Raw genomic sequence first — 61,740 nt, 5'->3', positions numbered from 1 at the left:
AGAAAACCCCAGGCCCAAAATGGAGTCACTTACGCCAAGTCACCAAGGAGGGGGGGAGGGGACGCTTCATACTTCACCTAACGCCGTTCAAGCCTCCCCCGGGGGCTCTTCTGGTCAGCACCGATGAGGTCATCAGTCATAGGGCCTCTCCATCCCCCGGAAGGAAGATGTCATCTGCGCACCTGCTCTGCTCCCTCAGGGAAGGTGACCTTGTCTGAACTTTTCTTTCTCTTTTGCTAATTGCCCCCGCCCTGTTTCCGCCTATAAAACCCTTCCATTTTGTACAGCTCGCCAGAGCTCCCCTCCATCCGGGATGCCGGCTGATCTGTGAATAAAGTAAATCTTGAGATTTACTCAGCTGAAATTTTGTGAGGTTTATTTATTTATTTTTGAGAGAGAGAGAGAGCAGGGGAGGGGCAGAGAGAGAGAGGGAGACAGAGGATCTGAAGCAGGCTCCGGGCTGTCAGCACAGAGTCCGACGCGGGGCTTGAACTCACGAACCGTGAGAGCATGACCTCTTCGGACGCTTACCTGGCCGAGCCATCCAGGCGCCCCTCATTTTGTTTTTTTAACGGGCCCCGGCTCAGTCCCAGAGCCCGTTCCCTCTGGTTCTCTAGGCTCTCAAGCCCTTGTGATTGTACGGTTCTTCCTTCGCTTTCTCTCCACCTCTGGCTCCTAACGGATTTCCCCTAGGTTCTGTTTTGCCTTTCAGTTGGGTCTGTTTCACCCCAGTACCCAGGGTAACTCCCCATTCCCCGGCCCCTTTGCAAATGTCCAGCACAGAGAGTTTGAGTCACGGGGGAGACCGTATCTCCCTCACGGCACCCCTGCAGCCTACGTAGGGGCCTTTACTGTCCCCATTTTACAGATCCAGAAGTGGAGGCACAGAGAGGTCCAGTGATTCGCCCCAGGTCACACAGCGAGTAAGTGCCAGAGCTGAGATTTGAATCTGGGTGGTCTAAGCCTGAAGTCGATGCCCTTGGCCACTAGGGCACAGGGCCCGACTCACTGTTCTGAGCAAGGGTAAACAGTGGCTTTCTCAGAATGAGTACGAGGCTTCCGAAGTGTGCGTATAAGGAATCCAGACGAGGAAGTTCATGCAGAGATTTTCAGTATTTGCTGCTGGTCTCTCAGTTCTTCCCGACGGTGACTGCCAGCGATGTTTTAAAGCTGGGGAAGGAGGAGGAAAACCTGAAGAGCCTTTGGTTTGAGCGAGCGCCAGGCAGTGTCTGCGAAGAAAACTCACCCCGGGGGGGGCGTTTGGGGGCGACCAGATTGTGAACTGGGAGTCTCTAGATCAAGGGCTCCCTCCCTAAACAAGAGCACGGGGCACGAAGTCTGGAAGCCGTCGAGGGACCCCGTGCCTTCTTATTTAACGCATGGGGAAACTGAGGCACACAATAGCCAGTGAAGTGGTATCTCAGTGACCTCGTGACTCTTGCCCGCTCGGCTCGGGTCTGGCAGCACTGGGACCCGGGTCTCAGGGGTCTCCCTCCAGGTGCCGGCTCAGCCATCGAATGGCTGTGAGGTCCTGGGCAAGCTACTTAAACCTGCTCCCGGCCTTGGGGTCCTCATCTGTGATGGGACAGAGAGCCTCCCGCCCAGGGCGGCTGTAAGGGCCAGAAGTGTCCCTGAGTGTGGCGCCCTGTGGTCGCGCCTGGCACAGAGGAGGCGCCCGATAAATGCTGTTGTCTTATTCTTGCCCACATGCCCTTGCTCCCCAGAAATCATTAAAGACGAAAGAAACGGGGCCCCTGGGTGTCTCAGTCGGTTAGGCATCTGACTCCGGCTCAGGTCATGATCTCGCAGTCCGTGAGTTCAAGCCCTGCGTCGGGCTCTGTGCTGACAGCTCAGAGCCTGGAGCCTGTTCCAGATTCTGTGTCTCCCTCTCTCTCTGCCCCTCCCCTGCTCGCCCTCTGCCTCTGTCTCTCTCTCTCTGAAAAATAAAGAAACATTAAAAAAAAATTTTTTTTTAAAAAAGAAAGAAGCAAAGAAGGGAGAAAAGGAAGAAACCCTTTCAGTTGGGAAGCAGAAAAGCTGAGAGAGAGGACGGGAAGGATGCCCGTAGGGTCAGAAATCGGATCCCCAGGCCCCCTTTCTCTGGCGTGTGAGCCAGGCTTTGCCTGCAGGAGACACATAAACACATTACCCACATACCGGGCAGGACTCGTCCGTCGTCAGCTGGCTGAGCAGAGAGACATTGGAAACAAACAAAAAACCCAACACAAAACACCTCAAGAACAGTCCCTGGGAGCAGAGCCCTGATGGCGGGCATGAGCCTTGGAGGCGGCCTCAGAGATTGGGGCGAGGATCCTACGAAGCCCCTTCCCGGGAGAGGCCGGTGGGGAGGTGGGGAAGGGAGAGAGAAGGAAGCCAGTGAACGAAGTGTATGTTATCTGGTAAGTTACGGCTCCTACGACTGGAAGGAGCTTCGTTCTCCCCAAGGAGCTCTGGATGCCGTGTGGACCCTAGACGTCAGAATCATCCCACCAGAGGTCGTGGGATGGGAGCCCCTCCCAGGGCGCAGGCTCCCTGGCACTTGTAGCCTTCGGCAGGTCCCTGGGAGGCCACGCAGGCCTGGGGGCGGAAGTCGGGTCAAGGGCCCGGAATGGGGAAGGGGGCGGGGGTGTGGCGTCAGAGGTGAACAAAGCCAGACATCAGTTAACAGGGGAAAACACAGACTTTGAAAGGGAGATGGGGGTGTAGGGAGGAGCTCAAGTGACAAGTTACAAAGGGCTGGTCAGCGTAAATGCCACCATGCCAGCTTGTCTGCTGGGAAGGTGGGATACGGTCCTCCCACAGAGACTCGGGGGACAGAGGCTTCTCCTTCCAGATGACTGCATTTCAAAGGAATGGCTTTCAGGTCCCAGAGAAAGACACTGTTGGGCCATAAGAGATCCAGAGAGGTATCCCAGGGGCCACAGAAAGATCTACAAGTCCAAGTTCTTTTTAGTGAATGCCCCGAGAAAATGAGCGGAGGGCCCTATGGTCAGCTGTTGGCTAGAACAGTAAGTTCTGGCAGCCCTGAGCTTGCCGGGGCTGGCATCTCGGTGGGAGCCTGGGCTCATCCTGGGGACACGGACTGATGCTGCTATTAGCCACGTGAGAGCTTGGTCAGGTCTCCTAGTGCAGGGGTTTGGATGGAGTTGTTATATGCTGCGAGTTCTTTCCGTTCTAGAACACCTGTTAGGGGTCGTGTCATGGATGCCATTTGCCATATTCCCCCGGCAGCCTCAGCTGGAGACCTGAGGCTCTCGTGACCCAGAACACAAAATCCTGCTCTCTCTCTCTCTCTCTGTCACACACACACACACACACACACACACACACACACACCATACTCAAACATACACAAAATCACCTAAGAAAACGCGTACTCGCATCACACACACGCTTGTACAGGCAGGTACCCATCAACACAACGCATAGTGCAAATATACATAGTTGTGCACACACACACGCAAATGCACGGCATACGAAAGCATCGCTAACATGCGCACATCCAAATACAAGTGTGCAAGCAGGGGTGGCTTCTTGGGGACACAACCTAGAATCGGAAGGGCCCCACCCCTGGGGTAGGGCTCCACGGGTCTGGTTTTGAAACGCTTTACCAATGCACACACAGGCGTTCTGTCTTGCTCAGTCCTCCGGTCTGGCCTTTTCACAGGAATTTCCCACAAAGTTCCATCCTCAGCCCCGAAACCAGTTGTCATAAAATGAAACCCGAACACTGAAGCTGGAGGGGCCGTCCCCGCAGATCTGGGTTGAAATGATGTCCACCATTGGCCTCAGGGTGGCAGCACCGAGCTGTCAGGAAGGAAGAGGTGTCTGTGTGGGGGGTGGTGGGGACAGCAAGGGAGCGGGGTGTCCCTGGGGACGCTCCCAGCATCTGCCCTTCTCCAGAGAGCACGGACGGTTCCCGAAGCAACCCATGTTTTCATCCAATTCACGTCTTCCCCTTGATTGTAAAGATTTTTTTCTTCTTTTGTGGTCCCTCCAAACTTTCTGATTACAAATGCAACACGTTTTATTACAGAAAATAACACACACGCAAAAGCAAACGTCACGCATAGCCTGAAACCCTTTGGTTCTTCCTGTTTTAAGGCCGTGAAAGGAAGTGACAGTAACTCATGACCTGTGAGATCGTGGCCTGAGCCGAAAGCATGAGTCGGACCCTTAACCCACTGAGCCACCCGGGGGGCCCCATGAGGCGGATTTATTTTCTCCCATGGTGGCATCCTCACTCAGCTATGTGGTCTCTCCCCTTCACATCCCTTAACGACGTCTTGGGCAAATTCTCTAGACCGCTGTCTGTTATTTAAAAAATTGTTTTTAACGTTTATTTATTTTTGAGACAGAGACAGAGCATGAGCAGGGGAGGGGCAGAGAGAGAGGGAGACACAGAATCTGAAACAGGCTCCAGGCTCCGAGCTGTCAGCACAGAGCCCGACGTGGGGCTCGAACTCACGGACCGGGAGATCATGACCTGAGCCGAAGTTGGACGCTTAACCGACTGAGTCACCCAGGCGCCCCGCGCTGTCTGTTATTTAAAGGCCCACGTCCGCCCAGTCTCATTCTTGCTGCCTGAAGGCTCGAACCCTTGCAGGGAGAACCAGACAGGGAGGGTCTTGGTCCCTTGGTTCCCCTCACCGCTCTCCTCACGCTTCCAGCTTCTCTGACCTCTTAGGGTGGGAGGGCCGGAGAAGGGTGTACCTCTTTACCGGTGTCTGGGGTACACAGACGGATGGTTGGTCTCTGGGACTCATGGCTGCTTCTCGGGCCGGCTCTGACCCGCTGTCGGGGCCCTCTCTTGGAGAAGGGGTGCATGCTCTGTGGGTACATCTCCACGACACGGGGTCCCGCCGAGAGGGTGCAAGGGACTCAGTGAGTCCCCATCCCACCTCTGGTCCCGTCCTCTTTCTTAGAATACCCCAGGGCCTCTGCCTGCTGGGGCGTCCTCACCCAGTGGTCTGCCCCCGTGGGTGGGTTCTGGGTGGCCACCTCAATCCCTTCCTAGAGTCTAGGTGGACGTTATCCACCAGACGGGGGGTACAGACAGCCCCACTGCACCCACCACCGTCTCCGGTTCTCTTTCCTCCTTGTCGGCGGTTCAGAAGGCAGAGCCGCAAGGTCCCCACCATCTAACTGGGGTGCAACACGTCAGTCCTGCAGGCTGACCTGTCCTGCAGGCACCCCCAGCCTCAACCAGTGGCTCTCCTGGAGGCATCCTCAGCCGGCTTGCGGTGGTGGGGAGCAACCCCCCTTCCCCACAGGGAGAGAGGGGGGAAGAACCACAGCTTTTCCAGGTGGCCAAGCACTCCCCCCATGACGATCTTTCCACCTCTTCCCCCGGCGTTTCTGGGATAAGGGCGGCAGGCGGGGGAGGGGATGCCAGGGTGCGTCGCGTCGCGGATGATTTGGAGTTGCAGAACCCAGAGAGGACATCTGGCCGCCATCGCTGGTGACTCTTTTCGGATGTGGGGTCCTTGATATCTCTCTGTCTGCATTTGGGGGAACGAGATTGGATCATATACGAGAGTCAACTTGAAACAGACTGAAGACTTAAATGTGAGACCTGAAATTAGAAAACTGGAAGAAAACATAAAAGAAAAGCGCTTGACGTCGGTTTTGGCGATCGTTTTTTGGATCGGATACCAGAAGCACAGGAAACAGAAGCAAAACTAAACAGGTGGGGGTGCCCGGGGGGCTCAGTTGGTTGAGAGCCTGACTCAGGTCATGATCTCACCCCACTGAGCATAGAAGCTGCTTCAGATTCCCTCTCTCTCTCTCTCTCTCTCTCTCTCTCTGCTTCTCTCCCTCTCCCCCTCTCGTGCACTCTCTCTAAAATAAAATAAATACAAAATAAAATAAATAAAAATAAACAGGTGGGACTACATCAAACTGAAAAGCTTCTGCACAGCAAAGGAAACCATCAACAGAATGAAAACACAACCCACAAACGGGAGAGGATGTTTGCAAATTTTGTAGCTGATAAGGGACTAATATCCAACATATATAAGGAACTGTTACAACTCGGGAGCAAAGTCAAACAAACAAAAAACCAAAACACCCCCCCCCCCCAATAACCCAATATAAATAACAAAAACCAATATATAGATTTCACTCTATATATGTTCCAATAAGTAATTATACATGTGAGTGTGTGTGAAAAGGAAAAAGAAGGAAACAAAAAGAAGGAAATTCTGCCATTTTTGACAGCAGGGATTATGCTGCCAGGAGGACATTATGCTATCATAAGCCAGAAGACGCAGAAAGACAAGTATTCTATGATCTTGCTCATATGTGGAGTCTACAAGAACGGAACTTCTAGAACCAGAGGGGAGAGCGGTGGCCAGGAGCTGAGGGGTCGGGGTGGGGAGTGGGGGGGGGGAACGAAGAGAGATACAAACTTGTCAAAGAGTACAAACTTTCAGTTAGAAGAGGACTAAGGTCTGGGCACCCAATGAATAGCATGGTGATTGTAGTTAGTAACACTTTCTTGTAGACTTGAAATTTGCTAAGAGAGTAAATCACGGTGTTCTCACCATAGGCGCGCGCACCCACACACAGTAACTACACGAGGCCACGGATGCGTTAACGAACCCGATTGTGGTGATCATTCCATCATGGGCACACATATTCAAGCATCATTATTTGCACACCTTAAAGATCACCGTGTGCAAGCTGGTTCGGTGCGTTTCTTATTTGTCAGTCATAGGTTAATAAAGCTGGGGCAGGACGCAGACGTTGGTGTGCTGAGACGCGGCGAGGCTTCCTGAGGATGGAAAAGCCCGCTCCCGGCAGTCATCTGGGGGCACGGAGCTGTAGCGCGGCTGTGCAGCTGCACCAGACGAAAATATTATCTCATGAGCACGCAGAGTGCTCAGAGAGGAGACGTCTTTAGAACAAGTTCCTAACAGGACGTAATTTGCGATGATGTGCCGCACTTGGGAACTGACAACAGCAGCTGGAGCTTTCAGGTGACCCCTCCCCCCGCCCCCCCCACCTCCCGCAACCTCCGTAGAGATGCTCGGTGGAGGGGGGGGGCAGGTGCAATTCACCGTTGGAGGACAGAAGCTACCAGACGCTTGGCATCAGCAGCCCCAGAACTCCTTGTTCTCTTTCGTCTGTCTCTGTCGTTTTCCATCAAACAAACCACATGCTGTAGAGACCCCTGGAAATGTCATTCCTGTTTCGGTGGTGAGAGGGACCCCAGCCTCCTTGAAAGGCTCTGTAGTGGTTCTTCTTTGCAGGCCGGGGACCACAGTGGAAGATGCCGTCTTGGAGATACGCTCCCTGCATTCAGTAGGGGTGGGGGCGGGGAGGGACGGTGGGACTCAGGTGCAGTGGAGGCCGAGAGAAAGAACTTGAAAGGTGGCCGTGGTCAGCACGATGGGAAGCGGAGACGAAACACGAAAAGCATGGCGTGGCCTAAGCGATCTTTAGCAGGAGTTAATGGGTCACGGTGCACTTAGGACTGAGACAGGTGGGCGACTCTCAGGGTTTTCGTCTGCATAAGTGACAAAATTCTTAGCGGACAGAGATGGCACGTGGGCCACGTCTCTAGGATGTCCTGCTCCTTTGACCAGTTCCTAGAAGCGAGCCAGCTCACGGACCCAGAGCCCCTCGAGGAAGGACTCTGCTACATTGCCAAAAATGCATATGGTGAGAGCTTTTCCTTGCTTTCTCCACAGGCACTGTGCGCTGGGGAAAGGGAGGTACCCAGACATTCTGAAGGTTACCTGCTCCAGAAACAAGGCTACAGTTGGGGCTGCCTTGTCGTGCTGGCCCCAAAATTCCGTTCCTGTCCCTGCAACGTTGGGCTTTGCTGTCTTAGAGATCGTAGTTCCCAAGAGAAGAATGGTTCTAACGGGAAATCAAACAGGGGTTCTGTCGACCCAGAAGCGGAGACTGCCACCTGGCCTTTCGGGGGAATTCCATACCAACTGAACCCACAGGCAAGAAGGCAGACACTGTCCCGTCGGAGTGACTGGTGGCGATATCAGGGGGAAGAAGATAGTTATCACACAATGCAGACCGGAAGAGGAGGGACCCAGGGTATTGTCCGCAATGCCCCTTAATGTTACACGCCCAGCGGCAAAGGTTAGTTTAAAAACTATAGCAACGTGGGGCGCCAGGGTGGCTCAGTCGGTTAAGTGTCCGACTTCGGCTCAGGTCACGATCTCACGGTCTGTGAGTTCGAGCCCCGCGTCGGGCTCTGGGCTGACGGCTCGGAGCCTGGAGCCTGCTTCGGATTCTGTGTCTCCCTCTCTCTCTGCCCCTCCCTGCTCACGCTCTGTCTCTCTCTGTCTCTCAATAATAAATAAACGTTAAAAAATTAAAAAAAAAAGAGAGAGAGAGAGAATGGCTTGGGGTCACGCTGCTAGGTGAAGAACCGTGTGCCCAAAGGGCTGGCCGAGAGCAAGGAAAACACAGAATGGGTGATGGAAAAACAAACAGACATTACTAATTCCCGTTATGCTCACATGGCCAGTTGCAGAAAGGAGGACTGTGCAGCCGTTTTTCAGTCCCCCCTCCCCCCTTTTTTAAAGGAAACGATACTTCATTTTATTGCTCATGGAAATACTAAGACAGAGTGTTCTGACGCACCTGCAGGCACAAATGCAAGTCAGTTTTGATTGACATGCATTTCTTTTTAAGGGATTCCCCAGAGACAGCTTCAGTTCCAACGAAACACTTGCCTCGTTCAGGGGGAGGCGGCTCTTAAAACACTGTTGCCTTGCTGTTGGAAGTGTTTTTCTCTTTAAAAAAAAAAAAAAAAATCTTTCCTTTTTCCCCTCCTCTCTGTCTAACACAAAGTATTTTTGATCCCACATTTATGTGATTGGATATTTAAGGGAGTTGTGACTGAGCTAAGAAAGGATCCGGGATAAATGGGACTTTGGGGGAGAGAGTGAGCGCGGCTCCGTTGGATCGACAGACCGTTGGCTCCCGGTACGTGGAGGCATGACGTCCTCACTGCCTGTTTTTGGAAGTGAAACACGGGTAAAAAGGATATGTGTGGACCCAGGCGGACTGTGCCCGGCCGTCTGAATCACCTTGGCGTCACCTCCAATGCCACTGAGGTGTCTTGCACCGGCTAGAGAGGTCAGGAACTACAACTCCCAGAATCCCTTTCTCGGGGGTGGGGTCCAGGATTAACGTTTGCCCCTGAGCCACACGAGATTGAAGACAAGGCCTTGCTCTTTGGAAGCAGACGTGAGTCACAGTTTCCGGGAGAACTCTCAGAAGCCATCCCCTTGGTGTTTGAGGCTGGGATCTTTGGTTATAGCTTCTGTGACCATCGCTGCCTCTGCTCTTGCATAAAGTATAAAAGCCTCCAATTCTTGTATTTAATCTTTCACGCTCAAAATGCATATTTTGGGTTCCGTTTTCCTGACTGGACCCCGGAAAGCTTGCTCGTACTGAATACCTACCATAGCATAACTTCGTGTGCTTTTATGCTACAGATAATCTTTTTTTTCAAGTTTTTTTTTAAATGTTTTATTTATTTTTGAGAGAGAGAGAGAGAAAGAGACAGAGTGAGAGCAGGGGAGGGGCAGAGAGAGAGGGAGACACAGACTCTGAAGCAGGCTCCAGGTTCTGAGCCATCCGCACAGACCCCGATGCGGGGCTCGAACCCACGAACTACGAGACCGTGACCTGAGCCGAAGTCTGATGCTTAACCGACTGAGCCACCCAGGCGCCCCTTTGCTAAAGATATTCTTTGATTGGCTGCAAATCTTCTCCTCCCCAGCAGTGAGGTGGTCAAGGAAAGAAGGTGAGGCAGGGGAAAAAAACCCAAAAAACCTCTCGATCTGCTACGTCTTTATCAGCCTTTTGTATTTCTTCCGTAAATTGCCTGCTCATCTATTGTCTTCTAGATTTTTGCCCTTAAAAAAAAAGATTTTATTTTTAAGTAATCTCTACACACAACTCAGGACTCGAATTCAGATCCCTGAGATCAAGAGTCATTCGCTCTACCGACTGAGCCAGCCGGGCGCTCCTAGTTTTTTTTTCCCTTTTGTTTTTAAATTTATTTTGTATTCTTTTATTAAGACATTTTTAACCTTATTTGTTTATTTTGAAGAGAGTGAGAGAGAGAGAAAGAGAGAGAGGTAGGGAAGGGCAGAGAGAGAGGGAGACAGAATCCCAAGCAAGTTCCGCATTGTCGATACAGAGCCCGGTGCAGGGCTCGAACTCAGAAACCGTGAGATCGTGACCTGACCAGGAAGTCAGGAGTCAGACGCTTAACCAACGGAGCCACTCGGGCTCCCTGATGGTTTTCCTTTTTACTTTTATATTGCTCCTTTATTGTTTTGTGGGGATCCTTTCGATAACGTAATTGTGCTTTTGTGGGCCACATCTATCGTGCAACATCAGGAAGGGGGATCCCCCCTCCCCCAACACACACACGCACACCCACTCTCTCACACACCCGCTCTCATCCACTGACACACTCACACCGATACTCTCACACTCATCCACTCACACAGGCACACTCACCTTCACTCACACACTTACTGTCACTCTCTCGCACACTCTAATTCACTCTCATGCTCACACACTCGCTCTCGTCCCCTCACGCTCACTCGCACACTCACTCGCTGTCTCACACACATCTCGCTCACACATATACACTCCCTGATGTCCAGGGAGGAGAGGAATCCTAACCCCTCTCCCCGTCATCTCCCTCTATTCGCTCTGTCTTTTTCCCTGGGGAAGAAACGACACAGAGTTCAGGGGAGCCCATGGGGGCCTCCAGTTCCCTGGGGACACCTGAAGCCCCCGACTCCCCCAGGGATCTGTTCACGCGGCACAGAGTCCGGGTTCAGGGAAAGAGACGACTAGACCTCCCTTTCTACCTACCGTGTGTCATCAGAAGTTTTCCCATTTGCGTTATTGACCAGCTTCCGGTCCTTCGCGAGGCTAACGCTTTGCTCTCCACTTGTCGGGATTCTTCATGCTGTCTTTGCTTTTTTGGTTTTGTTTTAACTTCCTTTTCAGTGTCCTCCCCCACGACACACGATCGCGTTGGGGCAAAACTGGCCCAAAGCTGTTTTCTCTTAGGGTTTGGTTTTTTTTTTCCTTCAGCCTTTTTTCAACAAGCATTATTTAACCATTCGCAACATGTCGGAGAGAGTTTCTAGCCCTGGGATACAATCATATAACACCCCCACACGGATTCCCTTCCCTCGTGAACTGGACACACCAGTCATATTTAGAAGGACATCCCCATCAGAGGTTATAAAAACAGTTGCCCAGGGGCGCCTGGGTGGCCCGGTCGGTGAAGCGTCTGACTTCAGCTCAGGTCATGATCTCGGGGTTCGTGAGTTCCAGCCCCGCGTCGGGCTCCGGGCTGACAGCTCGGAGCCTGGAGCCTGCTTCCGATCCTGGGTCTCCCTCTCTCTCTGACCCTCTTGCGCGCGCTCTCTCTCTCAAAAAGATAAGTAAAGATTAAAAATTAAAAAACAAATAAAAACGGTTGTCTGTATTTTCTTCTAGTATTTTCATGGGGTTCCATATTTTTAGATTTTTAGCCGATTTGGAAATTATTTTTGCGGCCGCTGAGGCAGGGAACCTAACTTCCAAATGAGAGCTGACCATCTCAACAATTTGTGTGTGTGTGTGTGTGTGTGTGTGTGTGTACAATCGGTCTTTTCACTAGGATATGAAATGACATCTATTGTCTTACAGTCACTCCCCACATACGCCTGGTTCTATTCCAGACTCTGGCGGGAGGTGGCCTTCTGAAACGGTTCCCCGGGATGCCTGCCTCCTGCTGTTCCTGCCCTTGTGTGACCCCCTCCCCTGGAAGCTGGGCGGGGCCTGGGGACTTGCTTCCCACCCACAGAACACTGCACAAGTGGACGGGGTGTCCCTTCCGAGATTAGGTGGTAAAAGGCCGCGACTTCCTCCCACCGGCTCTCTCTTGTTCTCTCTCAACTTGATAACTTTGGTGAAGCCGGCTAAGAAACGAATAGGTGGCCGGGTGGCCGGGTTCTGGCCGACAGTCCGGCAGGAACGGGGGCTCTGGGTCCAACAGTCCGCGGGGAGCTGAATTCCACTAGCAACCACTGAGTGACTTTGAAGGAAATCCTGGCTCGGTTGAATCTTAAGGTGACTGTGACCCCAGCTGATGCTTGACTGTGACCTTGCCCGAGCTGGAGGGTCTGGCTGAGCCATATCTGGTCTGACTCCGAGACCATGAGATAACAAATAACGCTGTCATAAGCCAGACATCCCCAGACTGTCCCCTGTCCTCTGCTCTAAGGGGGGGTTCTTTAATATCCGGGGCAGTCTTAGAGCCTGACTTTGTACCCCTTCTCCTTGGGATGATGGAAGCACCTGGGGTGGGCCCAGGAGACCCCCTGAGACAGCCAGATGGCGCAGTTCCCAGGCCCCATGTGACAGGCAATCACAAGTTTCTGCCATCTCACTTGAGATAATGACGTCAGCACTTCCCTTGGTTTTTTTCCCCAGTTTTTTAAAAAAAATTTTTTTTTAAGTTTATTTATTTTTGAGAGAGTGAGAGAGACAGAGCATGAGCAAAGGAGGGGCAGAGAGAGGGAGACACAGAATCAGAAGCGGCCTCCAGGCTCCGAACTGTCAGCACAGAGCCCGACGCGGGGCTTGAACCCACAAACCGTGAGATCATGACCTGAGCCGAAGTCGGATGCCCATCTGCCTGAGCCACCCAGGCGCCCCCCTACTTAATTATGTTTTATGTGCCCTCTTTCCCTCATGCGCGATCAATTATTAACTTTGCCTTTTTACCCTTACTTTCTGTTTGCCCACTGCTGGTAGAAACCTAATGGGGACAGGGCCGTAACATTTGTCTTGATCTATTGGATCTTAGCAGGTCCCCAAAAGAGCCTCACTGTCTGGAAGAATACTTACATCCAGACTATTTCAAGCCCCCCCACCGGAGTTTCAAGAAACCCTCCTCTTGAGTAGTCACCTCCCTCTCCAAACATACATAAGCTGTCCTTCGGCTCAACAGGGCAAGGCGGCTTCTCACTGGGCGGCCCTTCGGGTAATAAAGCTTTCTTTGCTTCAGAACAGGTGTCTCAGCTATTGGCTTCCTGCACATCTGAGTTCTGTAACCCTTCCTTCTTTCCTTCCCTCCTTCCCTTCCCTTCCTTCCTTTGCTTTTCTTTCTTTAGCCGTTGTCTGTTTTTCTTAAGCGGCCGATGCCACGGGCTTCGCGTTCTTCCAGGAAAAGCTTGCTCATTTCCAAAGAAGGAGTTGTTACATCCTGTCTGCAAGTTGCTCACAGTTGTTTTCTCAAAATGATGTTTCAAGAGACTCTCTGTGGTGGAATTCTGCTTACTTGCTGTTTCTATATGTGTATGCTTCTCCTAACCGTGAGCGGTATAAGAAAGTTAAGAGAGAAGATCCTAAGAGTTCTCATCACAAGGAGAATTTCCCCCCTTGTTTCTTTCCTTCTTCCTTCTTATTGTATCTGTATAAGAAATGGGTGTTCACTGACCCTACTACCATGGTGATCGTTTCACGCTATGTGTAAATCAAGCCATCCTGTCGTTCACCTTAAACTTACACGGTGAAGTGTGTCAATTATTTCTTCTTAAAACCGGGGAAAACTGGGGAAAGGGGTGCCTGGGTGGCTCAGTTAGTTGAGCGTCCGATTATAAAATAACCTATAAAAAATCTTTAAAAAAAAAACATAAGTAGGGAACAAAACACAACATGGAGGTAAGTTAATAATGCAACCAACACAACTATAGTTCTGTTTCAAAAATACGTCCAGGAACCAACTGTCTTGCCTTGGAAGGAAGAAGGATTCACCTCTTCCCACCAAAAGAACAGAATCCTGATACTTCAGTATCATGAAGTCTTCTTAGGTTCCATGCAGAGAGTTTTCCCAAGAAAACCTGGAAATGATCCACAAGATGGAATGTTAATGTGGATGAAGTCGTAACTAGGACTCTTTCGGCTTCCATCTTAGACAACATTTTGCACTGAGGATATGAATGATTTCATGTATTACATAAAGATTATATCAATCATTTTATCCCAAGTGTTTAGAAGCTTTCGTGCTGATCTTGCCCATTTCACGTTTTTAAAAGAGAAAACGACAGCATCTAATGTCCAAATGAGAAAAGTAGATGCCATCATGGGGATAGATAGAGAGAAAATTAATAGAATTATAAGAAATATTATGTGCAAATTTATGCCAATAGTTTGGAAAATCTCGCCGAAAGGCACAGCTATCGTGTAAAATATACCACAACCAAGGGCGCTTGGGTGGCTCAGTCTGTTAAGCATCCGACTTTGAGCTCAGGTCATGATCTCATGGTTCGTGGGTTTGAGCCCCGTGTCGGGCACTGTGCCGACAGCCCAGAGCCTGGAGCCTGCTTTGGATTCTGTGTCTCCCTCTCTCTCTGCCCCTCCCCCACTCTGCTCTGTTTCTCTCTGTCTCAAAAATAAATAAACATAAAAAAACAATTTTTGAAAAATAAAATATACCACAACCGATTCAAGGAGAAATAGAAATGCTAGTGGAAAAGAGAAAAGAGAAAAATCTTTCTGATGCTCGTGTTCACTAGATGCTTGAATTCATACTCTGTTGCAGAAGCAGAAAACGTTAATACTCTGCCACAGAAGACAGACACAGCTTTTGCTCTGGACACAGATGCTTGAGACATGAATGCCAGGTGTCATGCAGGGAAAGAACGTATTTTTGAGGCACCTGGGTGGCTCCGTCAATTGAACATCCAACTCTTTCTTTTTTTTTTTTAGTTTTTTTTTTTAAATGTTTACGTATTTACTTTTGAGAGAGAGAGAGAGAACACAAGCAGGGGGGGACAGACAGAGGGAGGGAGATACAGAATCAGAAGCAGCCTCCAGGCTCTGAGCTGTCGGCACAGAGCCAGCGCGGGGCTCGAACCCATGAACCGTGAGATCATGACCTGAGCCGAAGTCAGACGCTGAACTGACTGAGCCACCCAGGCACCCCTTGAGTGTCCGGCTCTTGATTTCGCTTCAGGTCATGATCTCAGGGTTGTGGGATCAAGCCCCGTGTTGGGGTCAGTGCTGAGGATGGAGCCTGCTTAAGATTCTCTCTCTCTCTCTCTCTCTCTCTCTCTCTTTCTCTCTCTCAAAAAAAAGTATTTGTCAAAAACCAACATCTTTTAAATGGTAAGGTACTAAAAAACAGAATCATGGTAGAAAAAAAGGGAAAGGCACACTTAATAATGAACCACGTATAAACCCATCAGCCCAGACACTTCAACACCCAAGTTCATTTGCGTTTTTAAGTTCTTTTAAGGCAAGTCACTTGTAAGCAATGGTTGATCCTTATGTTATTTAGCTGATCCTGGAGGAAGGGGCAAAGATAGAACGAACGCGTCCCCATTCATTCGGAGAAACTATCACATTCCTAAAATGTGGGGAGAGACCATACAAGCCCCACTTTGGACACCACACCTCGGATGGGGGAAGATCCTTTTCAGAATGCAGGTCTGTTAACCGTTAATCAAGAACAGGCTGGCAGGCCAGGGTTTAAAACCAAGGAAAAACCCTCAAAGCCATTTTTGCTCTCCCTGAACTCAGTCCTGCCTCCCAGGAACAAATGAGAGCCTCTGAGGCCAATAAGCACGTTCATTTACTCTTTGTTCTTCATATTCAGCCCCTCTGAATAATTTCACTGTTTCTGATGCTGGTGAAACATTGCTCAGGCTAAATTATATAATTCCTGAAAATTGATGATGATCCAAAAATTATGTCGGTAGGCATAAAGGATTCAACCGCAGGCTCAGCAAATTTCTTAAAGAAGCACAAAATTCAGAGACTATGGAGCCTCAATGGATGATTGCAGCATTAAGGGAGGCATCCCTCCATTCCCTTTCTCCTGCCACAGAATTTTAAACTATGTGCTATTTGACAGCTTTTTTTATACTGAAATCCAAAGTTTAAAGCCATGCTTGTTCATTACTATCCTTTAAAACTTTTTCTTCCATGTCCCCGGAATCTGATAAAGCCAGCACAAAAAGAGATCTGTAGATTAGCCTCACTTATAAATGCAGACACAAAATCATCAATAAGATATCGGCATATCAGGTATAGAAATGTTTTAAAGGAATATCTGACCGAGCAGAATTCATTCCAATAAAGCAGTGACAGTGCCCATCAGAAATCAATCAGCACAAAAAATTAAAGCAGGGACCCAAGTGAGTCCTGTGACACTAGAAGTTAGCCCATAATCCAGGGCCATCGTCTCCCTGGGGGGTTTGGGGTTCTGAGGGACTGTCCCACCACTGTGGCTCCCACGTCACCAAGCTGGGAATTGTCAAAGCAAAAATTGTACCAGGCAAAGTTAAACAGACACGGGCGACTTTATTCAAGATTGTTGTAATAGGGAGGAGAGACTAACACTGAGTCAGCACTGGAGTCTACTGAACCAAGAGCAGTGGTAGTTGGGGGGGGGGGGGCTGTGTATTAGTGCTGGTGGGAGAGGGAGACCATTAGGTCATCTGTGCTTGCCAATTGGCTTTACCCAAAGGAAAAGCAGACTTGCTTCTATCTTGGCTTACAACTCAGAGCAAGGCGCCCGCCCAAGGTAGGCTCCTACCTTCAACAGAGATGGTGAGAGTGAGACGCCATCTTCCTTGATGATTACCCTTCAAGGCATAATCTCCCAGGCCCTTAAGAAAGACAGTTCTATGCTGTAAAACTGGAGTCTTTTCAAAAAGATCTACATATATCTCAGAGGGGCAGAGAAAGAATTTCCACGTTTCCTAAAGAAAACTCTCTAAGGAAAGGAAGGCGAGAGCTTAGAGTCAAGAAGAAGCCGGTCTAGGGTTTAGTTGAGACGAGGGGAATGATGAAGAGTTCTCTAATCTGGAAGCGAAAAGAGTGCTAGCCATGACTTTATCCACATTTAAATTCCACCCTGGTGGGTCATTATCAGGTTCTCTTGGGAAACCTCTACATGGAACCTAAGACCTCAGGATACCAAAGTATCAAGACATGCTCTTCTGGTGGGAAGAGGCCAATCTCTCTCCCTCTCTCCCTTCCTTTTTGTCCTTCTGTCCTTCTTTCAACTGTTGTCTGCTTTTCTTAAGCAGCCCCTGCCCAGGGCTCCACATCCTTCCAAGGAAAGCTTGCTCATCTCTAATAAGGAGGCATGACATCATATCTATGGGTTCCCTGTTCAGAGCTGCTCTCTCAAAATTATGTTTAAAACCCTCTGTGTTTGGAATCCCGCCTGCTTGCTCATTAGATATGCATATGTGTCCCTTAAGAATTAGAGAAAAGTGATTGCATCATTACCCAAGTGAGACGAAAGGAGCTTGTGATTGCCTGTCACACGGGCCCCGAGAACTGCTCCATCTGGCTGTCGCAGGGGGTCTCCCGGGACACGGGCGAATCCCACTGGTGCTGCCACCATCCCCAGGAGAAGGGGTGTAAAGCCAGGCTTCCCCAGAGGTTGGAGAACCCCACCTTCGAGCAGAAGACTGGGAATGGCGCTGGGGTGCCTGGATCGTGCCTGGCAACATAACAAATGGGAAATGAGGAGGAACATTCTTTGCTCGATCCCAGTTTTTTGGTGTTGGGTAACTGCTGCTAGTTCATGGAGATCACCAAGAATCAAAGTCCAGAGAGGGCAGGCGTTCCCAACCACGGCCAGCCCCACGGCACCCAGGAACAACAGAGGCTGCCCACCTTGGCCTCCAGCCCTCTTTGCAAAGGCACATCCTGCCCGGGGCGGGGGGGGGTGTGTCTGCCTGACTCTGGTCACGGAGCAACCAGCCCTTGTCCCGATCAGAGCCTGGTGCCACCCACACCTGGCTGCCCAGCCCCTCACCATGTGGCATGACACGGAATGATATCCTGCTGTTATTAAGTGGCCGTCCAGCAAGGTTTCCACGGACTGTGGGTGAGCTGGACGGCCCAGCTCAGCACTCGGTCTAGTTTGCCTCTGGACTTGTTCACGACAAACTGACATGTTTCTGTGACTTCCATAAATCGGATCTGACTTCCTGGAGTCCGGTCAGCTTCGGGGCCCCCGGAAACAGATGCTCTGGGCCCAGGGAGCGACGGCCAGATATGGATCACGCCCGTGAAGTCACCGAGATAAACACCGCTCTGTAAGACCTCTCGGGAGTGACACTAGCAGTTTCCATTTGTGACTGTGGCTAGAGTGGGTCCCTACCTCTCAGTCAAAAACATATCAGGCCAGGATACAGAACACTGTGGTGGCCAAGGCAGGTTCCCAAAGTCATTGTAGCAACCAGGATTGGTCCGGGATGAAGTTTTCTGCTGTCCTTTGCTGGAATAAGAAACCCACAGAAAATGAGGGAAATGTAAGGGCCACCTGTCTTGTGGAAATGGACCATCCTGTTATCGGCGATGAGAAACATGCCTACTTCCTTTGTATTTAAAAAAATTTTTTTTTAATGTTTATTTATTTTTGACAGAGAGAGAGACAGAGCATGAGCGGGGGAGGGGCAGAGAGAGAGGGAGACACAGAATCCGAAGGAGGCTCTGGGCTCTGAGCTGTCAGCACAGAGCCCGACGCGGGGCTCGAACTCACAGACTGAGAGATCGCGCCCTGAGCCGAGGCCGGACGCTCAACCGACTGAGCCACCCAGGCGCCCTTCTACTTCCTTTGTATTAAAAAGACCTTTTCAAAAATACAAAATGATGTGGGTGGTAAAAATTGTTGATTTAAAAATAAAAAGTTAGGGGCGCCTGGGTGGCTCAGTCGGTTAAGCGTCCGACTTCGGCTCAGGTCACGATCTCATGGTCCGTGAGTTCAAGCCCCGCGTCGGGCTCTGGGCTGATGGCTCAGAGCCCGGAGCCTGCTTCCGATTCTGTGTCTCCCTCTCTCTCTGCCCCTTCCCCGTTCATGCTCTGTCTCTCTCTGTCTCAAAAATAAAATAAACGTTAAAAAAAAAATAAAATAAAAAGTTAATGTTCTTCTTTTCTTGGTTCCCCCCTCCCCCCTTCACTCATCGATATCGATGAAAACTCAGTGTCTCAAAACCGCACACACAGGGGTTGGAGGCTAAGCAGTGAACAGCAACAGAGGGGAAGGATGTGTGTCCAATGGTGAATTGGGGGCACCAAGGGGAGGCCTCTGGTAGGAAGGGGGTCCCACATCTGGCACGCGGGGTGTGAGACAGGAAGTGCATTTGGAAGAAGGGGCAGAACAAGACAGGTCTGTCTCTGGAGGTTTTTAGAACAGAGGTTCCGGCGTGGGGAAGAAGGCAGGAGTTCAGCCGTCGCGGGCTGACACAAGGTGGCCCTAGATCTCAGGAAGAAGACAGGACCCCGGGATGAGAACAGGTGCTCGCGGACACCGGCAACGGCCGTGTCCCTGTGCATCGCCCCTGCTTTGGGCCAGGGCTGGTTCTGGGGCTCAGGATGGATCTCAGCCTCCAGCCGGGCAGTCGGGGAGGGACCCAGGTGGCTCAGTCAGGGGACAGGTGGACCCAGGAGCAGGAGACAGACAGGTCACCACTGAGCACGAGAGGGACCTGGACAGACAGATACTGTGAATGTGGCTCAGGGCATGTTGCTGCTTGTGATCCAGGGACGGCGAGCAGAGGTGCCGACAGAGGAGGCGGGAGAGGCGGGTGTGGAGCGCCAGGCTCGGAGAAGGTGGCCTGAGCTGGGGCCCTGCACGGTCGCGGGGAGCCTGGGGGTTGGCCCTGGTCAGGGGAGCTGGCAGAGGGATGGGAGGAAGCCTGAGGCCATGGCGAGCTCCTTCCCCATCCTGGAAACCGCGCCCCACCCCCCACGCCCCACCCACCTGGCCCCACGGGGTGCCCAGCCTCTGCACCACAAATTCCTAGTTTCAGACTCATAGACCTGGGGGGCCAGCGTGAGAACTCAGCTTTCCCTGGACTGTGGTGAGTCCAGACTCTGACTGCTCCCTCTCCTTGATGTAATTTGGTTCTTTGGAGTTAATAGTTTTGAACGAGGCACAGGAAATGCTAAGCGTGTGGCTTGAGAGATTAGAGGGGGGGTTGCTTGCACCTCAGGGCTGCCCCAGGCGAAGAGGGGCCTGGGGAGATGAAGGGTTGGGGTTTGGTGTGGACGTGGGGGCGTCGAGTGGGTCCAAGATGTAGGGAGCCGTCAGGTCCTGGCCTGCCCGATCCCCACGATCAAGGCAGTGGGCACACCTGTCACCCCAACTGTCTCCTTCCTGACTGAAGAGCCAATGCTGACCCACTGCCGGGTCTTTTCGAGGCTCCCGAGGAGGGAGGGGCTCTGGGTTGAGGGCTGTGGCGGGCATAGTGGACCCCCAGCCGGGGTAAAAGCCCATCAGTGTGATGCCTGGACCACTTCCCTGGGCGTGATCGACTTTGGGGGCCTTTGCCTCGATGCCGCAAGTCGCATCACTCTTTTTCTATGTGTGGTCCTCCATTTAACAGCCTTTTCATCTTAAAAGGGGATAAAATTGGGGCGCCTGGCTGGCTCAGTCGGCTGGGCGTCCGACTTTGGCTCGGGTCATGATCTCGCGGTTCGTGAGTTCGAGCCCCGCGTCGGGCCCTGTGCCGACAGCTCGGAGCCTGGAGCCTGCCTCGGATTCTGGGTCTCCCTCTCTCTCTCTGCCCCTCCCCGGCCCGCCCTCTGTCTCTGTCTGCTTCTCAAAAATGAATAAACATTAAAAAAAAATTTTTTTTTAAAAAAGAGGATAAAATCACACAGGAGTAAAATGAACACACGTGAAGCAACTCGTCATCAATGAGGACACCAAGCAAATGTCACGCTCAGTTCATCGCATCCGGTTAAAGCTGATGCAGTATTCTAGCAAGCCGGGGGCAAGAAATAAATTGGACTATAGCCATTCATTCATAAACCAGATGTATCAGGCCCCGGTTTTCACTCTGCCTCCTGGGCTGTCTGTCTCTTTTATATGAAGGTGGGAGGGTTGTATAAATATATGCCGAAGGACTGTCAGAGCCTTACTGGCAATCTCTACTGCCCAACTCTATGTTTCAAGATGATGGCGTGGCTCTTACCCCTTCATTCCCAGCTCAGGGTGGAGGGGTTTGGGGAGGTACGTCTCCATCTGGCCCACCGGGTGAGGGTTTGCTGGTCTATTTGGGGCTTCCGGATGTCCTGGGTGTCGTGGGGAGGCGGTGACCCCACTTGGGAACCGGACCGTCGCCACGGAAGCCTCCAGGCACAGGTGACAGGTGAACCCCCCTCCTGGGCAGGCGAGGCTGGGGGTCTGGGGTAGCACAGCTCCCTCCTTGGGTCCCCAGCCCTGGCCCCTTCTAAGCACCACGTTCAAGGACAGGCTTAGGCTTCCAGACCCCAACTCAGGACCTCTTCCCCAGGCTCCCCCCACACCCCCTAGGGTCTACAGACACGAAAGCCCTTTTCTCCCTGGGCTTCTCCTCGCCTTCAAGGTTGCCCCACATCCGCAGAAACAGCCCAAGGCCTCTGGGCTGTGTGAGCACCCTCATCTCACCTGAATCCTCACCGTCACGTTATGAGGGCAACAGCTAGGAATGTTCCCATTTTACGGATGAGACATTGAGACTCAGAACAAGAAGACTTGTTCAGGGCCACACGGCTCTGTACAGAACAGGAGTCGCCGCCCTCCCCGCCGCATGACTGCAAAGCCAGCTCCCCTGCCCCGGGTCCAGGTATGATTCCAGTCACGGGCTCCCACGGGGCTGGTTTTCATAAGCGCAGTCCCCCCACCGGAGAGGGAGGTTGTCAGTCTTCTGAGCCCGACCGACCCCTCCCTCTGTCTTCTCATCTGCCTTTGAGCGGAACGAGTGTATGAGGTCTTCGCTTCCCGTGACCACCGTTTGGGTCCCGGTGTCCCCTCTGCCCCGTGACCCTCCTCCCCCTTGATGAAAGGCATGTGGCTTGGGGGAGGGGTGGCGGGGCCTCCTGTCTGGCTCCCCATTTGGGGCTCCGGCCATCCCTGCCCACGAGTTGTCAGGTGTCCTGCTCTTCTCTGGCCTTAGCGGGGCCCGTGGCCGTGGGCAAGGCCTCAAATTAAAGGGCGTCGGGGGGCCGGGCTGAGGGATGCTAACTTCAAGGCATCTCTGGAACGCCTGAGGGGGAGGTGTCTTGTAGGCAGCTGGCTCCGGGGCTGTGGGGTTTGGAGGAAGGAAGTGATCTGGAGGAACACGTGGGAGAGATAAGAGATGTGGGAAGGCCCGAGAACCCGGAGATGAGCACGACGCGGGAGGGGGCTGCGAAAGGGGAGCACAACCCCGCACCATAGGGAGGACCGACAACGGCCAGTCGGAGGGGGCGCTGGGGAGCTGAGAGGTGGAAGAGAGGGAGAGGTGTCTACAGCTCCGGGACAGGCCGAGTCTGGCTGCCGCGTCTGAGGATCAGAGTGAGTCCAGGGGCAGGCTGGCCAGCGACGCGAGGTCCCCGGGTGACGCTGGCGAGAGATGATGCTGGGGCGTGGTGGGCGGGAGCCAGACTGTGGCGACAGGAAGTGGGCTCTTGGGCAAAGCGTGGCTGCAGGAGGAAAGTGGCCCCGGCTGGGTGAGGGCGGGCACAGTTTCAAAGGTGGAAGGAAGAGAGTCGACTGTGTCTTCAGGTCTGAGGAAGCAGACCAGACAAAGAGGGGATCCGCCGATGGGCTGGGGGATACGGGAAGGGGGGGGCGTTGGTGTCCTAAGAGGGTCCCATCGTGAGAAACAAGGGTGCCCTGAGGTTGGGCCTGGAGAGGCCCTGCGGAGAAGGTTCCAGCATTGCTTAGGTGTGACCAACCATATGACTGCCCCAGAGCTGACTTCCCCTCCACCCAGCAAAGCGATGTGTCTGAAGAACCCGCGGCCCCTCGGCCTGGAACAAACCACCCGTGTTTGTGCCCGAAAGCAGCAAGCACTTGTCAGCAGCTGTCACCGTCGGGTGGGTGGCTCTGCTCCACGAAGCCGAGGGGGGACGTCCCTGTGGCGGCAGTTAGCTGGGAGCTGGGCTGGGGCAGGAACGCCGGGGATGGCCGTGCTGGTGTCACAGGGACGCCTCCTTCCCCTCCGGGTGGCCGCTCGTCCTCCAGGCCTTCTGTCCCCGCAAGACCTCGATGGCTGGACAGCCTGGGCTGCTTGCCTGTGGGCTGACCGAGGGAGCCAGCAAGCTCCAGCCCTGGCCCGCCTGCCCTTCCCACGCCTCACACGGCTGCATTCTGCTGGCTGACCCAAGTCCCAGGGGAGAAGAAATACCTTCCACCTCTTAATAAGAGGTTCTACAAAGTCACACCCCAGAGGGGCATTGGCTGGGAGGGACAGTGGCCATCATCTTTGGAAACAACTGGCCACGGCATTCATTCTCTCTCACTCTCTCTCTTTTTTTAAATGTTTATTTATTTTTGAAAGAGAGAGAGAGAGAGAGAGAGAGAGAATCCCAAGCAGGCCCCACGCTGTCAGCGTAGAACCCAATGTGGGCTCAATCTCGCGAACCATGAGATCATGAGACCTGAGCTGAAATCGAGAGTCAGGGGCGCCTGGGTGGCTCGGTTGGTTAAGCGTCCGACTTCGGCTCAGGTCATGATCTCACGGTCCGTGAGTTCGAGCCCCATGTCAGGCTCTGTGCTGATGGCTCAGAGCCTGGAGCCTGTTTCAGATTCTGTGTCTCCCTCTCTCTCTCTGCCCCTCCCCTGTTCATGCTCTGTCTCTCTCTGTCTCAAAAATAAATAAACATTTAAAAAAAAAAAAAAGAAATCGAGAGTCAGATGCTTCACTGACTGAGCCACCCAGGCGCCCCAGCATTTGGTATTTCTTATTTCCAGATTGGCACTTTATCCTGTTTTTTTGTTTTTTGTTTTTTTTTTTACAACTCGTTTTGTAGCACAAGTACCCCAAACCACATGAAACGGTTTAGCTTAATAAATTGTCACAAGGTGAATATCCTTATCATTGCCCCCTACCCTGCGGACAGGAGAGACATCTCACCAGCCACGCAGGGCCCTCCACATACTGCTCCCAGGCCAGCCAACCCCCCGCAACCAGCACCCTGACTTCTCGGGCACCACCCATCAGCCACGGTGTGTCTGAACAGCAGCATAGTTTGCCTCTTTTAACCTGTGTTCCTACCTACCTGCTTCTCTCTTCCCTCCTTGCAACATATTTCCTTACACGGTTCTCATGCTGGAACTGAATCCGTCCGTTGAAGTATAAATACGTATTTATTATTTTGAGAGCAAAACGCCGCACTAATTAATGATTGTGAAAGCTATTAATTTTACGAAGAAAATCGCAACTAAGAGCTTTACAAGTTAAAAAGGGACATAGACTGATGGTTTGTACAAGTGTTAAGACAGCGTGTTTGGGGCGCGTGGGTGGCTCAGTCGGTGAAGCGTCCGACTTAGGCTCGGGTCATGATCTCGTGGTCGGTGAGTTCGAGCCCCGCGTCGGGCTCTGTGCTGACAGCTCGGAGCCTGGAGCCCGCTTCGGATTCTGTGTCTCCCTCTCTCTCTGCCCCTCCCTGCTCATGCTCTGTCTCTCTCTGTCTCAAAAATAAATAAAAACATTTTAAAAAGTTAAAAAAGAAAAGACAGCGTGTTTGCTTGATAATTTCAGGAGGACTATTACAGACAGAGCTTATTAGATTTAAATAACAGTAAAAGGCGGAAAATAGATTTCGTCCTATTACAATTCTAATCTCTGTAGAAATTCGAGAGTATTAGCATTCCTCACACAGGACAGAATCTCTTTGGAGGATGCGGTTTCATTTTTGAATTCCTTTTAGGCCACAGATCCTTCAAGCAAAGAACCTGTTGGAGATTTGCTCACATCTTGGGAGAGCAACTTAGAAGCCAAATGCCGACTTCCGCCATGCCCAGATTTCCCAGAGGGTGAAGTTCAAAATGCAGCGCGAGCGGGTGTCTTTGAGGCAGACGACGTAAAGGGGAAGAAGAGGGCGGGGAGGATGGAGAGATGGGATTACAGGGACTCCAGGCACAGCTGGTTCTATTCTTTCACTCTCAACACAGGAGGCTTGATGCGAATCCCTTAGGATGCTACTCCTCGGTCGGTCGTTTCGAGTCTTTGGAGGCTAAGATTGAAACAAAAATCTTGCGGAAACCACGGCCCCGGGGGGCGCCGGCCCAGAAGTTGCAGATGAGGCTTTCAGGATAAGCCTAAGCCATCAATCCTGAGTACGGAGTTCTTTTTGGAAACAGATTGCCAGGAACTTTGACCTGACCTATGTTCTCCCATGCACCGGAAGGTCAGGGGTCACTCCGTACGGCTGGTTGAACAGGAATGTGCGTTGAGGATCGTGGGGCGTCAGAGGGGACACCCAGAGTGACCTGACATCAGCAGTGTTGAGGGTCTGTTGTTAATGCCTAGCACTTAAAGCTTGGAAACTCACATTTATAATAATAAAGTTGTAGTGAGGTTTGGCTTCTGGTGAATGGCTTTTCAGTTTCTTCTTGGATCCCAGAAACTTGTTCCAGCACGGCAATGCTCGACTCGGACCCTGGGGGTCCTCAGGACCCTGGGCTCTGCTTCTGGGGAACGTCAGCAGAGCGGCGAGGGCAGGAGGGAACCCCAGGCCCGCAGGGGCCAGGCTCAGGGCACAGACTGGCAGATGCCACCTGGTCCCCACATTTTTGAAGCCTGGGAGTCTTCAAAGTGAGGCTGAAGACAGCAAGAGGCACCCCAGGGTGACACGGCCAGGTGGAGGCCCAGTCAAGGTGGGAGCTCTCGAGCTCGGCTCTGGTCCCGGTGAGGGCTTCCTGGGGCGAGGGCGGCCACCCAACGGCCCAAGTTCGCACTCCAGCCTTGGGGCCCAGCGAACAGATCACGGCCCCTTCCTGCGACACATCGGGTCCTGTTTCCAACCATCATTCTTTTGGCTCGGCATCTACTGTGAGCTCATTATCTGTGAATCCACCCGGACTCACCTCCACGCACCTGCTCGACTATAAGGAGACCCCAGGTTGGCTTTCGTGCATGGGGATTGCTCCATCTCTGTGTCCCGCCCAAGCTCAATCCTTTCCCCCCTTTCCATCCGGTTCCCCTTCCTGACGTGTCATATTCTACCAAGGACGCTGCGTGTTCTGATATGGGGCAGCCCCCCGCCTGACCCCAACCCCACCGAAACCAGGACTGCACTTTCTCAGAGAGAAACTGAGAGAGACATCGAAAGCCAACCAGGCAAATGGGAGCGCGATGAAGTTGGGTTAGAGAGTCACCCACTCCAGAGCGGTAAATGGATTCCACCCCGAATCCACTTCCTGGAGTTTAAATGGTTTTTTGTTTTTTTTTTAATGTTTATTTATTTTTGAGAGAGAGAGAGAGAGAAAGAGAGAGAGAGAGAAAGCAGGGGAGGGGCAGGGAGAGAGGGAGAGAGAGAATCCCAAGCAGGCTCCGCGCTGTCAGCACGGAGCCCGATGTGGGGCTCGAACCCACAAACCATGAGATCGTGACCTGAGGCGAAACGAAGAGTCGGACGCTTCACCCACTGAGCCAGCCTGGCGCCCCTCACGGAGTTGATTAGGATAAGTAGCCGGGAGGTCTCTCCCCTCTGGGCTGGCTCGCAACAGTTCTGGGGACAGGAGGTCTCGGCTTAGAGCCCAGCTCCCTCCGGGGCTGTCCGAGGACCTCCACCCTGCTGGCACTGCATTTCTGGTCTGTCTACACTGCCCCCAAACTCGCCGTGGTGTCTCAAAGACCCACGGCCCTTCTGTTTCACAGAATTTACCCTCGTTAATGCAACTGTGGTTTCAAACCGCACCCCTCCCCTGACAATTCCAACACATACGCACGAGCGAAGGGTTTTGGTTTACAGCGAACACATTTTATTGCAATTTTTTTTTTCAGCTAACAGTATCTGCGCATCTCGAAATTCACATCTTGGACTTCTTTCTAACCCACGTAGGCCTGACTGCCGTATTCATCTGTTGCACAGGATTCCGCGTTAGAATATCCTGAAGTCTTGTTGTTAATTTCACCATTGGTGAATTATATACGCTGTTTAGAATTCCTTTCCCCCTGACCACAAACACTTTTGTGATGAACAGGGATTTGGGAACAAAGGTTACAAGGACATCGGGTTGGCCGCTTGTTTAAAAAACATTATGAAGCTAGAACATTCCAAGTATCTCAGGCACTTTCTAGATCATAAAAGTAGCATTTCGGTCGGATGGGCGAAGAATGGGTGTTTCAGCAAACGATGGAAAAACACCCAGGCCACTCGTTTGGTGCAAACATACAGGCAGTTCTCCCCTTCGCACGCATCCACTCCAAAGTCATTACGATTTGACGCGAAAAGCTTGAAACTCAGAAAGTACTGGTGAAAATATAAATTAGGACAAACGTGATTTCGAAGTGGCGAAGGCTTTTGTAAATTTGACATCAAAAGTGGAGCCGGTGACTCTAACCCGAAATGCAGAAAAGTCGACATCGTGTACGTCTACGGGCCTCACATACGAAATGAAAAGACACACTACAAACTAGGGGGAAAAAAATGTGCACCGTCCGTGAAAGATCGCATGTAAACAGTTTTAAAAACTTAATCAGAAAAGGATGAATACCCAACAGAGCAAAGTCCTTAGTGGGCTTAGCCCCGTAAAACAAAATAGGAGTGCCCAAGAAATACGAAACCATGTGCAACCTGATAGCTATCAAATAATGCAAATTTAAATGATTTAATGCCTTTTTTTGTTTTTGCATATCAGAAAGGCACAGATTTTTAAGAAGCCATAATCCTCCATGGAGGCCCAGACATAGATCAAAAGCCCCTCGTCCATGGCCAGCGGGGGTGGGGGCTGTAAGGTCTTTCTGGAGGGAGGGCAGGAGGGCCATGTTGACTATAAGCCCCAAAGTGTACAAGGCTTTGATCATTTTCCTTTTTTTCCTTTGTTGAACAGTTTTTTCCCAACATTTCTAGAGTGTATGTGGGTTCAGGACTCCCCTCTGCTTCTGAATTTCTGCAGGCCCCACCAGCCCGGGTGTAGAAGGGAGACCGCTGTGGCCAGCAGGCAGCTGGGACATTCCTCACTTGGGCGGGTGGCCTCTATCCGAGGCAGGGGCCTGCAGTCCCGACCTCCCCAGTCATAGAGGTGGGCCCAGCAGGGGCTCCCACGGGCTCAGAACAACTCTTTTCTTGCCCCATGGCTTGGTGTGACCGTCGTCAACACTGGTATTTTGCCACAGTGCCTGGGGCTGCAGTGCCAGCCATAAGCAGGCCGGTCCTACACTGCTCTTCCCCACCTCACCCCTCCCCCACGACCCTCACGGGGTGGGGGGTCTCTTCCCTCCCCATGAAGGAAACGCATTCGCACCTACCAGGGCCAGGCTGCAGACACAAGTCCATAACACAACCGGACATGTCAACGTCAGAACAGGCTCTGACCAAGACGTGTCCTCTCAGGATGGGCTTAGCTCGGACCTCAAGCTCACTTGAATGATAAGTCAGTGGAAAGAGAAAGAAGACAGTGGCAAAAGCAAGGAAATCTGGTAAGAAAAAAAAATTGGGCAAACGGAATGAGTATAGAGAGAGCGCTAACAGTCTGGAGTTTAAGATTAAGTTAACAGGACAGAAAAATGTGTGTGTGTGTGTGTGTGTGTGTGTGTGTGTGTGTGTGTCTGTGAGAGAGATCGGGAAGCAGTGGGGGCAGAATTCCTTGGCCGAAGGTCAAGTGAGAAGGGAGGAGGTCGACTAACTTCCGGATCATCTGTTCCAGCACGGAAGCTTCTCCTGGGCTTTGCGGAAGGGACTGTGGGAGGGGCCGGGAGGTGGCGGGAGGACAGGTGGACCACCCCCCCCCCCGGGATCTGGGGTGGCTCAGCACACCTCCCCCGGCCTGCTGACATCCCAGGGGGGCAGCGACAAGTAGTCCTGCTGTTTTAGGGCTTTGAAATGCCTGACGGCTGGCACCTGGGGAATGGCGGGGCGCATGGCCTTCTTGGCCTGGAACATGTGGTCGTGGTCCCCGATCTCAGGACACGGTCCTGGGGAAGCGGGTGAAAGAGGGCCAGGTCCCAGGCCAGGCAGGAAGCAGTAGTCGCCCACTTGCTGCAGGACCAGGAGCCCCTCGGGGTGTGGGGGGCTGGGGGCTGCCTCCCCTGGGCTCAGGATGGGGCTGCTGGCTGCAGGAGGGGCAGGACTGCCCAGAGGGGACTTGGGGGACTGGCCTGGGGTCAGAGGGATGTCCACATAGCCCTCGATTTCTGGCTTCGTGGGGGCTGGGACGCTACAGAGCCTACGGGCCGGTCCAAGACTGAGGCCATGGTTCTGGTCTGAGGGCAGGTTCAGGGGCTGGACCTTGGAGGCAGACGGCAGCCCCGGGGGCCAGGGAAGTGCCAGGTCTGTGGTGGTGACGTAGCCAGAGGCCGTGACGCCGTCCCCAGGGTCCCCAGAGCCAGTGGGCAGAGCTGTGAGGGCCCTGTCCTTTGGGCCCTGACCGCTCACCATCAGCCTGTATACAGAGGAGGCAAGGCCTGCCCCTGACTCCAGTGAGGGGTTCCCTTCAGCCTCCGGGCCGGGGTTCCTCTCCAAAACCTTGGCCCGGCCCTGTGCCATCACCTGGGCCAGTGGAACCAGCTGCACCTGTCCTCCCGCGGGCAGACACAGGTACTCCAGGGACCCCGGAGGCTGTGGCTTCTGGCTCACGCCCCTCTGTGGGGGCTCCGGGGGGCCCATCACGTCAGGCAGGGAGTGGCTGCGGGGTAGGCCCAGGTAGGGGCCGTTGAAGTCGAAGCCGGAGACCCGGCTCTCGGGCCTGCCCGCGGGGGCCGACGGGCCTGGATGGGGGCTGGGGGGCTGCTCCGTGCACGGGTCCGAAGTGGCTGAAGCTGTGTCAGGCTCACACGGTGATTTGTGCACATCTTTCGGGTCCTCTGTGGTGAGAGGTGACACTTCGCTGTGCCTACAGTCTGCGGGAAACACCCTGCGGGGAGAATGGGCACAGGGACGTTGGGGTCCCCTGGGCAGCCACTTCAGCTCATGCTGGGGCTAGGGGCCGGGGTCAGGGGGAGGTCTGGCCCCACCCGGAGCTCAGGGAGAGCACAGAGCAGGGCAAGGTCAGGGAGTGGGCCCGGAGAGGACATCGGGTGGCCCTCGTGAGTCTCGCCCGCCAGCCTCCATGTTCTTGTTCAAGCTCTTCCCCTGCCAGGTGTGGTCCCCTCACCCCAGGTTCCTTGATATCCACCCAGCTTCGGGGACCAGGGCTCGGTCATGCCCTCGTCCCTTCATCACCCACCGTGCCATCAGCACCCCAGTGTGGGGTCTGCCTGGCCAGTAGGGCAGGGAGAGGTCATTGCTCCGGTCTTCCGTGTCTGGTCAAGTCCATGGTATGGCCCTCCCTAACCTGGGAACCAGGAAGGTCTTCCGGATGTCTGACGGGTATGCCTTTTGCTTTAGAGCCACCAACCCCCACGGATCTCTCTATACTGAGCCACAGGCCAGAGGCCACCTCCTCTGAGCCTCCAGTGTGCACGATGGGGCCACCCTCCCACATCCTAGGGACCCCGTGCCCAGACACTCACCCCTCCAGCTCAGGGAAGTAGCTGCCTCTCGGCCCCTTGTGCAAGGGGCTCCTGATGGTGAGTACCGCCATGCTGCCTGGGAGCCCGAGCCCGGCACTCCCGTTCTGGAAAGAGAAAGGACCCTTGTGCCGTGGCTGTGTGGGAGCCCGAGAAGCTGAAGGTGGGGGGTGGGGGTGGGGCGAGGAGGCCAGGGCATGACAGGGGATACAGTGAGCCCCCCAGACACGGAAGGAGTCTCAGCAAGGTCAGGACCCGCCAGGGCCCCCTGACACCAGGGAGGAGAAGCCCAGAGAGGGGCTGGGACTTCCCATGGGCCCTCGAGCATCTGAGGATGGGGACCCTCTTCTTGCAAGTTCACTAATCTGGGGTGTCACTGCCTCCACACTCACACCCTACTTTCCCCCACAGTAGCCATGAGGACCCCCCCCCCCCCGCCACCGGGCAAGCTGGCCCTGCTGGACCAAAGGGCTCCTGTGACCCATGTGCCACCGCCTGCCTTGCGTCCATCTCAGCATCTGGGATGCTGCCAGCCTCGCTGCCTGCCCCCCCTCGGCTCCTTTTATGAGAGGGGTCCCGTGCCCATCTTCCACAGGCCTTCTGTCTGCGGTGGCCTTTCCCACCTGGCCCCACCCTGGCTCCTTCAAAGCTCAGCTCTGCTGTCCCATCCCCAGGGAAGCCATTCTGCCTCTTGTGAGCCCACCTGCCCCCGCGGGACTGAGCCCCTCCCCGAGGCCACCCCGACTCCCGCCTCCGGCTCCGGCTCCGAGGGAGCCCTGCGCCCTGGGCCAGCCCTGGGAGCCTGCAGGTGCCCAGAGGATTGCAGAGCTGAACCTGCCGGGGCTGGCCTGCCTCTTAGAGCTTTCTGGCACCTTCCCGGGCCACCTCTGCTTCACACTCAAAGCCACGGGAAGGCGGGGAAGACATAGGGACGGGGACGTGGCTGCAAGAGTGAGGCGCCCCTACCAGCCTGGCCGCCTTCGCGGTCCGCTCCTACCTGGAACAGGTGGCTCTTGCTGGGGTTTGGGATTTTCTCCTCCCACTTCCGGTTCAGCCTAGAGAGACACCAGGGAGGTGACCGTGAGCCAGAGGCCCCATGCTCACGTGCAAAGAGGAAACTGAGGCCCAGGGAGAAGGTGGGAGGTGGCCAAGGCTTCCCAGGGAGCGGGGACTAGAGGGAGCCAGTTGTGGGGTCCCTGGCACCCCCTGGGTTCCTGAGTACCCCCCCCCCACCCATCATAGAGTCCCCTTACCTGTACCCATAGATGCCACAGAAGCGCAGGACAGGGAGCAAGGCCAGCGTGGTGAACACCAGGATGAGAGCCAGGACCCACGTGGGCAGGACTTCCGGGAAGGAAAAAGGAACATTAGCATCTGGGGAGGGACAGAGCTGGAGGCTCAGGAGGTGGGGAGGAGCTGAGGCCAGGTCAGTGCCCCCAGACCCCGCTCTGTGCAGGCGCGGCACTCCAGAAACTCACTGGCTTGGCGTGCAGGGTGGCGGGGCGGGGAGGCCAGACATAGGCGAAGAAGAGGGCAGTGGTCTGACCTCCCCCACCCCCATGTTCAAGTGCTGGGAAGGACACAGAGGGTTAGATTCTTTCCAGTAGCAGAAGGAATTATGGGGGTGGGGGGCAGGGCCATGACTCCAGCCCATGGCAATCACAGGGGACTTGCTGTAGGAGGCAGCATATAAGCTTGAGCATCGAGGCACAGGGAGGCTTGGAGAGGCGGAGATGGGGAAGGCCATGCTAGTATAGGAACCAGCAGGTACAAAGGCCCATCGGGAGCCCCAACTTCCTGCCTGCCCGGCAGCCTTGAGCCCTTCACAGGCTGGGCCCCTCCAGGACTTTCTTGGTCTCTTCCCTTAGGCGTGGTGTCCAGTCCTCCTTTCCGCTTGATTGTGGCCCTCTCCCTGCGACTCCCCCCCTGCAAGGCTGGCTGGGGCTGGGGTCCCTGCTGCTAATACCTCCTCGGTCCTCTCTCTGCCACCACGTCCTGGACCTAGTCTGGTACTTGTCTTCTGGTGGCCACTATGGCCAACGGTGAGAGACATTGGAAGCAGCAATGGGGGAGATTAAGAAATCAGACCGAACCCTTCCAATCCCAGGCCCCAGCCCATCGCTCCTGATGTTTGCTACCATGGTAACCGGAAACGCATGCTGAGTGGTCACTAGGTGATGGCTGTCACCAAGGCTAATGGAACAAACCGTGGGCCATATCAATAGAGGGCTAAGCTCCAGTCTGAGGGAGGACCCCTCTTCTCTGCTCTCAGGACCTCACCTGCCACACAGGTGTCGCTTTGCAGTGACTAGTGACACGTGGAGGAAAGGACACTCGGGTGGAGTGGGGTCACACCCTTGTGTTCACATCACGCTTGTCCTCTGCCCAGCTGGGCTGTACCCGGAAGGGGGGGGGGCTGGGACACCTACCCCACTCCGTGTCCCAGAAGGTCTCCTCACTCCACTGGCTCCAGACCCCGTTGTAGCCGCTGGGGGTGGGCCTGACCCTCACTCTCGCCTGGTACCTGGTGAAGGGCTCCAGCTGTGGCAGTGACATGACGTGGGAGTTCTGGAGGGTCTCCGTCTTGCTCTCCTGTGGGCACAGGCAAGTGAGCAGGTCTGCTGAGGCTGAGGCTATTTGCCTGGTGCGGGGGGGAGGGGGGGCGGGGGGCACAGCCGCAAGCCCCTCCCACCTCAGCGCCCCAGCTTTTCTGTCCCGTCAGGCCCTGGCTGCAGCCGCATCCCCAGATCTGAGTCCTCCCTGCCCCCCATGGGGGGCCCTGCCCCAGGGCGCACAGAGGCAGAGCACTCTGGACGGGACGGGGGGCCGCACCTCTGCGACATAGGACAACACTGAGGCCCAGAAATCCTGAGGACACAGCGTGTACCACCCTCATTCTAAACCGCCCCGCCCACCCCCGAGCTCCTCGGGGACGGCCTGGACCCCGGTTATGGCCTGCCCAGGAACGCAGGGCAGCATCACTGGACCCCAAGACGGGGTTTGCGAGCCGGGGCCCCACTCCCAGCTCCACCGCTGACGGCGCCCCTCCTGGCTTCCGTTTCCCCGCTTCCGGACCTGAAGGTCTGGGGCGGGCTCTGAGGTTGCCGACTGGGGCTGCGGGGAGCCCGAGTGCTGCACACACAGCCCGGGGGCCGTCTGGGGGTGGGGGCCAGAGACCGAACCCTGGGCCGGGGCCCTGCCTGCTTTATCAGAGCAGCTCCGCTCTCAGCAGCTGCACATCTGCGTTCTAGAGATTTCTCTGAAGAAGAATCCCCTCCTGACTTTTGAAAACCCTTCACCCAGCTGCCTCTCAGCCCTCCGAGTCCCGACGTCTACATCCCCTTGGCAAGTCAGGGTCCCATCGTCAATCTGGGCCATGTCACATCACCCCTGTGAACTTTAGCACCTCCGCCAAGTGATAGGACAAGACCAATTGACCACACAGGGCCGTGACCGCGAAGTCTCAGCGGCTTCCTCTGACCGGTCACCTGCTGGGAGCCAGGCCCCTGGCAGGTCGGCACCCCCCTGCGTGTTTTCTCCCATCCCCCTACCCCAATCCAGGCCCCTTCCCGGGCATAGGCCCTCACCTTCCATGAGTCTGCGTCTTTCTTGTACTGGATCTGGAAGGTGTGACCTATGTGTTTGTAAAGCATCTCCTCTGTTGTCCAGGACAGGGCGTAGCCGTCTCTGCTCTTGGTCACATTGAGGGTCGGGGGAGCCATCTGGACTGGAGGGAGGGAAACCTTTAGGGAACGCTGTTCCTAGCATTCCTCCCATGGAACGTTCTTTTCATCCCATGCTTGTCACAGGCGCTCTCTCTCCCGGTCCACCCCTTCTCGGGGTCCTTGCACCTCACTTTGCCACACTATCCACTTTGATCCGAGCGGCCCTCCTCTTGGGAGATGCTGAGATAGGCTCGTTTTGTAGGGAGGTGAGCCAAAGCACGGGCTACGCCCAGCATTTACGTAAAAATAGAAACACTATTAATTCGTCCTAGTCTACAGAATTAACTATGTCGCAGGTATCGTCATACATGCTCAGTCTGCGTGAATCTCTCACTCGATTCTAACAGCAACCCAACATGGTAGGTACTATTAACTCGTCACATTTCACAGACGGGGAAACTGAGCCCCAGAACGATTAAGTAACTTGCCAAGGCCAGGCAGCTAACGAGTGGTAGAGGAAAAGGTGGCAACCCGGCATCCCCGGAGTGAGTGGTGGATTCCAACCTGGGTGAGCAAGACCGATTGGCTGTGGCCTCCCCCCCACACTGAAGTCTGGATGGAAGAGCCTGGGTCCTCAGGAAGCAACGCAGGAGGTTCCTTTGCATGGGATTCTTGCTGCATAAGAGGAGTCGGGGATATTGACCCGCAAGAAGCTACCATTTATTTGCGCATGTTCTAGCCTCCCGATTGAAGAAGTAACTCACAGCTCAACTATTTTGAAGCCTGAAAATATCAGTGCGCAGAGGACTTTGGAAATCGGAGAGCAAAAAACCCAATCAGGGGACGAAAGGGAGAGCCTAGGGGGGTACAGTTGGCAGAAGGGGCTTCAGAGGAGCTGCGGGGTTGGACAGGAATGCAGAGCTCAAGAAATCGGAGAAAACAGGCTTTAGAGATGTGCTCCTGGGAACTATCAGTGGAATCTTCCTTCATGTTATTTGCCCTTGTCATCGCGGTGTCCTTGCTTCTTGAGAACGTCAAGGTTAGAATGACTTTTGTTCACTTGGCTCGCTGGGCCACGTTTGGTGGACAGTGACCAACGTGAAGACTGGGCCACAGGGAGTCCTGAGTTTGCGTGGGTTACGCGACGAGACAGGACTGTGGCAAGGGGGCCTGCGCGCAAGGCTGGGGGCGAACTCACTGTGGTCTGAGCTCTTTATAAACTTCTCCTCCTCCTTCACCCGAACAGAGATGGCGTACTGGCTGTGGTTCCTGGGGTCAGGCACGGGAATCTGGCATCGGTGCTGGACCAAGAGGCCGGGGAGCTGTTCCTTCAGCACCGGGGAGCACTCCTCCTCCCTGAGGATCACGGTGCAGGTGAGGGCGAGGGAGGCAGGGGCCACGGGAGGGAGGCAACCTCGGGATGAGCCATGGCTTCCACTGGGGCATTTCAGGGTCAGGGGGAGGTCTGAAGGACACAGGTGGTGACGAGGGGAGGGAAGGGCGGGGGGGGGGGAGAGGACGCTCACCTTGCACTGGCGCTGGGCTTGTAGAAGAGGGTGAAGGAGACTGAGCTGGCCACCTCGGACCACACTTCCCAGGAGCAGCTGAGCACGGCGACCCCATCGAACAAGCACTGGAGGTTCTGGGGCTGGGCCTTGTCCCCTGGGAAGGGAGACACTTCCTTTTATCCTCCCCTCCTCCATTCCTTCCTTCGCTCTCAAGTTACGTGAGCCTCATCTCAGAGAGATTGTGGGGCTTTGGAACCAGAAAAACTAGGGCTTAGCATTAGCCTGAACCTGCCCGCGGTGTGTCCGCAGGTCAGAGAGTGAATTCTGCGAACCCTCTTACCCCCTTGTGCGCCCTGGGGAGAGCGTCTGGTTTCAGTGTTGGTGGGTTGGGGGGGGGGGGACGCAACACGATGATGTTGACGTGTCCACACCCAGCATAGCGCTCACGGAAACACAGCTGCTCGGAATGCCACGGCCACCACCCGTGATGCTTATCCCTGTAACGTGGGCGCAGAAACTGCGCAGAAGAGGCTGGGGGGCCCAGCCGTGGGTGGGACGCAGCCCCTGTGTCTGGAGAGCCACAGGAGGGATGGAGTCCACCCTCGGTATCGATCCTGAACACAGGCTACAGAAGATCTGTGGAATCCCGCAGAACGGGCCCCTGGACTCTTTTCTGTCCGGAAGCTGAATGAGCCGCCCTCCCCTCAGAAGGGCATTGCCCCAATTTTGGCTTTGTTACCTGTCTGGGAGTGCCAGAGAAACTCCGGGCTCCACTGGCTGGGCCGCCCCGAGAGCCCTGAGCTGGGGGCCAGGCGGGCACGCACTCGGGCCACATAGGTGCTGCTGGGAAGGAGGTGCTCTGGCCCCAGGACAGCCTGGGAGGAGTTGCAGTAGAGGGTAGGGGCATCCTGCGGGGAGGGAGGGGTTAATGGAACAGGTGCCAGCTGGGCCAGGTCCCTCGGCTGGGGCAGAGCCGGCCATGGCCCCTACCTCCCAGGAGTCCTGAAGCCTCTTGTAGACCACCTCGTACTCCAGGTTTGACAGCCAGTGGCTCTGGGAACCCGGAGGGGCCACCCTCCAGGTCAGCAGGAAACGGTCCCCGACAGCGGTGATCTGGAGGTCCTTGGGTGCAGGGGCCTGCACTGGAGGAAGGGGAGGTCAAGGGCTCAGAAGGGGCTGGATAACTATAGGGCGGCAGGTTTTGTGTGGGCAGACTGGGGCCCCAGGCTGAGTGCCGTCCTACCCGCTGAGCAGCTTTGGACAAGACCCCTTTCCTCTGTGGGCCTCAGGCCCTTCACCTGCCAAACTGTGGGGGTTCACTGTGAACATGAATGAAAGCCGCACAGATTTCTGGGCGTATATCACACAAGCTCCGTGAAAGGTGCTGCCAGTGAAGTTCCTCCGAATGGAGCCTCCGGTCCCTTCTGCCCACCTCGCAGCCTGTTCGGCCCCTTCCCAGCAGAGGGCGCTGTGGCTCACGTTACTCCCCACGATGCTGTCCATCCTCCTCCTCTTTCCACCTGCCCAGGATCCTGCTCCTCTCAGAGCCCAGCATAAATGTCTCCTTTTCTAGAACTTTCTTGGATGCCCCCGTCCCCTTGGGCAGAATCCCTTGCCCCTCTTCCTGTCTCACCACAGCCCATTGTATGGGCCTTAGAGCCCTGGGGCATTTATGTGTCTCCTTTTCTGCCTTTCCAAGGAGTCAGGAGCTTATGGGTGGCCGGTTTCGGCCCTCCACACCCTTCCCTACCCCCATGGCCTGCGATTAGCGGTTCAGTGAATTTGGGGGACAAAGTGAATGAAGGATGAATGAATCCACGAATAAATACATGTAGGCAACCTTCACAGACTTTTCAAGAAGGCATTCCGTCAACCAACAGCAAACGTGTGTCTGTTGGGCGAGCATGGTCATTAACGAATGGCACGGCTCCCGCCTTCCTGAAGCTTCTGTGTCTGAATGCTGAGGGATGACCTTGAAACACAATCCAATGAGTCCGACCGGGACGTGGCATGTGAGAGCATGTCCGAGCTGGAGCCTCTAGAAAATCTTAAGCCCCGAGTGGCAGATACAGGGCGCCCCCTCTCCGCAGCCACAGCAGACATCACTAATCAATCACTGCACTCCTAGCCCCTGAGCCCCCCGGGGAGTGGGAATCCCTTTCAGCACAGAGCTCTAGAAGCTGCTCCCAACTGAAACGACTGGGAGCCTGAGCGCAAACCTGGTCCTCCAACCTGAGAGATCGTAGACCACTAGCTCATTTCACGGATGGAGAAACGGACCGAGGAAGGAAAATACCCCAGATGTCCACTCGTGGGAGCCTCAGAGTGGCTCCAACGCACACACCTGTCCCTCCTCAGCACCAGAAGCTTCCCTGATCCATTGCCAAAATGGCTTGGGGCTGGAGCTGAGCTCCCTGCTGAACACAGGCTCTAGGAGACAAACGTCACACTCCCCTCCCCGTTTCTAAGTTGTCCCCGTGTCCAGCATATCACCTTCCCTGTGACCAGGCCATATGCGTCACAGGGGCGGGGACACTGACCGGCTTGTTCACTGCTGTGCTGGTGGATGTGGGTGCTCAGTGAGGGAGCAGATGAACGAGTGAAGGGCACGTGTGTCCTAAGTATGATTTGTATGCCCCCCTGCCGCCCGCTCCCATGCCCTGGCCGCGTTCCAGTAGAATGCTCGTCATTTCTCCGTGGGACGAGCGCCTCAGGTTGCATCCCGGGCCCCAGCCTCCTGCCCCCTCCTGCCCCCTGCCGTCTACCCTGTGCGTCACCCACCTCGGGCGTCCTCACATCCGATCAAGTCGTGCGCCTTCGATGGCTCTCCATCACCTAGACGTTGGCCCCCAAGCCCCTTTGCAGGGCCCAGCAGCGTCCTCAGGTCAGGCCCCTGCCTGCACCTGCCCCTCTCCGTCTTCCTCACGCTGTCCGGCCCTTTTGATGGTGATGCTTCTGGGCTACAGTTTCTCGCGGTTGCCCCAACCCGCCTTGCCCTCCCCAGTCTCCCAGCCTTGGCACACGCTGTTTCCTCTAGGAATGTTCTTCCTGCTCTGTCCTCTTACCCACCCTTCAGCTCTCCCTGCCAAGCTCTTTCCCCCCCCCGCCCCGGGGAAGCCTGTCCTGACCCCCCGGCCCCCAGGCTCCTTGCCCACTGCCCCTCAGCATGTGGCACACGGCACCCACTTCTGGTTCAACCTCCGGTATTTCCTGGCCTCTCAACCTGCATGCTCTGAGCCCCACCGGGATGGGGCCCTTTCTCATGCATCAAACGCGTTTAGAGACACTGTTGCAAATGAATCGGCCATGGCCTAACCAATCCCCTCCTCCGGGCAACGGCTTTGTGCTGCCGTGAGGAGAACAGGCAGGAAGCGAAGGCGGGAGTCCCCTCTCCGTGTGACGCTTGTACCTACAGTGGGGCCTGCCCAGCGTTCGGAACCCCGGATGCTAAAGTCACACACGTGTATCTGAGGGGCCTTGGGCAAGTTCCTGTTCTCCGAGCCTCGGTTTCAACATCAGTGACATGGGGTGAAAAAGAAAACAGGGGTGTGCGACACCACACGTCGTCGTAATGGTTACGTAATATTGGGCAGTGTTTCCTAAAAGCCAGCCATCCGTAGGGTTCTTACTGCATCAATTTCAACTTTAAAAGGTGATCCCCTCGAACATGTCTCGTGTAGGTTCATTGTGAGCACAGATAAAAATTGAATTAATGAGGCTGAAGCGTTGGTTACGTTTCTGGGTAACACACAGTCGAACAAAGCCTAGCTAGGTCATCGACACCCACCCAGGACCATTGGCTTTTTGGGGCCGCTGCGGACACGCGGGCCGCGCTCGCTGGAAGCCACTCAGGGAGGGCAGGGAGGTGATGACCTCCATCTCCAGGGCAGGAAGCCCTGGGCAGAGCTGATCCATCACTGGCTTGACTGCTCAGGGCTGGCGCTTTGGAAAAGTCGTGTGGCCTCTCTGGGCTTTAACTGCCTCATCTATCAAATGGGTCGTTGCAGACGTTGGATGAGGCTATATCGGTGGTGGGTGTTCTCAAGTTAAGAAGTTTCTACCCGAATAGGGAGGCTGGTTCTCCTAGAAGGGCAGCCTTCACTGCTGGAAGGCAGTATCTTGGCAGGTGCTGGAGCAGTCAGGGCCCAGGGAGGTGCCACCGGCCGGGGGCTCTGCCCCTTGGACCTGCTCCAATGCCTCGGTTGTCGGGAGGCCACACCCTCCTCTCTCAAGAGACCAGAGCCACCCCCTCCCCCCCTTGAAGACTCTCGCTTCCTGGCCCTTCTGCCGTCTCGCCACCCCCGGGGTCCACTGTCCTCCCGGGACCACTGCCATCCGGGAACCCCAGAACTTACCATTCTGGTCCAGAGTCACGGTGAGCTGGGCGCCCAGAGGCCTGTCTGGTCGGAATGAGAAGTAGTCTTTGTCGGCGAGGACAAAAATCTTGTAGGGAATGACACATCTTCTGGGCACGCAGCCGGCACAGGGGTGGTCCAATGACAAGCCCGTGTCATTACTGAGATCACAGGACACTGGCACTGGAGGGTTCCTGCCAGCAGAGAACATGGTGAGCCCAGAGTGAAGAAGCATCACGCGTTCAACAAAGGTCCTGAGCGGTCACCATGTGAGAGGCTCTGTCCGGGGCCAGGGTGCTGCCGTCCTGGTGGAGGGGGACACGCATGGAAGAACCGGATAAAATACGTCACATGTCAGATGGAGCAAACTTTACACGGACAGATACAGCAGGGAGATACGGAAGCCAGAAGGGGTGGGGTGGGGGGTGCAATCTGAAACAGGGGAGACAGGGAAGGCCTCATGGCAAAGGCGACTTTTGGGCAGAGACTTGAAGGAAGTCAGGGAGGGAGCCACGCAAATTCTGGGGGAAAAGGTGAGTTCAGGTAAAGGGAACAGCTGGTGCAAAGGCCCTGGGGCGGGCACGGGCTTGGAGTGTTGTATGATTAAAAAAAAATTTTTTTTACATTTTTATTTATTTTTGAGAGACAGAGACAGCACAAGTGGGGGAGGGGCAGAGAGAAGAGGAGACACAGAATCGGAAGCAGGCTCCAGGCTCCGAGCTGTCAGCACAGAGCCCGATGCGGGGCTCGAACCCACAAACCGTGAGATCGTGACCTGAGCCGAAGTCGCAAGCTTAACCGACCGAGCCACCCAGGCGCCCCTGGAGTGTTGTAGGATTAGGCGGTCACCCAGAGTTCATGGAGTGGCATCTGTGAGGATGGGAGGTGAGGGAGACCAGTAGAGCAAGGTGACACGGCGCTTAAAAGGAAACCGAGGAATTCGGATGTCACTGAGCGTGGAGATAATTGAGTTATGAGCAGAGGGGTGACATGTCGTGACCCAAAGGCCTCCTCTGGCCGCTGGGCCGTGGATAGATAGGGATGGATGGGGGCGGCAGTCTCGGAAGCTGAGAGACCAGATAGGAGGCTCCTGAAATAGCCAAGTGACGGGCCGTAGTTCGCACCAGGGTGGTGGTGTTAGCCTCGGCCAGATTCGCGTCCTGTTCGAAGATCGAGTCTGCAGCATTTGCTGACGGATTAGAGGCGCCAATGGGGAAGGGAAGGTGCTAAAGGAGGGAAGACAACAACGAATCTCCCAGCTGGTCAGCAGGAGCCTCTGGGAGCTCCCATTCAGTGAAGCGGGAGGTGGGGGGTGGGGTGAGCGGAATTTGGTTTAAATCGCTGGGGGTGGAAGACACCTTCGTCTACAGGCCACGTGGGGGGGGGGCAAGTGCACCTGCAGGCCTGGAGCTGGGGGAGGGGGGGCGCGGGGCTGGAGAGCATGTGAGAGTCACCAGCATGCAGCCTGGGGCTGGGTCTCTGCCACTGGGTCAGGTATGAAAGAGCGGAGATCCAAGGAGGAACCCCAGGGCATCTCACCCTTTAAGTTAGAGATGAAACAAGGGAGCGAACAGGGAGACAGAGAAGGCGAGCTGGGGAGACACAGGAGAGGGGGGGTTGTGGCGACCAGGAGAGGCAGGTGCTTTCACCACGGTCCGTGGGGCCGGTGTGTGTCAGGTGCCGCCCACGGTCAAGGAGGGAGGAGGCTGAGACCGAGCATTGGGTTTAACAGCAGGGAGGGCTTGGTTGCCTCGGGCCCGAGCGGTCTGGGTGGCCCGGTGGGGCCAGTCATTCCAGGTTCGGAATAACCGGAAAGACCTTGGACGCTGCGGGTCTAGCCAACTCTTTGGGGGAGGGTGGCCTCCAAGGGGAAGCAGAGGGTGGGCTCCACCGGAGGAGGTGGGGGTCAGGAGGCACCCCAGGGCTTCAGCCCTTGCTGGCGTCTGGGTGATGGCCATTTAATCATCCCCAGAATGGTGGGTCAGACCATCACCAGCCCCCAGAACGTGGTGCAGAACCTTCCCAAACGGCACGTCCCCCCGGAGACCATGCGAGGGCAACGGAGAAAACCCACACTCCGGAGGCCGCAGGGCCCCGGCTCCCATTTGGCCCCACAGCTGCCCCGTGGACCATGCCACCGCGGCCTCGGTTGGCTCACCTGTGAACTGGGCATCACACGCCTGCCCTGCCCACCTCGCAGCGAAGATAATCTAAAACTGACCTTTGCAGGGTGACTCTGTTAAACCGTGATGGAGGACGAGTATCACCACCTCTGTCGTCCACAGCGATGTTCACGTAGGAGACTCTTCCCCCCCTCCAAACCCCGACGCCGGCCATCAGCACCCGGACCTGGCTGGCCGCCTAATGGGGCAGGAGCTCCTGGGCAGGGGCCTCCCTGTCCCTGCCCTCTGGCCAGCCCCCACCGGGGCACAGCCCCACTCAGCAGCCTCCCTGTGGGCCCTCTGACCCCTGAGCCCTGGTGGCACTTACTCATTCAGCCTCCGGAAGAGAGTCAGGTTGATGAACTTCTGGGCATCCTGAGTGTCTGCCCACCTGCAGGTGATGTGGCTGTGGTAGTCATTATAACACTGTAGGGTCTGCAGTGGGATGGTCTCTGCCCGGGGAGAGGCAGAAAGGGGGTCACATCTGGATGTCCCTTGTCACCCCCCCATCCCCTCTGGAGTGCTGAGAGCTAGGGAAGGGTTTCCCGGAGTCCTGTAGGGGCCCCTGGCTGCTAGACAGAGCTCCCTAGGGACCCTGGGCAGCGCGGGGAGGACGGGGGTTCTGCGGGTGTGAGGGTCCTAGCCATGGGCCCCGCTGCCTGGGTAGAAACACAACATTCTAGGGGCGCCTGGGTGGCTCAGTCGGTGAAGCGTCCAACTTCAGCTCAGGTCATGATCTCGCGGTCTGCGGGTCCGAGACCCGCGTCGGGCTCTGGGTCAACAGCCCGGAGCCTGGAGCCAGTTTCGGATTCTGGGTCTCCCTCTCTCTCGGCCCCTCCCCTGCTCAGGCTCTGTCTCTCAAAAATAAATGTAAAAAACAAATTTAGAAACACAATATTCTCGTAGGGTCACAGCACATTTCCTGAGCCCCTGCTGTGCCCTTGCTCCTGGCGCAGGGTCTCTCTCCCACCCCAGGAGGGATGCTTGCATCGGGCATGGGCCCGGCCCTGGACCCCTTTTGGGACAGCCTGGGAAGAGTGGCAGCATGGCAGAGCCCTCTGGGACCTCCCTGTCCTGGTCTCTTGGTCAGCTGCAGGGCCTGATGGTGGGAAGAGAGAATGTGGTTCTCGGGGTTATCAGAGAAGCCATGCTCTCTGGGAGCCCTTGGGGAGCGGGGGTTCGTGTGCCTTAAGAGCCAGAGGAACATCCCAGCAGGGGCTTCCGAGCAGGAGGAGGGTGCTGGGGCCGAAGCAGGGAGAGACCGCCAGTCTGAGGGGCCCCAGGAAGAAAGGCACCGAGGAGGGGACTGGTCAAAGCCACCCGAGGCACAGAGTATCTGGGGGGTCGGAATTAAGGCTGGAACGACCGGCCCAGAGGGGAGACGCCTGGGATGCCACACTGAGAAGGTGGGCAGAGAAGCCACACGAGCAGAGATGGCCGTTCAGGAGGCTGGAGAAGAGGGAGAATCCAGGAGGGGGCGCGGGGCTCCAGAGAGGATAGGGAGGGGGAGAATGAGGGAGGGCGGGAGGGGTCTGGGGCTTTCTGGGCACATGTGGGCGTGGCCTTGCTCAAGGGCCAGCTGTGAGGAGGGTCACAGGGAAGGGGAGGCAGCAACGGAGCTCACCTTGGGCCCCCGCCACGCCGGGCCCCCAGAACAGAGCCAGCAAGGCAACAGGGAGGAGCCCCCGGGTCAGCACCATCTCTGGGTCAGCTCTGGACGAACGGGTGGCCGGCTCAGGTGGGCCCGGGTCTGGGCAGGGGCTGGGGTCCTCAGTGACCCGGAGTCGTGTATGCTTGCTCAGCTGGAGGCCAGGCCAGACCCATGTCCCCGGCTCCTGTGAGCCCTCTCGCCTGCGAAGGGACTCTGCCTGCGGAAGAGAGATCAGCTGAGAGTGAGTGACCCCCTTCCGTCCTGCACTCCCTGGACTTGACCCGCGTTGCAGGGTGAAGCCGGGAGTGACGCACGGCCTCTGGCGCCCCCTGCCACCTCAGCCTGGCACCCAGGACAGTCCTTTCCCCTTAGCCTCAGTGCCTGGGGCGTGACTTTGAGGGAGATACATTTAGTGGCTTCTGAAGAAGTGAGATTTTTCCCACCCCCGCCCCCACCCCTCGGTCGTGCATCAGAAGCTCCTATGCAGTCCCCTGGCGATGGAAAAACCTCACAGGGAGGCCTGGTATCTGACTTGTTCTGAGCTCCCTGCCGGCCTCTGACCCGATCCGCTTTAGAGGGGTGGCAGGGTGTGGGGGCCACAGTGTCCTCCCCTGGGCGTGATCACAGCACACGCTCACTTACACTGTGCGCACACACACTCCGTTTACTGTCAACCCTCCCACACCACCCTCAGAATGCCTGTTCCCTTTTCTCTGCAGAAGGCCGGGGATTTCCTCTTTTCATTCTGTCTGGCCCTGGGAAGTACCCAGGAGAGCAGAACAGGGGACAGTGGTTCCTTTTCTCCCCCTAAGATTGTCTGAAATTTCACTCAAGAGGCACATGTGCACACACACGAAGCAGCAACTATCTTACTGGGAAAAGCACGGCTCTGGGCTCAGCAGACCTGACCTTCAGCCCAGGCTCTGCTTCTCCCCCCGCCAGCGGCCTGTGCTGACCCACCAGTGCTCCCTGAACCTTGTTCTCTGCGTCGGTAATGTGGGCACAGATACACGTATCTCACGCGAGAAGAACCCAATGCGGTGATGTTCATAGACAGGTTAGTCGGATAAAGGCTCCAGAAAGACAAGCAGGCTTGCTTGGAGCTTGTGCGGGGGGGGGGGGGGGGGGGGGGGGCGGAGGGGGGGACGTATTCATCCATTTCAGCTTCTGTAGCTGGAGGCCATGCCCTGCAGTAAGGGCTTGAGTCTATGTGTTTGCCTACCTGGGACTAGCCTAAACTTCCAGAGCTTTTATTTGGGTCTCACCACACGTAGAATACTACGTGTGCTAAGAGAGCGATTCCTCCTAAGATAAGTTATAGGTTTAACACAATTCCAAACAAAATTTACCAACATGGCTTTTTGTAGGACCTCAGGAAAAAAAAAAATCGCTCTGAGGACAGTTACTGAGATTGTTTAGCAATAAGGAGGCTCTCCCCAGTAGTAAAATTTATTGTAAAGATCTGATAAGTAAGCGTGTTGCACACATACACAACACGTCAATGGACGTCCTGCAGGCAATTCTATCCTGCCCAAGAACGTCCTACGTGAGGAAGGAGGAGTCGTGAATCAACGTGAAGGGATAGATAATAATAATTAAAAAAAAACAAGGGCTAAGAGACAATGAATAACACTGTAAAACGTGTCCACCTAAATCGCTGTCCCACACCACACCCAAATATGGGGGTCATTAAAAATTTCAATGTAAGACGTTAAATCGTATTAAGGTTGCAAAGCAAGTGGCAGACGGTGTGTGCACTGCCCCCTGTTCCCTTGGTCACAGAAGCTCAGGCTTCAGCGGGGCTTTGGAGCTACACAGAATAAAAGATTTTATTTCCTACACTCTTCTGTTGCTAGGTGTGGTCATGTCACTAAGTTGTCCAAGGAGAAGTGAGCGGAAGCATCGGGTGTGCCTTCCAAAAAAAGGCTTCTTAAAGGGAGTTGGCCAGGGGAGGAGGGGCCCATTTCTTCCTTCTTCCAGCCCACAACTTGGAAGTGATGGCTGGAGCTCCAGAAGCCATTTTGGACCGTGAGGTTACCTTGAGGATGGAACCATACACAACAGAAAGAGGGAAGCCTGGGTCCTTCTTGTCACTCTGGAGCAACCACACTGGCCTGGGAGCGCCTGCCTCCGGACATCTTTTATGTGAGGACAAAGATAAACCTCCATATTGTTAAGCCACTGTTGTTTAAAGATTTTCCATACGACCAAAAAGATACAAATGGAAATAGAAGAAAACTTCACAGGGCTTAAAGGAGACAACGGTCCGCTAAAGGGAAGGACAAACTTAATTTTTAACAGTGCCATACTCAGTCACGTGCTGGTAAATTCTCGGTCATCCAAGAATAAAAGAATACTCCCAAAAGGTTCCAGTAGGAAACAAACATTATTTTCAGTGGAACAAGGGTCAGGTTGGCCAGATTTTCTTACAAGTGACCTTGAACTCTAAGTAGATAGCGATGTCTTGAGAACACTGAGGGAAAATATGTTTAAACCTAGAATCGTTAAAAGTCAAGCTTCCTTTGATGCTCATGGACAGAAAAACGCAACATTTGGAAATGGAGTAAAGACAAAGAAAATTTTCAGATCTTTTCTAAGAAACACAATTGGCTCTGGGATATATTTCAGGGGGAAAAAAAAGAGTTCAAGGAAGATAGCATATAATACGGGAATCAGTGGTGAGAAAAGAAACCAAATAAGACTTATACTAAGTAGAGAAGAATTGTTACTTATAAAGTGAAAGTGAGTTAATTATGTCATAACAATGCAGATGGTTGGAAGGTGGGAGCTGGCTGTGAGGTGAGGGGCAGAAAGCGGAGGAGAACTGAAAGCTTGTTAGGGTTCGTGTCTTGTTTTGGAGGCACAGAAGTGTGTTAATTACGCCCAAATGTTGATGGAAAATACACATTATGTACATGTGTTAAAAAGGTAAGGGTTAAAAGCCACTAAGAGTGAGGGGTAAGCACAGGAGCAAAAGGCTGACAGGGAGAGGGAAGGGAGAAGGAGGAAGAGGGGAAAAAAGAGAAGAGAAAAACCAAACACCTTTTTACTCGAAACAAACATGCACACCAAAATTCCCAAACTCATGAAGAAATTTACTGGTAGGAATAAAAACTGGAAATGAAAAAACAAACAAACAAACAAAGCAAACCATAAATTCATTCCAGACGAAAAGAATGTCATAGGGCAATCTGACAAAGACTTCTAGAAGAAGAATGTATCATGGCCACCTGGGGATTATTCCAGAAACAGACAAAGAGCCATGAAGCAATCTCTTCATGATTAAAAGAAACAGACCAACAGATTAAAGGGGGAAAGAAGGATCAGCTTATCTTGACAGAGGCTTCTTAATATTCAGTAACACAAAAGCCATTCCCAATTAAACACACTGACAGGTGAACCTCGACAAATGAGGCGTTGAAGGGAACGCTGGTGTTTCTGGGCATCTACTACCAGTCTGTAGTGACGTCAGCATCGAAGGAGAATGTGCGTGTCGTCCCCGTCAAGGGCACAAGCAGGGGAAGGCCACCCACTACTGCCATCTCCCCCAAATAATCTCTAAATTCAACGCAATCTCAGTCAAAACTCCAAAAGGGGTTTTAACAGGCTTGACAAACCAGCTCTAGATTATAACAAGCCGAACGTGAGAGACGGGTTCTATTAGCCAGAAAAATGACGAGGAGTATGATCGCAGACAGATGGACTAGAAAACAATAAGGAAAACAACCAAATAGGAATTTGGGAAGAAATCGCGGCATTTCTAATCACAGAGGAAAGGATGGGCCACATGCTCATAATTATGATGTTGAGACAATTAGCTGATAATTTTTTAAAGCTAGATAATTACTTTACAAATTGCCTACCCCTCCAAATTCTGGGTGGATTAAAGTTCTAAAAGTCAAAACTAAAATGATAAAAAGCATTACAGGTACTTCCTTAACCTCAGGGGTTAACAAGACACCAAACCCAAATTGAACTTGGAAGGCAATTAACATGCTTTTGTATGAAAGTATCTTCCACATGGTAAAGAAAAAGGACAAGTGATGATCTGGAAACATAATTTAAACGTTATGCAAATAAATTGTTAGTGTGCTTAATAAATGAGCTACTCCTACAGTAAATATGTAAAAGACAAAAAACCCGGGATATGGACAAAACATTCCTATATGTATCATAAAAGGACCCCAGGTGGCCAATGAACATATGGAAGAGGAGTAACTTCACCCATAATCAGGGAAAGGAAAACTCCAAGCAAGAATCAGATAATTTTCCTCCATCCATTGGACACAGTTTCTAAATTTTTTTTAATGTTTTTTTTTTTTAAATTTATTTTTGAGACAGAGAGAGACAGACCATGACCATGGCTCCAGGCTCTGAGCCATCAGTACAGAGCCCGATGCGGGGATCCAACTCACAAACCGTGAGTTCATGACCTGAGCTGAAGTTGGTGCTCAACCGACTGAGCCACCCAGGCGCCCCGGATACAGTCTAAAGACTGATCATTTTCCTAAAGAGAAATGAGCCTTTTATACACCCCTGTGGGGGTGTATGTTAATTCAGCTGCTTTGAGGATGATCTGACAATATTTATTACATTTTTGGATGCACAATCTCCTGCTCAGTAATTCTTCTAGGCATCTGGGCCACCTCCACGGGTGTGGAAAAAATGGGGGGAAGAAAAACCCCAACAAAAAACAACGAAATGTCTATCAGTATGGGATTGGGTAACTTGTGGTGTGGCCCCTACTAATACATGCTGCCTTATTTTGTAGGGCTAATAAATGACTTAAATCGATATGTGTTATTGTGGAATGTCCCAAATGTAATATTAGGTGAAAATATAAGTCATAGAACAATATGTGTATATATATATGTATATGTATATATTTAATTTTTAAATGTTTATTTTTGAGAGAGACAGAGCACGAGAGGGGAGGGGCAGAGAGAGAGGGAGACCCAGAATCCGAAGCAGGCTCCAGGCTCCGAGCTGTCAGCACGGAGCCCGACGCTCGAACCCACAGACTGCGAGATCACGACCTGAGCCAAAGTGGAACGCTTCACCGACTGAGCCACGTGGGCGCCCTGAGCAATATGTCTGCTTATACTCCTGTTTATGTACAAAGGAAAGCTATATACTTGCATCACACTTAGAAAATGATTTGGAAGGACACATATGGTATAGAGTAGGATGTGAGGCCGGGAGATAGGGATAGCTGGCGCTTTGTCTCTTACGCTACACAATTCCGGATCATTCTAACGGCTGATAAAGCAGATAGCCACGTATTCGCTTAGTATGAAACACGCTTATTAAACAAGTGAGGGACTATTCTGTAGTATTTGGTGCGTATCACACGACATGAGTGAAACTGGCAAATGAAAAAAAGGAGGGGCCGAGAGCTAACGGGAAAGGTTTCACTCGTTATAAAACTATTAGGAAGCACGAAAGGCGAGAGGTAGAGAAAATCAGGACCCGGTGATACAAAATTGCAGCAGGATCCCTAAGACTCAAAACTGTACATTTGCAACTTGTCGCCGGGACCCGTCTGGCGGGGCCGCACAGGCTGCCACCCCGGTGGGGACCTTGGAAGCCCTCGCGCTCCCATCCACAGGGCAAGTGCACGCACCTGCACACATCCTGAGGTAGATACCCCCTTAGACGCAACCCCCCCATCCCCCACCAGCTCACAGACTTGGGTGCGGAACACCCACACCTGTGCCTGAACCCAACTGAGCAACGGAGGCTCAGGGTGGGGTGTTGAGAGTAAAACCACATTCTTCGAGGGGGGAAAACACATTCTTCGAGAGAGACCGAGCCCTTTCTCATCTTCCAAAGGGAGCTTCCAAAGCCACGCCAAGCTCTGGGCCGGAGCATGACAAAGTTCCAGGTTCCCCCCTCGCCTCCCAGTCTCTCTGCACCCCTGCATCCCCACGGACACCCATGGAAACGCACACACGCCCTCACTCTCCAGCTCTCCTTTTCTAAACCAGGACGGCAGAGGGGCGCCTGGGTGGCTCCGTTGGCTAAGCGTCCGGCTTCGGCTCAGGTCACGATCTCGCGGTTGGCGGGTTCGAGCCCCGCGTCGGGCTCTGGGCCGACAGCCCGGAGCCTGGAGCCTGCTTCGGATTCTGGGTCTCCCTCTCTCTCGGCCCCTCCCCTGCTCACTCACTCTCTCTCAAAAATAAATAAACATTAAAAAAATATATATGAAACCAGGATGCCAGGGACTATTGATGTGTTCTTCCCGCTCCAGAGACAAGGAGGCAGAAACCGGTTCACTGCCACTAACACCTCGGCGACACTTTAGCGGCAAAGCCAAGAGGGACGCCACGCAGGTGGGTGTGTGACCGCCGCCTCCCCGGGAGTCCTCCCTGCCAGGACGGCTGGATCCCGAACGGGAGGCCCTCGCCCTGTTCGCACAACGCTCAAGGAAGCAGGCACCGCTGGCTGTCTGCTCACCCCCCGGCTGCCCGAGGAGCCTGGCCAATCTTCCCAAGAGACCAAGCCCTGACCCCCCCCCCCCCCCCCCCCCCCCCCCGAGTCCCCGAGCGCGCCCGCCCACCCCACACCCCCCGCCTCTCCCCGTTCTCCGTCCACAGCCTGGGCCTCCCCCACCGCTCCCCAGCCCGCCCCTGAAAGCCAGCCCGTACCTCTTCTTGGTGGGACGGCAAAGCCTTCTGCTGGAGTGTCCAGGCGACAGGGAGCCTGTCACGCTTCCTATTTATGCTGACGTCGTCGTTAGGAAACAGAAGCAGAAAGAGGAAGCGACACCGGCCAGGCCTGTGTCTGCACAAGTGACTCCTCACAACATTGCCCAGCTTCTTAGAACTGTGGACACCGAGATACCGATTTTTTGTTTCCTCTGGGCCTCGCTGACTTTGTCAATGCTGTTCCCTGTGCCAGCAGCGCCCCCCCCCTGGACACACCCGCGCGTCCTCGGTCAGCTCAGCGACCAGTGGCTTCGTGCCGCCCCCCGGGGGAGGCGGGGGGGCGGTGGCTGCGATAACCAGGGCAGGGGACAGCCCAGAGCCAGACGGAGCTGGGCCGGCTCCCACCTGTACTCCTGCTCAGAGTGTAACTTTATGCGAGTTACTGGCGTGTGACCTTGCCGGGTCTCGGGACCGCCCCCCCCAGCAACCCCGTTACTCCCCCCCGTGAGCATCTACAAACACTCAAGGGCTGTGGAGATAACCAAATGAGGTGCTGCAGACAACCCCCGAGGGTTAGCCCGTATTGTTTTGATTCCCCTGGTGACCTGTTTCGCACCTCCCCATCCTGTCCCGCAGTCCTCAGTGCGCAGGGTGGTCTTTCCCCGCCCCCCCCACCCCTTACAATCCTATGTGTGGCCCGCATTTCTCTCCCCGTCGCCCGGCAGGTGCCCCCGGGGCACAGAGGAGGGTCTTGGCGACAGTACGTGGGCTAAACGGACGAACAACCCTGAGCACAGCAGCGTTGGGGCAAAGGCACAGTGAGCGAGGCACGTCCCCGGGCGCAAAATTTTAAGGAGCACCCAAACACTCAGTAGCTACGACGAATAACATTTTTGTGCGACGTTGTGAAAAACTGGGGCAAAAAACCCGCAACAAAGTGTGAGATTTTAGTTTGTTTATTTGAGAGAGAGAGAGCGGGGGGAGCGGGGCCGAGAGAGAGGGCAGGACGCCCGTGGTGAGGACCCGGGCTCCTGGTCGACGAGCCGTGGGCAGTTAGGAAGGCTTCCCTGGCAGGCCTGTGGGGAAAGCCGCTATTGCACACCAGACTCGGGGTATACACTGTGTCTTCTCTGAGGGGGCCTCTGGGGCAGCTGCGGTCAAGGACTCAGGGTGCCTGGCAGGCCGCGATCTTTCACATATCTGCATCAGAGGCCTCTGGGAGAGGCCCTCTTCAAAGGGGCACACCCGGAAGACATGTTTCCCTCCCCCCGCTCTGACTCAACACCCCATTCTTTCCACTCTGAGCCCTCGCCCTCCCCCAACCCCAGGCTCGGGGAAAATGGCCAGAGCCTTTTTTTTTGTTCTGGCCTCCTCGACGGTGAGAGGATCCACGCACCCTCCATTCCACCCTATGGGGGGAATGGAAAAGACGCTGTCTGCAGGTGCAACGCGTCCGGCTTCTTCCAGCCATTAGTGGTTAAGGCTCTACCCTTTCCCTGCGGCCGGTGGCTGTAACTGGCTACTCTGGTACCTGCCGCTGCGTTCCCTGTCCCAGCTCGGCCGAGCTCCTAACAGCAAGCCGGTCAAACCCCTTCCTCCGGTGGGCCAAGCGCCCCCCAGCCTCTGGGCTCCCTGTGTGACAAGCGCCGATCAGGGTGAGGGAGTGTGTGACCGGGACGCAGCAGGGAGGTGGCCTGAATACAGGACATCAGAATTTAACAGGCTGCACCTTTTAATTTTTTTTAATGTTTATTTATTTTTGAAAGAGAGAGAGAGAGAGAGAGAGCACAAGTGCGGGAGGGGCAGAGAGAGAGAGAGAGAGAGGGAGAGGGAGACACAGGCTCCAGGCTCCAAGCTGTCAGCCCAGAGCCCGAGGCGGGGCTCGCACTCTCGAACCCTCGGGATCGTGAGCTGAGCCAAAGTCGGACGCTCAACCGGCTGAGCCGCCCAGGCGCCCCAACAGCCTGCAGCTTTTAAAAGAAAGTTGCCAATGGTACAAAACCAGGCAACAAGAACGAGATAAGGAAATAGAACAAGAAAAGCTCGATGATGTTCTTGAGGGGCGCCTCTAAACTAAAGGAAATAAACTAAAATTTGACACCTTGTTGAGGGTTTTTCACAACATCGCGCTAAAATGTTATTTATCTTAGCTACTGAGTGTTTGGGTGCCCCTTAAATTTTGCGTCCGGGGATGTGCCTCGCTCACTGTGCCTTTGCCCCAACCCTGCTGTGCTCAGAGTTATTCATTCGTTTATTCCACATACAGTCGCCAAGACCTTCCTCTGTGCCGGGGGCACGTGCTGGGTGATGGGGAGAGAAATGCGGGCCACACGCAGGATTGTGGGAGATCCCACAAGGCGAGATGGGGTGTGTGGTCACTCAGCATGGCTCTGACGAGAGGGGTAGGTAATGCACGGATCCCACCTAGCTCCCGGGAAGCTTGCTTTCCGCCTTGGACAACTGCCTAGCTCCTCTCTGCCCGGGACTTAGGAAGGTCGGCTCATATAATAAAAAAAAAAATTCTCTACTGTTTGTGCATTTGAAATATCTTCAAGTTCCATATGCTGAAGTGCACCAGTCCTAAGTGTCCAGCGCAATGCATATTTATAAACCTACACAGTCGTATAACCGCTAGATCAACTATAGAACGTTCTGAGACCCCAGGAGGTCCCTCTGTGCCCTTTCCCCATCACAACCCCTCAAAGGTAACTGTTACTCTGGTTTCTCTCACTGTAAACTGACTGCCTGTTTGTTTTTACAACTGTGGTAAAAGATACATAACGTCAAATCTGCCGTGTTGACCACTTTGAAGTGCACGGTTCAGCGGCCGTTCAGTACATTTCACACCGTTGGGCGAATTGGGTGAATTCCCTTTGACCACCGTCCATCTCCGGAACTCATTCGTCATCTCAGAAACCAGGAGTCGGTACCCGTGAAACAGTAACTCCCCCACTCTCCCTCCTCCTAGCCCCTGGCGACCATCATTCTACTCCTTGCCTTTACGAAACTGAATCATATGAATCTTTATGAATCTCTGGGCGCTTCGTATAAGTGTAATCCTACGATATGCGTCCTGTGGTGACTGGCCTATTTCACTCACTGTCCTGTCTTCATGTCTTCATGGTTCATTTACATTGTTGCATGAGTCAGATTGTTGCACGTCCTTCTTTTAAAGGCTGAATAATATTCCACGGTATGGTGAAACCCCATTTTGTTTATCCATTCATCTGTTGATGGCCATTTGGGCTGTTCAGCTGTCGTGAGCAAAGCTGCTGTGAACAGGAGTATACCAACATTTGCCCAAGTCCCTGCTTTCGATTCTTTTAAGAACGTACCCAGATGTAGGGGCGCCTGGGTGGCTCAGTCAGTTGAGCGTCCAACTTCGGCCCCGGTCGTGATCTCGCGGTTCATGAGTCCGAGCTCCGCGTCGGGCTCTGCGCTGACGGCTCAGAGCCTGGAGCCTGCTTCGGATTCTGTGTCTTCCTCTCTCTCTGCCCCTCCCCACCTCGCGCTCTGTCTGTCTGTCTCTCTCTCTGAAAAATAAATAAAAACATTAAAAAAAAAAAAAAGAACGTATCCGGAAGCAGAATTGCTGATCGTATGGTACTTCTGTTGAAATAGTTAGAATTGCCGAATCATTACACTGTATGCCTAAAACTAATATTAACACTGTGTGCTAATTATTCTGCAACAACAACAAAAAAAACTAAACAGCTCTTCCAATAAATATTAAACACTGTACATGAGAAGAATCACTTTGTCGGCTTAACTGGGCATGTTGTTAATTTCCCGGTGGCTTATAAAATGAGAACGCATCTTACCATTGGTGACATCTTAGAGTCTATGAAATTCGGGACAATGCTGACAAGAACACGACACTGGCAATGGTCCTGGGCTGAGCCTTTTCCCGAGGTGGCCAGACAATGGACCCCGTGCTTCACTCACACGATCTCTTCTATTCCTGACAATATCCTTTAAGTAGCCATTATTATTTTCATGTTACAGATGAAGAAACTGAGACATAAAAAGTGAAGTAACGTGTCAAAGGGAACATAGGTCGTCTATGGTAACACTGTAGTTACTACGGTCAATTTTTTTCTTTTTGCTTTAATTCCAAAGCAATTTCAAAATACAGAAAGCGTTAAGGGCGGCACAAAACACCTCAATACTCCCTTTGAATGACGTCACGACGCCATTCAAGCCTCAGTGTCTCAGTCACGCCTTTTATAACAAAGGATCCAACCCAGGATCCAACACGTCTCCGTGTGTAGACGTCACGCCTCTACAGGCTCCTTCAACCTGGAATGGCTGCCCCTCTCTTCCCTCTGCCATCTGTGAAGTCTGCAGGCCAGGCATTTTGCAGAACGTTCCCTGTTTAGGCTGGTCTGGGGTTTTCCTCAGGATTCAACCCAGGTTACAATTTTTGGTCAGGATCACAGAGAAGCGATGCTGGATTCTTCTCAGGGCATCCTGTCAGCTCTCAAGTTTGCTCTGTCCAGTTGCTGGGGAGGTTCACTCTGCTCACGTGATGAAGATGATGTTGCCCAAACTTCTCCATTGTCAAGTTAGTCCCTCCTGCCCCCACCCCCCCACTCCCCGACCTTTTGTTTTCAATTAGCAATAATCGCGCCTCGGATAAACCTCATTGGCTACGATACTGCCACTGCGCAAAGCTCCCCCGACCTTTTGAATTAACCAATGAGTATTTTGTGGAGAGGTTTTTGGAGACTGTGTGAAATCCCATCATCCCCCTCCTTCCACCCGCTGATTTAGCAAGGAGTGATGCTCCTTAACTCAATTGCAAACTATCATAACGATTGCCCCTTTTGAGTGTATCCTTCCTTCTACGTTTGTTCATTGGCACTAACTAACTAAAGAAAGAACTTTATTTTCTTCCCATGTTTTTAGCCCCTTATTTAATCAATGTAAACCCATGGCTTCCTGCTTTATTAAATGGATACCATTGATCACTATGATTATTTGTTTGGATGTTTTGATCAGCCCAGGTTTGGCCAGTAGGAGCTCCTTCAAAGTGGCTCCTGTGGCCTTTGGACATATCTCCCTTAGTCCTCAAGGCCTTCCTGATGTTCGGGCACTGTAAGATACGCCCATCTTATCTTGGACTTCTCCTGCCCCAGCCTTAGGCTCCGGCATTTCTCCAAGGAATTCTAGTTGTTTCTTTCTTTGGTGTTGTGTTGTGTTGTGTTGTGTTTAGTTAGTGGAGAATGGTAGTTAGGGCTCACTGCTGCTCAGGCCCTCACAGTGGACAGAGCCAGGAAGTGGATGAACGGATGTATGCACGCATGAACCCTGTTTTCACACCTCTCTTTATGTGTCGATCTATCAGTTTTTGAAAATCCCAAGTTCACATCGACACTCCTTTCCAATGGAACGACACAGAGTCCATTCCAGCCTGCACCTCGCCTCTTGGCTGTGAGAAACCACACTGTTGTTGTCCTCACTATGTTTACTCGGTTGCTCGCCCACCTGCACGCAGCCCCCTTCCCTGCAGGGCTGCTGCCCTGCTCTGATACCCAAATTGCGCCCCCTTCTGCGGAAAAGATACGTTGATGTCCTAACCAACCCCCGTTATCGTACTATAGAGCCTGACTTTACTTAGAAGTAGAGGCTCTACAGAGATAACTAAGTGGAAATGAGGTCACAAGGGTGGACCCTAATCCAATATGACCGGTGTCCTTATAAAAAGGAAATTTGGATACAGAGACATGTGCAGAGGGAAGAAGACGTGTAGACGCACAGGGAGTGGTACCTGTATAAGCCAAGAAGCACCAAGGATTGTGGGCCGACACCAGAAGCTAGAAGGAACAAGCAAGCATTCTCCCCTAGAGCGGTCAGAGAGGGCATGGCCCCACTGACACCTTGATCTTGGATTTCTAGTCTCCAGAACTGTGAGGCAGTGCATTTCTGTTGTTTTGAGTGCCCTGTTCTGGCATGTTCTGGCAACCCTAGGAAAGGGATGTACCCCCCTCGTAGGAGTTCTGGCATCTTCCTGCCATTATCAGGCCACCCTCGTGACTGACTGAAAAGGAAGGAAGGGAAGGGAAGGAGTCTGGAATCAGAATTAGAATATAGGCCCAGCCATCTCCAAAGGCTGTGTTCTTACTTAGTTTACTCTTTTCAGAGAATAATGGGAGACACCAAAATAAGCCTATGAGCAAGCAGATCTAAATAAGTTCGATGGTAGGTGTTGGCACACGCTGGCCTGCAGGCCAAATCTGGATTACAGCCTGTTTTTGTTCAGCACATGGGCTAAAAATGGTTTCACATTTTCTAAGTGGTTGGAAAAAAATCAACAGGAAAATAATATTTTGTGGCATATGGAAATTACATGAAATTCAAATTTCAGGGTCCATAAATAGTTTTGCTGGGACGCAGCCATGCTCCCTCACTCATGTTTTGTCCCTGGCTGCTCTATGTTTTACCATGATTGTTGAAACAGAGACCTGTAGCCTGCAAAGCCATATTTAGCGTCTGGTCTTTTATAGAAAGTGGTTGCCGGTTCCTGTTCTGTAGTAGATATTCAGAGCCCTTGATGACAGTATGAGGAAAGAGGGTGACTTTTACCTAGGGTGGCAAGGGAGGGTGACGTTGGCTCTGGGTGGTGAGGGGGGATATAAAATGTTGACGTTCAATCATTTATTTATCCATTCAATAAGCATTGAGCACCTGCCATTATCTAACACATGAAGAGGAGTAAACCCCAGTGCCTGGCCACGTGGAATTCACAATCTAGGGAGGGTGATGTGCAAACCTCTCCCTCTTACACACTGAGACCACTCCCCCTCCCCGCCACCACTACCACAGTGGAAGCATCTCCTGGGAGGTCAGAGAAGGCTCCACAATGGAGGCCCTCCTAGAGCTGGATCTTGGAGTTTACAGAGACTCTTGCCAGACAGAGGAAAAGGGATATCTGGGCCACCTTCTTGGAGGTGAGGGTTTTTGCACAGAACTCATCATCCCTGGGGTCTACTCATTGACATGGCTAGCTAAGGAAGGCACCAGGCAGTCAAGAGGGCTTCCACATAGAACTAGACCCACACCCTCGCTTCTAGGCTCACAGTTAGCGAGAACACCCCAAGGTCACAGCCAGTTAGTGGTTGAGTTGAGTCCAATGCTACCTCTATGACTTTGAGTGCAGTAAGAGATCCTAGGAGCAAATGTGAATTCCTGAGCTTCCTGTACCCTTTCCTGCCCCTGCACACCCCAGCTCCTGGGGCTTGGGGAAGAAAGATGACCAAGGAAAGCTCATCTGTGCCTCATCTCCATAGGAAAGTTGGGGAGATAAAGAGCCTTAACCCTCCCAAACATCTGCTTCTGGCCTCCCTCAATCCCCTGCAGAAACTTCAGTGTCACATCTTCCACATTCTGTTGTAGTTGCTTTTCTCTCTCCCTTTTTAGCCTGACAGCCAGTCAGGATCAGGGACCTTCCCATTTATTCCTTGTTTCTGATGCTGGGAAGTTGTAGATGCTCAACTGATGTCTGTTGAATGGAATGAAACACGGTTGGATTGAATGGAGTGGACAGGATGCAATTGGAGCCCGTGGCACCAAAGATGATCTCGGTAGGACACAGGTGGCCTCCCTACCTCAATCTCAAACGTCACTGACTCTTCCGATAGCCCCCCAAAGATGATCTCGGTAGGACACAGGTGGCCAATCTCAAACGTCACTGACTCTTCCAATAGCCCCCTTTTTGGGACAAAGTACTGAATTCCCTTTAGGGGTCTTCTCTGGTAATTTATCTATAATCACACTTTAAAAATTGAAGATATCTAAGTGGACTTCCTTCTTTCTTGAGTAACTGCAACTACCAAAACCTCAGGTCATTATCTGCCCAGCACAGCCGTCCCATCCCCGAGGTCTTTCCATAAACAACCTACGTTCAGTACTTCTCACCCTCTTACCTTCCAACCTGCTATTAGATCTGGATTTGTGTGAATTCTGCTCTGGCAGAAACTCAGCCTCTGTGACTCTTGACCCATCCCCTGTGCCACTCCCTCGTCAGGCCTTATTGTGTCTCTAAGAGCTTCCCATCAGACAGTCCTGCCTTGCACCCCTCTCAGTGCCAACCTTTTCTCACGGGGCTGCCATGTTGCACGACTTCCAAGGACACCATTCACGTTGTGCTCTACGGGGTTGTGAGTGATGTCTCCTGAGCCGTGCAACACAGAGACCCTGAGCTGTCACCACAGTGATCTGTCACTCCTTTGTTCAAAAAGACCATCGGCGCTGGGATTTCCAGCTGACATGAACTCAGGCTGGCAGATTTGCTTAGGACACTCAATGAACCTACCCTCCCAGCATCACAATTTCCCCAAACCAGATCATTCTCTCCAAGTGTTCTCTGAAATTCATCATTTCCAAGACCTTGAGACATTAATTCCCATTACTCTCTCCTTTGTTTTCAAACTTGAGAGTTTGCCCAAGCCATACACACAATCTGGCTGCTGCCATCTTTAAACACAAAACCCTCCTTTGCCTGGGCTTTCTTCTCAATCCCATCTTTATATTCATTCATTCTTTCATTCAACCAATATTTTTGAACGTGTCCTGGGTGCCAACTCTTTGTTCTAGGCACTTAGGATTTATCGGTGAATAAAACAGACAAGGGTCTCTGTTTTTAGGACTCTTACAGTCTTGCAAGGGAGATACACACTCAACAAGGAACATAATAAATTAACAAAGGATAGAATGCATATAGTATTTTGGAAGGAGGTGAGTGCTATGGAAGAAAGAAGTAGATCTGGACAAGGAATTGGTCGGGCGAGCAGAGGGCAGATTGCGTTATTAAATGGGACGATCAGGGTACATCTCCTTGGGCAGAGGAGATACCATTTATAAAGAGCCTTGTCTACACTCACTGTCACCACTTCTTACCTCCCACTTATCCCTTAGCCCAGAGAAATCTGCTCTCTAAACCTTCCTTTTGACAAGGCCAATAAGGACCTCCATATGGCCAGATCTGGAGTCACCTTCCAGCTCTGTGGAAGCAGAGCTCGATGCTATTGAACGTTCTATGCTCGACACATGTTTGTGCCTCCAGGACACGACACTTCTCTGTGTTCTTCTATTTCTCCTTTATCACTTCCTTTTTCTCTGCCCATCCCTTAAGCGATGGTGTTTCCAAGGCCCATCTGTACCCTTGGCTCATCTCAAGCTGTGTTTCCCCTAGAGAGTTTCATTCGCACACATGCTGTGAAGCCCAAATCTGTTTCAGCCCTGACCTCTGGAGAGATCCACAGGCTCCTTTTTGTTCACGAAAGGTGAGGCCTTTACCCTCCTACCAGAAACTTGCTCAGCATAACTAAGGTTCAGGAATCTGGAGGGTCCCTGGGCATAGCAGGAAGAAGGCAGTGGAGGGTTTGGGTTAGGGCCCAAGGTCTGGGGTAAGAGAAGGAACAGAAGGCTTGTGGTGGGTGCAGAGACCCTGGAAATACGGTCACAAGCCCAAGGAAAGACACCATCAATGAGAGCTCCTCGGGCTGAGAATGGCCATTTTTGATGATGCTGGCCTGTTCTGTGCGGACTCGATCTTGGAATTGTGGCAAAGGCAGGATGCCTATATTGTCTTGAGCCCCAGCACAAGATGTTAGGAGAAAGAACACCTTTCTCTGCTTATCCTAGGTTCCTGCCTTCTATGATTTCCCTTGGGAAGCCATCTGGTAGAAGGAGCACATGTGACAGAGCAGACATGGAACCACGTGACTTATTATAAACACCAACATGACCAGTCATCAGGAGGCACAACGAATCAGCTCAACCCCAAGTGTGTCTCGGGCCCCAAGCTCTAGTTAGATGTTTGTAGAAAACACCATTGTCTTTGGCCAAATCATGTTGATTTTCTACATATCCTTCGATACACAAGCCCATAACTAATTATCACCTAATTCACAAGGAAAACAAGCCACCATGGGAGACAGCAAACAGAAACAACAAACAATAGCCATAAATCCCCAAGAACCAAGACTGTGGATCAACCAGATCTTGGATATAAGATACATTCCTGTTCCCAGTTCCAAGAAGGCAGAACTTGATTGGTTTAAACTACTCATGATGATTCTCCTCTTGTCAGCGATTGGCTTAGAAAGGGGCGTATGTGGTCAGTCTGCCCAATGAGGCATGTGGGTAAACCTTTCCTTGTGAGGAAAAATATCATTCTTGCATCTGGACATGCCCCCAGGCCTCTGCTAGTGACATCTGGGGCCACCCTAGCCACCATCACCCACATTCTGAGCCGTTAGAGCAGGAGGAGGGGAAGCACATGAGTTCATGATGAGGTTGAGGCCCTGAGACCTGTTGAGATTCACAGGGTGCTGCCCAACCCCCAGGCTCTTTATCTTAAGCTTAGCTACTTTCAGTGGTTTTTGTTTTTTTTTTTTTTTTTTTTTTTTTTTTTGGTTGCTTGCAGCTGACAGGGCCTCACTGCACTCCCTTTACATACTATATATTCTTTCCCCTTTGTGACGTCTTTGTTTGTTCCACAAACCCTCCCAGGTCTTCTCCTAGGGTGATGTCAACCAGGCCTTTTCTGCTCAAAGTGTGGTTCCTGGACAACCCCCAGCAGCACCACCTGGCATCTGGTCAGAAAAGCAGGATCTCAGGCCCCACTGCAGACCCAGGGAACCAGAATCCACATTCTAACGAGATCCTCGGGGGATGCGTGGGCACATGAAAGCTAGAGGAGCAAAGGCTGATGCCACATATTGCCTCACCTTGACAACGGTCTCTGTCATCTGTATTTGACTTTTCTCCCTAAAACGCATTTACCCCAGGGCAGCCAGAGTGGAGCATGTGCAGGGTGGCCCTGAGTAAGTTCGTTGATTCTACCTGGCCAGGCTGGAGCTCTGTTCCAGGGCCCCTCACTCCCAAAGGTAGGAGAATGTAAGCCAATCCTCAATTATTGCCTTGTTTTCTGGCCTCGCCGTGTCTTTTTTCTCCAAATGAGATCTGTCTGAAGAGCCAGGCATGACTGAAACTACTACACTTAACCTACTTAAATTAAAATCTTGAGTTTATCTGCTTAACTCTTTGATGTTTTCCTTCCTTTCCTATCACAGATTGCTCCCTCTGATCGATACCTGAAACCTGCCCCAGCATTTCAGCGTTTCCTGCCTGGGGCTCAGATGCAACCCCTCTGCCCTGAGACCTCCAGTAGTTCTGCCCCCAACACAGCCTTGTGCAAAGGGGGCCATGGGGGCACTACTGCCGGCCCGTGTCCATCCCAGGGACATCATTTCTCCAGGCCCACTTTCCCCCAAGGATAGATCACTGGGTTGCAAATTGGTCTT

At 53.4% G+C, this 61,740-nt stretch overlaps 1 protein-coding gene and 1 pseudogene across 1 annotated transcript; both read right to left on the bottom strand.

Moving 5' to 3' along the window:
- Window positions 1-26,732: 26,732 nt before the first annotated feature.
- CSF2RB (colony stimulating factor 2 receptor subunit beta) lies at window positions 26,733-50,529 on the bottom strand. The gene is made up of 14 exons (XM_042947704.1): window positions 50,432-50,529; window positions 43,758-44,001; window positions 42,462-42,585; window positions 39,972-40,165; window positions 36,607-36,758; window positions 36,356-36,524; window positions 35,635-35,770; window positions 35,307-35,464; window positions 34,031-34,170; window positions 32,873-33,035; window positions 31,697-31,787; window positions 31,441-31,498; window positions 30,447-30,550; window positions 26,733-29,848 (listed from the first exon to the last, which is right to left on the bottom strand). The coding sequence occupies exons 2-14, from the start codon at window positions 43,831-43,833 to the stop codon at window positions 28,744-28,746; spliced, it is 2,670 nt and encodes an 889-aa protein (XP_042803638.1). The 5' UTR covers window positions 43,834-44,001; window positions 50,432-50,529; the 3' UTR covers window positions 26,733-28,743.
- Window positions 50,530-55,024: 4,495 nt separating this feature from the next.
- On the bottom strand, window positions 55,025-55,106 carry LOC122225651 (annotated as a pseudogene).
- Window positions 55,107-61,740: the final 6,634 nt, after the last annotated feature.

Source organism: Panthera leo, chromosome B4, assembly GCF_018350215.1.
Source record: "Panthera leo isolate Ple1 chromosome B4, P.leo_Ple1_pat1.1, whole genome shotgun sequence".
Taxonomy (NCBI): Eukaryota; Metazoa; Chordata; class Mammalia; order Carnivora; family Felidae; genus Panthera; species Panthera leo.
The sequence above is the reverse complement of the archived record's forward strand: the minus strand, read 5'-3'. Positions and strand labels throughout refer to the sequence as shown.

Bases quoted from the DNA above. Each gene is read 5' to 3' on its own strand.
- CSF2RB (XM_042947704.1), bottom strand. From the start codon at position 43,833: ATGGTGCTGACCCGGGGGCTCCTCCCTGTTGCCTTGCTGGCTCTGTTC. The intron at 42,586-43,757 runs GTGAGCTCCGTT...CTCCCCGGGCAG, and splicing joins CGGCGTGGCGGGGGCCCAAG to AGACCATCCCACTGCAGACC. The intron at 29,849-30,446 runs GTGAGTGTCTGG...TTCTCCCCGCAG, and splicing joins TACTTCCCTGAGCTGGAGGG to GGTGTTTCCCGCAGACTGTA.